Source organism: Cyanistes caeruleus, chromosome 4 (assembly GCF_971803275.1).
Source record: "Cyanistes caeruleus chromosome 4, bCyaCae1.hap1.1, whole genome shotgun sequence".
NCBI lineage: Eukaryota > Metazoa > Chordata > Aves > Passeriformes > Paridae > Cyanistes > Cyanistes caeruleus.
This window is the reverse complement of record NC_141704.1, coordinates 45801194-45873282: the sequence shown is the minus strand read 5'-3', so window position 1 is coordinate 45873282 and position 72089 is coordinate 45801194. Positions and strand designations below refer to the sequence as shown.

General features: G+C 37.9%; 2 long non-coding RNA genes across 7 annotated transcripts; both read left to right on the top strand.

Annotated features, from left to right (window-relative positions):
* Window positions 1-11728: 11728 nt before the first annotated feature.
* Window positions 11729-67991, top strand: LOC111932924 (uncharacterized). Of its 6 annotated transcripts, XR_015285512.1 has the most exons (6): window positions 11729-12037; window positions 25394-25510; window positions 35770-35931; window positions 45625-45718; window positions 46025-46080; window positions 51850-51933. It is a non-coding gene; the product is annotated as an uncharacterized LOC111932924 (long non-coding RNA). The 6 variants fall into 6 exon arrangements; XR_015285513.1 differs by lacking the exon at window positions 51850-51933 and having other exon boundaries at window positions 11734-11943; window positions 46025-47823; XR_002866425.2 differs by lacking the exons at window positions 45625-45718; window positions 46025-46080; window positions 51850-51933 and adding an exon at window positions 67756-67991.
* On the top strand, window positions 13785-15698 carry LOC111932940 (uncharacterized). The gene is made up of 3 exons (XR_002866433.1): window positions 13785-13926; window positions 15290-15484; window positions 15586-15698. It is a non-coding gene; the product is annotated as an uncharacterized LOC111932940 (long non-coding RNA).
* Window positions 67992-72089: the final 4098 nt, after the last annotated feature.

Below are 72089 nucleotides of genomic sequence, written 5' to 3'. Positions count from 1 at the left end.
TACATCTGGAGATCTTCCCACTGACACAGCTGTGAGGAGTATGGATCCCTTCTAAAGAGACTGTGAAGTGTCTGATATCACCAGGCACAGGCTTTGTGTCTGTCCTGCACTGAACAAAGACATATCTTGTGTAGTTTACTCACAATGAGAAGTGCTGTCAAGTTGCACTGATGCTGGACTAGTTAGAAATGCAGCGCACAACAGCAGCCCAGCCCCAGGATACCGCCAGGACAACTGCATCCAGCAGCAGGGGGTGAGCAGGGGGCAGTGCTGGGTTGCTCCCCACTAAACTGTGCCAGAGGCCAGGTTAAAAATGCAGCAGTGTTGGCTGCCTCATGCTGGCACTCAAAACTGAGCTCCATCTCTGATTAGTTTGTTACTGCGGACAAAGGCGTAATGTTCAGTAGCCTACAAGTAGATTGATCTTCCTGGTATTTGTCTGAATGCACTTTGAACAAATATAAATTTGTAACTTCTGGGATTGATGGGAGTTTTAGAGACAATTTCAGTGACAAAAAAAACAAACTAATGCCAATTGACTTCAAATCCCACCATTCATCTTTCTGAAGACTTTAGAGACTCAAGGTCTGTGCTTAAGATGTTTAGAAAGCCTTTTAATGTACGTGTGAAAGAAACAAACAATACCTGATAATGCAGTATCAGGCAATAACTTAATTCTCATACATATAGTAAGCTGAATTTTTAAAAAAAATAAGCCTAACCGTTGCTATGAAAAGGCTATGTAAACATGCATAGATTTTTGTATATCTATGATAGATTTTTACTAATTATAGAAGACATCACTATGTTAATTTCTCACATGCCATCAGCAGATTGATATCTTATGGGTAAATGTTGCAATTCTTACAGCACTTGATATTTTACAGATAATTATATAAACATTTAGCAGATTGGCATAGATTTTAAAGCATTTTGCTATATCATTTACCATATTTTACACTAAATTAATAGTTATATAAAATTTAAATGATACCAGCTGCCATCTGAAATCTGTTAAATAATTACACAAATATTATCTATTAGTTATTTAAGCAAAGCGAGCAAAATGCCATTTCATGAATTAGTACCACAGATTTAATTTTTTTATTTAGGTTTGACCCCTTCAACAACATGACTTAATAAAAGCGTTAGTTTTTAGAAATGTGAGTCTACCTTTATTGTGACAGCTGCCACAGTAGTGAAATGGTAAAAGAATGAACTTCAGTATGTGTTCAAATATATGAACAGTCCCAGCAAAATAAATACTATAAATAGTATATCTTTGTGCTGAAGTTAATTTGATGACAAAGTGTTTTGCTTGATCTCAGCCTACAGATTAACAATTAAAATTGTTTTCATCATAAAACTCAAAGGTCCAGTGTCTTGACACAAGTCAAAGAAGGTGTGCTTGAAGAAAACTCTTCCAGGTAGTTACATGCATCCAAAATAATCTCCTAACTTGTAACAGTCCATGGACAGGAGAATTTCTCAACAAGAGATGGTGTCCTTGCAACAAATCACTGATTTGTTTTTACTTCCTTTATTTAGCTGCTAATTTATGGAACTTGCATAAACTTTTACCTTTAACTCATAGAGGAAAAGAAGGAGAATGATATCCACTTTACAGTTTTAAAAGCACTGTAATCTTGAAGGTATTAATCAAGCTATAAAATGTTGAAGGTTATGCTTTATTAAAAACAAGACATCAAAAGATAGTAAGAACTAAATTATACAGCATGAAATACCATGCTATGAACTTATGCTGTCATTATTTAGCAGTGTTCTTTTTATCTGTCCCTCTAGTTTTCCTACTCTCCTTAGCTCAATAACACACTTGTTGCAAAACAAGTCCTGTCAAATCAACTCCAAATTAGGTTCAAAAATTTTCTTAGTACCTTTCCTTATCTTTCTTCTAAGCAATCAAATAATTCCTGATTATCTTGATGACAAATTTTAAACTTCACCTAGTAAAAAATGCAGATTTAAGCCATATATTAGAATAGCCAGTAGTTTCCTAGCTAAGATCTTACTAATACTGCAAAGTGCTGCATATTTGCAAGACAGTTTTAAGAAACTTGGAAAATAATGAGGTTTCATAGAAATGTTTTTATAATTGGCAGCTTCAGGAAAAAATAGGCAATACATTTTGTGTGTGAGTCAAAACTCTGCACTAAGGTATTGGAAAATAATCCTGGATTTAGTGGTTCAGTGACATGGGGTGAGACTCAGTTTATATTTTTATTGGTTGTGATTCTATTCACAAAACCATGGTGTGAGTCAGTTGGTAAACAAAACTGGGGGATGTATATATATATATATATGAGATCAGTGCATCTCCTCTAATTATTGCAGTGGAAACTCACTTGCCAAGTACTTATGAAGCTAATCAGAGCTGAACTTGAAGCATTCCCCCATACTTCATGTAATGGCAGGAGACACACTGGGGTTACTCTGTGGAAGTAAGCCTAAAACAATTGAGAGACAGAACTGTCCCCCAAAGAATTATTACTTTTATTATTTACACGCTCAAAGGTATCCTTGGTTTTATCTTGTTTTGAAAGAATGTCCAGGAAAACTTTAGGTCCCTTGGTACTTTGCACAAATACATTTCATACTCACACATTCCTATTGCTTTACAAAGGATTTGTTCTAGGGCTTCATTTAGGGTGTCTTGCATTGTCAATGCCCCTATCTCTTTTTGTCCCAGTTCACTGACATGCCAAGATTTATCATTAGTTAGATGCAGGAACATGGTTGGGACCATTTCTTCCAGCAGGACTATGCATTTTCTATTCTCTGTCCTTGTTCATTAATTTCTTACATTGTGGAATATATAAAATTCTTTCCATTCTTTGTTATAATAGACACTATATGCATTTTCATAAATGCCAGTATCTCAGTGAAATATAAAGTAATGGGAAGACATGGATGACATATGCATATATTAATACAACCCAAAGATATATTGACAACGTGATGCTTTTTTCACATTAGCCATTTTCTCAGAACATTGGCTGTGCAATGGTTATAGCAGAAGCAGAATGTGTTCAGAGAGGGGTAAAAAAGAGGGGAGAAACACAAAGAACTTTCTTCACATTGGAGACATGAACAGATAAGGTTTGTTCTGTACAGATAGATGCACCATCCTCTCCTCATTCCTAGGAAGTAATGCCATAAGGCTGAATTAAAAAACATACCATTTACTGAGGTGGTTACAGGAGAGAGGCATTTGTTTTATTTAGAGTACACTTAAGTCCCATTTAGAAAGATTTTTCCACAACCAGGATATGCAAACCTGAAGCTTTTGCCATGATCCTGTAATCCATGATAGTTAAAAATAAGGAAGGAAATATCATAAGTGTAATTTTAAAATCATAAAGGATAAGAACACTAGAATAGTAAATGTATCTTTGCAAGAAGAGAAAAGGAAACATAGCCAAATGAGATTCCACTTAACCTTTCTTGTAATGCATGAAACAGGCATAAAACCCAAAGGCTACTCAAAATGCACAAAAATGCTCCTTTCACAAGAAATATCTTTAACTCACAGGACTCACGGCCATTTTAACTCGTTGTATGCAAAGAGGTTGATTAGATTCACAAAATAATCAGCTGTAGAGAAAAAGAACACCCAAGGTTACAAAGTATTTTAAAATAAATAGAGGCGTTTTCAGTTACTTAAAAGGCAGCTGCTTATCCTTGTTTCAGGACAGCATCCCAAGATTAAGACTTAGAATGTCTTGGCCTAGAGGAAAGCACATACATGGTAAATGCTGAAAAAAAATTCTTATCATTTAGATGTATGGCTTCAGCACACTGATATACTGTATCTGCTTTTATTCTCTCTGTATGGTATGAGAGGAGCAGATGTCCTGTGCAGAATGATCACTAATAGCAAGTAGGGAAAGATTTGGGTCATGAACTGTTGATAAGATAAAGTCCTGAGTAAGCAATTCCAGATCTATACAATATGGAGGTATCATTGGCCTCAAACAGTGGATAACCATGGTGTTCAATCAGGCTAATTAGCTGTGCAGAAAAATGTCCAGGCTAATTAACTTTGGCAGAGTGTTGTTTGAGTAAGACTATGCTCTGGGAGCCTAGTTACTGCGTCTGTGCTAAGCAGACGCATGGTCTGCTTAATATTCATGATTCATTAGCTTTTATTCTATCTGGTTGCCAGGATCTTGTATTTTCAGGGAATTTGTTTCACTGCTCTAAGTGTGTGTACTATGGTGTGCAGTATCCAGAGGTTCCTGCTACAAATGACAGGCTGATCTACTCGACACCAGGACCTTCAAAGTGTGGTCTGACCAAGCAAACCAATTCTGAAAGATCCACGAAGGACAATGCTTAAAATGAGTTTGATATCTACTTGGAGCTACACAAACCTAAGAGATTTGTAAAGGGATCTGAATTTTCATCTTCAATCTTCTGGGGAGTCAGTTAAATGTAAAAAAGGTACAAAAGTCCTGTCTGGATTTCAGACCTTCCCACTTGGAAGTAGAACTTCTTTCCAACTTTGAGCATTCCTTCATTCTTGGAACATATTGCTGTAGTTATGGGCCACAAATAATCCTTCAGAACAACTATTACACTGTGTAACACGGCACAATTTGATGTGAATATTTTTTTCTTTCTGTAGCTATTATGTGGTGTAGATAAAGGGTAGTTTTGTCACTGTCAGACAAGCAGTTTCCCCTCTAGAAGATCTCTTTCTGCTCTCAGAAATTCATTCTTTGAATTACTTTCTTCTTGTGGGGTGAGTCCTAGCAAAACTGAAATGTCAAATGCTAGCAAGGAGAGATGATATTTTATCAGGCAATTACATCACAGTAACTGAATAAAACTGAATCAAGTACATTTTTCTATTTTCTTGCAGATTGTTGGCAACTTGCTATTAAGAAAGGCTAAAGATGAATCATAAATGCTGAACAGACCTTACAGCTACCCACAAACAATGAAGACAGCAACAGACTGGTAGGCAAGAGCTGGAAAAGACCTATATGGGCAAGCAGGTCAGCCTCCTGTCAGTGCACAACTGCTGTCTATATTTCATGGGCTAGAGGCAAAATTTCAAGGGGAAATACTGATTTGCCTTGCATTTGTGAAAACAAAGTATTCATTTATTTGTTAGGTTTCTCACTGGGCTAACTGTAAGATTCAGGGCACTGGCCTGGTTTTATTTAAGACAATTTTTTTATTTAAGAAAGATGTGTGAAGCACTGTGTCCATGTTCCCATTGTCCATGTTCCTACAATGTTCCTAAGAAGCTGCACAGTGCAGGCATATGAAGAACACTATTATGAGGTCTCACAGCCACACTTACTGTTCAGAATTGCCAAGGATTCCAGATGTCCTGGTTCTCTTGATTTATAACCAGGAACTGCTCAGCCTTGGAGATTCTTGGTTATTTGAATCCACAATACAAAGGAAACAGACTTTACCCCAAGGGTGCTCGAAGTATTTCTTAGTGATCTCTGCAATATGCAAACATGCAGTAATTTCTGCTATATTTACATATAAACACAGCAATTAGTGAGCTGGTAACTAGCAAAGAAATTTTTTTTTTTTTTATAAAATTTTCTGAATTACAAATTAAATCCTGACATTTTAATGATATTTTAAATCAATAACCTCCAAAAAAATGTACTGGGACACTGAGGACATGGATTGGAGCAAGAGAATGAGTCTTTCTTGGAAAGCAGGAATTCATAGGAGAGCTTAGACACCTCCACAGGATCACTTTGTATATTTTCATGGCAGGAAAAACTAATAAGACCTTTTCAGTTTAATAAAGGGGGAAGATGAAGAAGAACTTAGGTAAAAGTCATCTGATCAAACTGAGCTCATCCAGAAGTCAGGGATGAAGCCTAAACTGATCAACTTGGTTCATAATAAGTGAAAACAGAGGGACAATATAATTGAGTATAATGACTTCTTGGAAGATTTCAGGGACTGAAAAGAGAAGCAGAACAATTACTGTATATAGGGATTCATACATTAGGATCACCTGTTCTCCACTGCCTTGTGATGATGCCAAATACACAGACTTCCTGCACACATCCAAGTTCTTATCAAAGTGCTATGTGAGATGTATCAGAATCACAGTGTTTGGAGTAGCCAGAGGAAACAGTCTGTCACTGAACTCTAAATTTCTAATTCAGCACAAATGTAGAGACAGAAAATATGACTAAGGCCACGTCCAGAAAGGATTTTGTAGTATATTAAAATACATGGGATTGCAGCTTCACTATTAGGTGAAATATGGTGCTCTTGGTAGAGCTCAAATTGGATCACCTGACCATCCTTTCTATCCTTAAATGTGGGCTAAAATTTACAAGGCAGTACACCTCTGTTCTTAGAGCTACTAGAAACATTTTTTTGAATGGAATTTTGCTGCTATAGTAGTCTGAGAGGTCAATTTGATGTATTTTTGGAATGTAGATAGATAAAATTTTAGGCTTTGATCTTTTAAAGTTTTTAGCTATTGCCATTAATTTTAAGTGTAAACATGTCAACAGGTTGGGCAGGGGATATGCACTTCTGGGTTTGTCTCTTTGGCCAATACAGAGCAAGAAATTAAAAATTAAACCAGATCCATTTAGAACAAAATTCATTCTTCTAGGATCAATATGCAGCTCACTTGAAATGCCTTGCCCTTAATAGAATGCATTTTGCAATGTATTTTCTCAGTAAATACTCTTGGGGGTCTGAGTACGTAGCTTTCGGGGATTTGTTCTCTTAAGAACAACAACTTGATTTTTGATTCATGTATTGAACATTGCTATTGATTCTATGAGTTACATTGCACATTTTATACTAAAATAAGAAATGAAAATGCTGCCTTCTTTCTAGGTCATGGGAAAATGATTAAGTATTGTCTCTTATTTGGTGAAAAAAACTGATAACATGTATGAAAAACACTGTAATGAAATATTTCAAAAGTGAAAGATGATTAGCAAGAAGAGATATTAAATGTCTTGTCAGAATGATGACATAATATCATTTATTACCATCAACCCAAATGGTGGTGTCAACCACTGCAAGCCACTAATCATTTAAAAAGAAAAAAAAAATTAGAGAAGAGACAGAAAAAAAAAAAGAAAAAGATGTGGTTCAGTTTTTGGCATAAACATTTATATTGAAAAGTACTATTTTTTTGAGATTCCAGAAAATAAATTTCAATAAAATTTTGAAAAGTAGACTTTTCCTTTGAGTTTGCTAATTTTGGTCTTACTATAAAGTAGGTGAGAACACACAGAGCACTTAAATGAGACTGACTACATTTACCAATGTAGAAAAGGATGAGAATTCATGAAATTAGTAATAACATGAAAGTTTTTAATTCAGAAGAAAGTGTGTAATTACTATTATTATTATTATTATTATTATTATTATTATTATTATTACTACTTTACATAAGTGACCAGGGAAAGACTACTCTGCAAGGCCTGTTCATGAAACTCCTTCTTCAAACCTGTTCAAAGAGAATTCCACACCCAGACTGGAATTCTTTCCATAGGAGAGCAACAAAATTGATCAGATGGCTGGATTGAAGATGGCTCTTCAGCTTTTCTCCTGTGAAGAGAAGCTGAAAGAATTTGGGTTTCTCAGCCTGGAGAAGAGAATGCTGCAGGGAGACCTTAAAGCAGCTTCCAGTATCCAGAGGGGAAGGGAGAGTTGGAGAGGGGCTTTTTATGAGTACATGTAGTGATAGGACAAGGGAGGAATGACTTTAAACTGAAATAGGAAAAGTTTAGATTGGATATTAAGCTGATGGTTGACTGTTGTTGTTGTTATTATTGTTATTATTACTGCTATTATTATTATTCCTATTATTACTACTATTATTATTATCCTATTATTTTTATTATTGTTATTATTATTTATTGCGAGGACTGGAACAGGTTGCCTAAAGAAGCTGTGGATGTCCCAACCATGGCAGTGTACAAGTCCTGGTTGGATAGGTCTGTGAGCAGCCTGGTCTAGTGGAAGGTAGTCCTGCTCATGGCAGGGGGTTGGAACTAGATGATCTTTAATATCCCTTCCCTTTCAACCCAAGTCATCCTCTGATTCCTTGATAATTCTTCTGTGCACCTGCTGGAATAAGAGACAAAGACATGCACAGCAATGTCTGTGTCAGGACTGTGCAGGTACTTATGATAGTCAGACTTTGTAGATCCCAGTCAAAAATGATTCTATTGTAAGTAGCCCTACTGAAGGTACAAAAACATCAAAGATATTATGTGTTGTTGTATTACAATGGGAAACCTTCTAACTTCACAAAATATAAAAAGTTAGAGATTATGTAGATCACATTCCAGCTGGATTGTCTCAATTTTCACTGATATATGAACATTTTTTTCATTCAGTTTGGTATTTATTTACAATTGGAAATGTGTAATATCCTCCATAAGTGGAAAGAAGAAATGTAAACTAGGGATATGCTGGAGCAAGACATGAGGTGGAAAGGGCTGCATGTTGGGTATCTTTGAAATAAAGCTGGGTGATTGAAGAATTGCCAAGAACAAGTAAGACTGAGTGGCTGGAAGCACAGTGAGAAATCCAAGGGAGAAACAATTATTGTATTCCTTGTTGCTCAGGTTATTTGCTAATTTAGTTAAATAGGAATACTTCCCAACAAGAGAAACCATATTTATATGGTATAAATTAAAATGTAAACAGACAGTAAAATGTAAGATGAAGGGGTTTTTTTATTGTCAAGCCAAACATTTGAAATCACCTAGCCATATTCAGGTACTAGATGAAATACAATTTTATAGAAAATGACATATCCATAATAAGATAGATGCTTTTTTGCCTAAACCACAGAATATTTTATTCTACGGCTCATGAGAACTGGAAGTGCTTGATTTGGTAAATGGCATAGTATAACATTTTCAGAAAGGAATTTTTTATTTTGTGCATCATCTTGTGCTTAAGTTACTGTCGATTTTAGAGGAAAATAAAACTGCTTAAATAAAACGTTTATTATCTCTAACTACTTTACAGAACCATTCAGGCAAATCAAGACACCAATTAAAAAATATTAAATGCTACAATTCTGTGATTTTCGAGTTCCCATTTTGCTTTGGACCAAATATTAGAAAAATTTGCTCTACCAGGTCCTTAGCTTCTCCCAACAGAAATGAATATTCAGACTTTCTGAAATATTTCAAGGATACAGTCCAACTGCAAAGCAAAATAAGCATCTTGACCCTACTCCTAGGCATTCTTATGTTGCAGCCACTGATCATAACAGCTTTACTACATGAAAATATAGAGTGGTGTCCATAGAGCCTATAAATCATGTTTCATCCCAGTTCAATACTGTTTGTTGGCAGAAAGGTGACATTGTGCAACAAACACTTTCCTTTTAGAAGTTTAGAGTTTTTTTAGTACCCAGAGGCCTGTGCTGAGAGTTATTGACTCTGGCTGGATTTTGTTGGCATTTATTTTTCTATTAATACCTGTTTTCTTAAAAGTAAAGTGGTCCCTTTTGTTCTGGTCAGCAATTCCTTAGAGATTCTAATTAAGTCTTGTCCATTACAGCCCATTAGATGCATTAGATGGTGTTAAAAAACAATTTGGTTTCCTTCCCCAGTCCATGCCAGCATGCTTACCCAATTATTTCCACAGAGCTTTAAAGATGAAATTTTCAAAAGCATCAGCATTGGCAAAATGCTGTTTTCAGTAAGTCAGTGGTCATCCCATTGACTTCAAATCTACAAGAAACAAAATAGCAAATGTCCTTGTATCTTTAAAGACCCAAAGCTGTCTAAATTATGGGAGAGCACTGTAATGCATTACAGCAATACCACTAAGCTAATTAGTTGCAGCTTTCAGTGGCTTCTTATGTCAATATAATTCAATTGCTTGAGAGCCTCTTCCCTGTTCTGGTTTCGGGGAGTAATGGAGACATTTTTATTATAACTGACACTGGCAATGAGATTTCAGAGCTAACTTTATGAACCTTATTTCTTTTTTTTTTTTTTTTCTTCTAGAAACACTGTTTTAGAGACAGAAAAACAGATATTGGAACTTATAAGCCTGTCTATTAGGGTGAAAAACAAAGTAAAAGCCGTCACAGAACATCTGAAACCATTCTACATTTAATAATTTACAAAACATGCAAGAAAAAGTAAACAGCCACGACTGGAGTGACCTCACTGTAAAATATAGACAGCTGCATCCCAAATGCTTGTTTGAGTGTAAGGGGTATTGTTCTTCAATGCCCTCCTCATTTTTATTTATGCTTTTAGATTAAACACCGTTGTGAAGTTTTTTCTCTCACAGTTTTAAATTTCAATATGTGAAAGTTGAAGTACCTTTAATGATGGAATTAAGAGACACAAAAGCTTGTTTTTATATTATGAATGTTTTTATTGTTGGTATTTTAAAGCAAACCTGACACATTCCTGATAACCATTTTTAGAGACTGGGGCTAGGTCTTGTTCAGGTAGGATCCAATATTTAAGATAAGCTGACACTCATGGTTCCATAAGGTTCCTAAGAAAGGCTTTAGAAGAGAGAGAAGATTATTATTATGGCTCCTGGGAAGAAACTTGAAGCCCTCACTCAGCCCCTTATTGCTGTTAAGATTTCTAGACAGCCCCTTCTTTGTGGATTTAATAAATACTGACAAATCAACTAATTTTTGAGTCCAAGTGGCAAAGAATAAGCCCTCTCTAAAGGGCTGAAAAGTATTACTCACATATATTTAAGTAAGAGAAGAGAGACATATTTCCCCATTTTGGCTCCACTGGTGATAATCTCATTCATTACAACAGCTCATATCCAAACCTCGGAGTCCTCATTTACCACTCCTTGTAGGCTGGTGAATCAGTGCATTGCTGAAAATTGTGTCTGGCTATGCTGATATGCTAAGCAGTGAAATGCAGCATCAGACAAACCAGCACGGGCTGTGGCAGCACCTCAACCCTTGTGGGATGTCCTGTGGCAGCACAGGGGACTCCTGGCACAGCCCTCAGGTGGGCACTGCTCCCTCCCTGAGCCCCGGGCAAGTGGCTCAGCACTAAAGCCTCGTGAGGGTGCTTAATGCCACGCAACCTGTGGTTATACGTGATTTACAAAGCTGGAAGAACAATCTTGTTAAGAGGAAAACAAGGAAATAAAGACAAAATAGCTACTCAATAATAGGTACGAGGTGTTAGGCAGTGTGCCAATTCCTTTCCATCTGTATTCGGCATCTGTTGACTTTTGCACTTTTTTTTTGTGCTTTCAGCACTTTTCATTGATTACAGATTTAGATGCTGTGATTTCTCCCAGGCACGATACCAGAAAATTGTCAAAATATTTGCAGCCAAATGCACACCTCTTCAAAATTCCACAGCCTTTAAACTCCAAAGCTTACAGGCAGAAAAGAAAATGAAATATTTCTTAGATTTACAGTTTTAATTAGAAAAATAAAAGGTGCATTTTGAGTGTAATATGATGACATTTAGATTAAAACTTTTGGATTGGTCGATGCTGGGATTAGAATTTTCCAAACCAAATATTTTTGCCTTTTTACATGTTATGGAAAAATGGCTGAGGGTAAAATTAGAGGAAACTGAGAAGTTATATTCACGTCCTAACAGAAGTTATAACAACATTGAAATTATAGGGTAAAATACATATGCTACTCCTCAGATGGAATGTGGTTGTCATGCTTGGAACCTATTCTATGATGATTCCCCAGACACTCAATGTGCAACTACAAGCCACTGCTAAGGAGGATGGAATTGAGGTTGGAGCAGAGTAGAAGCACCATGGCCAGGCTCAGGGAGTGGAACTGGATGGCACTTTGCAGCTGATAAACTCCATGGCATCTGTCAACCAGGAGAGATAGGAGAAGATGTCTTGCTGCTGAACCAACAAATATGAAAAAATAACTCTCCTCAGATAAACTTAACTTCATTACTGTTAACCACCTCCAAGGTATGACTACCCCTCAAAAAGCAAGTGCTTCATATTTTATTGACTGTATCTTAAAGAGCAAACTGAGAGAATTTTACATCAACCAGCAACAAAGGTATGTATAACTAGAGTCACTCAAGCTCCAGCTAAAGATAAAGAATTAATATAAAAGTAAGTTGAAAATGGGAGAAAGTTAGGGAAGACTCCATTGTAACTACTGGGATCAGTCAACAGGCTAAACCTATTTTCTTCCCCATAGGGACAGACACCTGTTGAGTAAGAATCGCCCTGCACATGCTAAATATGTTTGGGGAATAGAACTTGTCTGTGTATTGTTTGAATGTGCTTTTGCAGTCAGATACCATCACCAACAGTTCTCAAACCTTAACCTTTGACAATTTTATATTAATGAAGAGTGTTATTCTGTAGAGTGTTAGCACAAGTCTTTCACAGGTGCTGCCTGTAGCCGGCAGCGGGTAACTCAAATAAAGCCCACTGAGGGGTCATAAAGTGGGAAGACCCGCTGATGTCTCTCACGCTGTGTTTCCCTAATTAAATCAGTTGAACCATCCTCCAATCCAGCAGGACTGTTCAGTGAAAGGTCTCCATAGCAGGACAGTGACAGACTTGGTAAGCACAAGGGTCTTGGCTTACTTGGGACACTGACAGAGAAGTCAAATATTGTGACCTGAACAAATCTCCTTTTCACGTGACATGTTTAAGATTTTCCAAGGTTGATCAATGAAATTATTTCTTTTATTCTAGCCTGGAGGGAAGATAAATTGGTTTTTGGCAATAGGAAAACTAAATGAGATAGGAATCATCCCTACATCGGTAAGGACAGACAGGACAAAAATAAATTGACATGGTACCTAGATTGCAGTGAACATTATAGCACTTAGATGATAAAGCAAAGGAAAAGCTTAAGGGAAGACAGTAAGAGACCATTCTGGTGAATATACTGTTGAAGGAGATGAAGTCAGTTTTTGGAGGTTTATTTTCTTTAAGTAATTATATAAATACAGTAAAAGACAATGCAGAAGAAGCAGGCTGTTAGGTCATTAGAGTATGGACACAGAAGTGAAGGATCTGGTCCACTTAATATTCAAGCTCAACAGGGAAAATCCAGCAAGTTTTTTTCCTCGGCTTTTATTTCTTCCTTCTTAATCTTTTAATGTTTTGTTGCTATTGTTTCCTGTCTATAAGGCTGAGCAAGGACCTCAGTGAGATTTGAAGTCCCTGTAGATTTTCCTGCTGGCTCCTAAACTGAGTATAAGTACAATATTCCCAGGCTTATCCAGCTCTGCTTCAGAAACCATTTGTAATCCACACAAGAGCAGTAAAGAAGAAACATATACCATATTATTACTGGGATAATTGCTGCCTGGCTAATCTCAAATTTCATTGCTTCTGGGCTTCTTTTCTTATTAGCTCTGAATGTTTATAATTTCATGTGATTGTATAAGTCCTTCTTGCCTCATCTAGCCCCTCTGCAGAAAGAACAGTTGTCCTTGACTTTAAAGCATGATATATCCTGCTTCATTTACAGTACATCCAAATCCACTCTAGCAGTCTTTCTGTTTCTTGGTGAGGTGCCAGTGATTCTGAACATTCAGATCCTGCCAGCTATTACTATTGTCAATAGCCAACTTTCAGGAGGAAAGACATGCTGTAATGCTTTGAAGTAGTTGATCAGCTATGCTCAAGTGACCGCTGCTCCCTATATGGATGGAGCTTGGATTCACTGTACACACTCCTCATTTCAGTACAAAGTCAAAGAAAGAGATCTGAGGAATGTCTCTGTTAATCCCCAAAAGATGAAAGCAATGTCTACTTTCTGTTGCTTACATACGTGGCTAACATCCTCTAGTACACCATCAGCTCCTATTCCCTTTTTCCAGAGGAGAGCAGACACTATGCTGATTATTTGCCCCAATTTAATGCACCCATTTTTGGTAAACCTGCATTCAGTAGTGTCCGAAATCCAGGAATACTTCCTCTCAGGTGAGTCCCCCAATCACCAGTCTAAAAACTTCTCTGTTTCTTACTTTCTAGTCAATTTATACTAAATTATGTTAAAATTGCCATAGAATAGAAATGGGGTGCCTATTGCAAACCACAATACACCTGCCAGTTGATTACAAGCTCCGCAAAGACAAGTCACCACAGGACTTATTCCAGGACAAGATTTCCCTTCCCTTCCCTTCCCTTCCCCTTCCCCTTCCCCTTCCCCTTCCCCTTCCCCTTCCCCTTCCCCCTTCCCCCTTCCCCCTTCCCCCTTCCCCCTTCCTCCTTCCCCCTTCCCCCTTCCCCCTTCCCCCTTCCCCCTTCCCCCTTCCTCCTCCCCCTTCCCGTATTGCAAAGTGCTGGATTAATTATCATGACAAAGCTCTCATCTTCTTAATTGCATCTAAATGTTAACTACTGCTCTATTACTCAATAGTGGGTATTTTAGATATATTTCAAGAAGTCTGGTAAATATTTACAAATTTTCATGTGTCAGACTATTCTTCCAGAGAAGAAAAGAAAACTGTATTTTCTATTGGTAACTGTTTGGAGAAGGATTGACTTTAAATGCACGAATTTTAAGTATTCAGGTGCTTTGCTGGTTTGAAAACAAAGAGTAACTTGCACTCCAACATTGAAAATTCAGACTTCTAATCTTTCTTCTTTCTCTTTTTTTTCTCTTGTATACAAAAATTCTAAAATTTAATGGCACTAAGATGGTTCTCCCAGATTTCTTTTACGTATTTTTACCTATTTTAGCTTGTAGGAGCAAAAGGCTTGTCTATTTTTGCGTCTCTTTTACTCCCTTTTTGTCAGTGCGATCCTCCTCTAGTGGAAGTATTTATTCAGAATCCTTTGACAGGAGGTTCTAAAGATGTGGATGTCAGGGAAAGCTGAAGCATCACCATAGCATTATGCAAAAATGTCTATTGTAATATAAATCCCTATGCCACAGCAATTTTAGCCTCTCATTTAGTCACTTATACAAGATGTGCTATAATCACGGTGAAGGCATAACTTACTGTCGCACTGATAGATTCTATACAATCAGTGCATTGTAAAATATGATGAAAATCAAGTTTTATTCTGGCAATTCAGCATTACATGACAATAGAGAAACTGCTCCCTTAAATCCTCAGTCCTTTCTTTTTCTGCTGGCTGAATCTGCTTTTCCCAGAGGTTTTGAGAAGCAGCCAAGTAACATCCACTGTCCTTCTCAGGAGCTATTCTCCATCTGACTAACAGAGCATCAGCTGGCTCCCTGACACTTGCCGAAGAATTCCCCAGATGGATCTAAAAGAATGAGTCCCAAAAACTCCAAACCATCATAAAACAGTACTCATTTTTCTCTTCTGAAAAGGGAAGGCCACAGATGCCAAGCTGGGGAAGGTCTTCTTTGAGGAGCTGCACCTCCTTCTTTGGCAAGCTTCCTCAGCTTCTGTCCTGGCATGGCAGCAGCCACTGCAGGCTCACACCCAGCTGCCTTTGCCTGCTGGCCTCGCTCAGCCTCCCACCTGAGGCTTCCCATCGATATCCCGAAGGCTGAATCTTTAAGGTACAAGACTGAGACATCTTCTGTAACCTCTCACCCTGAAACAAGATTTTTGTGCCAGTGAAAAATGATGCATTTTCATAACACTCCTGGCCTCATTTCAGGGGAAGAATTTGCTATTTTAGGATCTGTCCTTTGGCTTCAGGAAGACATACAGCAGCCTCTGCTCTGTTTTTATGAAACACCTTGACTCCAATAAAAGATGCCAGGTAGAATGATTAAAGCACTCTGTGGACTCTCCAGGTCTCCTCCTTAGCCTTCTCAAAGGATTGAGGGACACTAGAGCATTCCTTCACAGACCTACCCCGATTTTCCATCAGTACTTTGCTGCATTCAGTTTAATGACATAAAAAAAATTTCTGCTGGCCAAAATGCAAACTTCTTGGGCCAAAATTCATTTCATATCATAAAATCATACTTTGAATAATAAACATATAGAGAAAAATATATGAAGCTTTTCCTACATCAGAGAAGTGATTTATAGGATGATTTTTATGACATTCTTATTATAAAGTTAGGTTAAAAAGTGGGCACAACATTTAACAGTAATGGTGAAGTTTAAGGTCATTCTGATCTATCATGGAAGTGAGTTCTAAAATCATGGACCCATTGCTGGTTTTCTGAACATAAATTTCACTTTTAAGATTAACAATTGTATTGTTATAGCCATGGGATATCACATCCACACAGCAAGCAAGTGACTTTGTAATTTAGGTCAACCCCACTGAAGGATTTAAAGATTAATTGAGGACAGGCAGAACATTGTCTTCGGATGGTTTTTTAACACTACAAGCAGAAATGTTGTGACATCGATCATCCAGAAGAATCCCATATGGGGGTGTAATTTTTAACTGACCAACAAATCCTTCAGAAGCCATGAACACTGTCACACTAGTGCTACCTAATGATTCAAATGAGTCCTGCACCAAAAAATTAAAGACATAAGTGAGAACTAGTATGCAAAGTCAAAACAGGTGAACACACAGTATTTGTCTTTATAGTATCACCAAGACATGCCAGCAGTATATGTTTTTGTTTTAAAAGTCCTGTGACTCATTGAGGTGGGTTGACCTTGGCTGAGCACCGGCTGCCCAACAAGCTGCACCATCACTTCTCAGCTGGAAAGGGGAGATGAAATAAGACAGAAAACAATGCATAGGTCATGATAAGGCAGTTTACTAAACCAAAAGTGAAAGGTTGTGGGCACAAAAAAAGGAGGAAAAAAAATATTTTATTCTCTACTTTCCCATCAGCAAGCAATGTCTGGGTACTTCCTAGGAAGCTGGACTTTCATATGTGCAGCAGTTGCTCAAGCAGGCAAATGTTGCAAAGAACAAATGTTCTCCACTTACAACTCCCTTTCCTTAACTTTTTTATTTGAGCAGAGAGCATATGTTATGGAAAATCCCCTTGCTCAGTTGAGGACAGTGGTCCCAGCTGTGTCCCCTCCCCAGGTTTTGCCCACCCCCAGCCTGTTCAGGGAGTGGGGGCAGAATGTTGGAGAGACATTGCTGATGCTGTGCCAGCACTTCCCAGCAGTAGCTAAAACCCTGGTGTGTCATCAACATCTTTCTAGCTACCAATACCAAACACAGCACTGTGAGGGCTACTGTGGGGAAAATTAACTCCATCTCAGCCAGACAAGATACACTCGTTTTGAAATCATCTACACAAGGCATTTTACAGAGATATTATGAAGAATATTTGTAGTTGAAAATGAAATTTGATGTATCTGTGTGATTCAGATCACATCATCAGGAAAACATAGCAACTGGACACTTTGTTTTCAAGGTGAAAGCAACACTCTGTTCTAGACCAATTTATGAGGAAAAAAAAATCCATTGAGTCCTAAAACAAACGTCTTTAGAGCCAATGAATTTCAGCGTACTCTAGGAAAAGGGAAAAAAACACTAGCACTTTTTTTAAATCAGAAGAGTAAGCTGAAAATCTTCAGCTCCACCTGACACCATATTTTCTCAAATATTTAAGTCATTGATAACCTGATGATACTTGTGTATCATTCAAACAAATACTATATTTCTTTGGGGCTATTTTTTTCCTAAAAAAAAAAAATTCTTTAATGGTTTGGCTTTTATCAAGATCAAATGCAATTACAGAAGGAGACACCATATGTCCAAGAATCTTGAGTTATTGTTGGGAAAAAATGGCATTTCTTCAAGTTGAATGACAGGTTGTAGGAGGTTGAATAACATGGTCAACGGTTTAGAATTTGGTTGGCTGAGAGAATGACACTGTTGGAGGAAAAAAATAAAAAAGATATGTCTTTCCCATCACTTCTAATTAACTCAGAACACTTAATCAAATACTGTGACTTAACAGCATGACTTGAAATTGATAGGAACATAGACATTTAATAGATGGCTGGGCTTTTGTCTTTAAAGTCCAGAGTTACTTGTTTACAACAGAAATTGACAGTATTTAGCTTTTATTTATAGTAATTTTAAAAACAGCAAGCCTAATTCTGATGTTCAGTTGCCATGCCTCTGATATGAATAAGACAGGCCAAGAACAACTTGCTGAGAATTTATTTTTTTTTATGCATGTCCCTGAGATACTCCTTTTGCATGTCACAGGATCAGTACAACCAACCATAATCTGCTGTTGTGTAGTCCCAGTGGAGGTGATCACTGAAAAAGACTTTCAGTGCTCTCTGGGACACTGTGGATTGCCAAGGATCTAGGTATCCACAACTCATCCCCCATTTTACCTAATTTTTGACACAAACCATACCATAGTCCCTGCAAGGATAGCACAGTCACGTGCTGCTACTGTCCCAGAATACTCTTCCAGAAAGTTGAGGAAATTTCAATACTTAGCATAGTTACTTTCTTTGGCTAATCATAAAATGACAGAATAGTTTGGGTTGGAAGGGACCCTCGAGATCCAGCCCTCACCTAATGGGTAGGGATACCTGCCACTAGATCAGGTTGCTAAGAGCCCTATCCTGTCCTTGAACACTTTCAGTGGTGCAGCATGCACAGCTTCTCTGTTCCAGTGTTCACTAGAACATCACCACCATCATTTCAACAGAATTTCAACAGAATCACTAGGTTGGAAGAGACCTTCAAGATCATTGAGTCCAACCCATGCCCTAACACCACTAGACTATGGCACCAAGTGCTGCATCCAGTCTTTTTTTAAACACATCCAGGAATGGTGACTCCACCACCTCTCCAGGCAGACCATTCCAGTACTTTATTATTTTTTACACAAAAATCTATTTCCTAATATCCAACCTATATTTCCCTTGATGCAGCTTAAGTCTGTGTCCTCTCACTCTGTCAGTTGCTGTCTGGAGAAAGAGACCAGCCCTCACCTGCCTACAGCCACCTTTCAGAGAGTTGTAGAGGGTGATAAGGTCACCTCTGAGTCTCCTTTTCTCCAGGCTGAACAGCCATACAACACCAACAGCCAGACTTGTGTTCCAGGCCCCTCACCAGCCTCGTTGCCTCCTCTGGACACACTCAAGAGTCCCAATGTCCTTCCCAAACTGAGGGGCCCAGAACTGGACACAGCACTCCAGGTGTGGCCTCACCAGTGCCTGGTACAGGGGGACAATGAGCTCCCTGCTCCTGCTGGCCACACTATTCCTGATCCAGGCCAGGAGCCTTCTTGGCCCCCAGGGCACACTGCTGTCTCTTGTTCAGCTGCTGTCACCAGTACCCCAGGTCCCTTTCTGCCTGGGCCCTGTCCAGCCACACCATCCCCAGACTATAACGTTGCTGGGGATCTCTGTGGCTAAAATGCAGGATTCATCACTTGGACCTACTAAACTTCATCCCATTGGACTCTGCCCATCCATCCAAATGTTCCAAGTCTCTCTGGCGAACCCTCCTTCCTTCCTTCCAACAGATTGACACAGGCTCCCAGCTTAGTGTCCCCTGCTAATTTACTAATGAAAGACTCAATACCCTCATCCATTGTGGGAAATAGAGGCACAGAAAGCTCCCAGAGTCTTGTGTGTACAGGCTCAAAGATAGAGACGGATACAAAGTTTGACCTAAGACCTTGGAAAAGGCTTGAAGATTGGGAACAATAAAATTACACAGACATGAAGCAAGAATGTGGATTTATGGTTTAAGCAGAAATATATTTTAAGCAAGTAGAAATATCCTTTATGTAAGCAAAAAATATGTTGAGCAAGATAGCAAAAAACTTGAACAATAGAATCTGTTATAGAGTTAGTAGGAAGCTTAAGATATAGCAATGATTGGATAAGAAAAGATGCATTGTGGTAGAGTTATGTAATGTGAAACAGTCAATGATTGGTAAAAAGTTATTAGTGAGCTTTGTGGAAGTAGGTGATTGGCTAAGAAATTTATAAAAGACATTGTAACTAGAATTAGGACGACTTCTGATGTGATGTTGAATGTAACACCTTAAATGTTTCACCCTTCCATGAGACTAATTATACAATAGACCATCTTTTATAACTTCTCTCAGTTGTCCTTGCCTCAATATAACCCCAAAAATCCATGTCATCAATAGAAATATTGAACAGAACTACCCCAGCACAGACCCCTGGGGGACACCCCTAGTGACTGGCCACCAGCTGGATGCAGCACTGTTCACCACCACTGTCTGGGCCCAGCCATCCAGTCAGTTCCTATCCCAGCAAAGAGCACTCAATTATCATATTAATTTCTTCCTAATATCTGTTATAAACCAACTCAGTGTAAAGAAGAAAATTACCCCTTATAGGACCATTACATCACTTAAGTCCCTCTCCAGTCTTCCGGTGGTCATCTTCAGGTCCTGGAAGGTCTTCCCAGAGCCTTCTCTTCTCCAGGCTGAAAATGACCTTAGGTGATTCCTATTTCACTGGTTCATCTGTCATTTCTGAACCCGTGTAATGATTACAATTGGATTTTGGAAATAAAACAGATGTCAGTTCTGTTCTGGAGATACAGCCTTGAGAACAGTTTGCAAATGACTCTGGGCTACTCTCTGGCTTGCACCAAGAGCTACTGAATTCTCCCAAATGTGAAACCATGGCCAGAACAGCAGCACATAAGAAACTCAGTGTGTTTATTTTCTGACCTCGACTGCCAATTCCAGAGCAGGCTGGATAGGTTTTTGAACAACATCATCCAGAACACAGAATATACAGAAATTTTATCTGACATAATCCTTATGTTTAATATTGTCAGTAATGAAATCAATAATGAAAAAAAAAAAAGCAGAAGACTGTAATGTTTTGTTATTTTGAGCAGAGAGAAAGACTCAGGAGGCTGAATAACACTGAAAATGACCTGGGATTCCATGCCAGTAAAGAAAAATTATGTTCTTCCCACCTGTACCAGATGGCTATGTGGATGAAAAATTTCTTGCACAACTCTCTGTAGAAGAAAAACATGGCCAGAGAAGACCATTTCCAAAAAAGTCTTCACAGATAATACATTTTCTCTAATTTAGCCAAAGCCAGGTCCTTGCTCTAGTGTGGCATGTTTTTAGTGTCACTTTTCAGTGCATTAGTGCAACTGCAGTAACCCATCCTCTTTACTGAAGCTTCATTTACACAGAAAGCTAATGTCAGGGTTTGATTTTACTAGAGGACTAATTACTTAATGGCACAGTGCCTCATGCATGCTCATCAGTGAAACAAGAGGAGGATTTTGCTACTGTTTTATCCTTCTTTATAAATAACAGGAAGAGTGGAATTCATCCTATCAAATGCATATGTCTAAAATGAAGGTGTATACATCTGAACTCATTCCCTTTTGCAACCACTGGAGAAAAATAAGCACTTTCTATGTATCAATAATCTCAAAGTTTAAAACAGATGAGGTGCTCCGCAAACATATTTGGGGTTTTTTTCTCTCAGCTGAGCCTTGCCTGATAAAATGTCTATGGTGTTTTTAGAAATCTAAAGTCAGACAAATTGATTCCCACCTAATATGTCTAAAAGAAATGAATAATAGTGGAAAGTACATCCAGATCAATTGTTTTCAGTCTCATTTAGTGTATAAATTCCCAATGTAAGGAAACCAGACAAAAGTATGAGTTTAAGTTCTACCTTAACAGGAAACCTGAGCCTTCTTTTCACCAGTCAGTTTCCAAGTTCTGCACTGGATTTTGCAGACTAATTGGTGATATCGTGGTACCCTAGTTCTTATTTACCATCAATCATTTTGAGTGTCTGACAGCTAAAACACACTGGGATATCAGTTGTCTCATCCCTCTGTTACATTATTGACGAGACTGGGAAGTAAATATTTTTCTCTCACTCTGCCAATATTACAACAATGTCACCATCCTGCACCGTAGTCCAGTAGTACAAACCCAAACAGGTATCAGTGTGTCTGTATGGGACAGCGATAGGATAGTCCCTTCTCTGGAATTCTGCATTATATAATTTGTGCTAATGCTGGACACAATGACTAGCCTGAATAAAGCAAGTGATGCCACATGACTAAGACAGATTTCTCTTATAAAATGCCTTAATTCAGTCAAGATTAAAATAATTGTATAGAAAATTTTGCAGGAATTTTCTTAGTATTTTGGAAGAGCCTTCATCACTATGTCAGCTATTAGTATACAGTTTCTTTAATCATTAGATCTAATAGATTTTCTGGACTAACTTGGGAAATGTTAATTTGTTTATCAATCTTCAACAGCTGCACCATCTCTCTACCAACAGATTTTTAAGCCAAATAATATTCCAAGATGTCTTACATTTGCATCTGTGAAGGAGTAATGTGTAGCCTGGTTAATCTTTTCAAGATCAAGGACTTGAATGGAATACAAAGATTGAAATTCATAAAAATAATTGCTTATATTTTATAAACAAGTTTGAACTCATTGATGCTGATAGAATCAGTTTAGTAAGAAAGCATATTAGCAAATTCCAATGTAGTAGTCAAAACTGTAAGGACTAGTCTGATAAGCAAAGTTATAATTAAATAAATATTTAATTTTCAGTCAGATGACTTTCTCTTTTACTAGTATAATCTTTAAATAAATATTTTTCTTTTAGCTCACCTTCCTAACTGAGACAAAGAGTGCTTTAGGACTTTACAAATTGATCCCAAATGTTTTCATGCACCGCGATGAAGTTTCTTTCAATATATTTACTAACATTTTTAAAACTTCCTCTATTGATAACTAAATTCTTGAAGTGTGAATATTTCAAGGACTCCAAATCTAGTTACTACATTCAAAAGTTGCAAAAATACCATGCTCTCTCTTCATATGCAAGTTTTCCCTAGCAAATATACTGACTTTTTTGACCACATATGAAATCTAAGACCTAAATGGATAAGATTCAGTGCTAAAGACCTACATTAAAATTCTTTTTCATCTCTGCACATGTATTTGCACTTAGATTTTTATATCTGTTTCAATTGACGCTAATTTTAATGTGTTTGCAGGCTGATATTTTAAATGTTGGGAAAAGAGTAAAGTAAGTTCAACTTCCCTTTAACTTTTGCTTTAAACAAAAATTTTTAAATATATTGATGCAAAATAATTTTTAGATTGCTTTCATCAAATAATATTTCTGTACCTTTTGTTTGAATCTGATGTGCTTTCTTCCTTTTTCCTTTTCCTTTGCTTCCTTTTACTCTTCATTTCCCTCTTTTTGTTGCATGTTTCCACAATTTATCTGCATCTATGTGAGAACACAGCTGTTTTGAAAATTTGGCCTCAGTTTGGGTACTGGTGTCTTTTGAAATTCTGCCTTAAGGCATAACTGGGACATTGCTAATTTGTTCTGCAAATAATTACACATACAATTAAATGCCAAAAATACCCACAACAAACAAACAACTGTCTATTTATTAAATATATCAACTATGAAATTTTCTACTTATCAGCCTCTTCCCTTACCTGGCTCAAATCCCCACTTCTTGCTAAACAAAGGTTGATTTGTGGTGGTCATCCTCTGGTGCTCACACCCACTGCACCTGGGCTGTTACCTTGCACATTGTCAGCCAAACACCCACTGCTTTTGCAAATGGCCAATTGCTTGAGCCTTTAACCATTAACATTTCAATGTCTCACAAAGGTGAAAGAGAAAGGAGATTACATTTAAATAAGGAATGTCTGACTAAATCAGTATCTTTACTTAGTAGAAAGCAAGGGGACATTTTAATTCTCTGGAAAGTTTCCTTTAAAATAATCACATGCTATTAAATTTTGATTTAGTGCTCAATATTATGAGACTGTATGGCATCCTTGGAATAATAAATTAGTTACACATTCTGACTCCTGCCCTCTCCTCCCCTCTGCCCCATAGAAACTTACCTTTGACTGTCATTTTGCACACTGACAAGAGGTATTAACTGAGGACTCTGGTCATCACAGACTGTTTGCAGAGTAAAATATACCCCTATTTTATGCAGCAGTGAAGAGTGAAAAGTTTGTGCATAGTAGGTTTATAGAGTCTAAAGAAGATTCTGCTCCACATTCTCAATTCTACAGAAACATACCTCCAGAGGTATCACAGTGCTTCTGTTTTTTCTGTAACTTTTAGTGATTCTGCTTTTTAGTCCCTTTATGAGCCGTGGCTCTCAGACACTTTTTTATTTCACTAGAATCATTACAGCTCTACTATGCATCAATAGTGCTTTTATCCTCTATGAGTGTACTATTTCTATAATACCCATAAAGTTCCAAGTAGAAATCTAAACCACCTATTGGCAATTTAACAATACTGAAGGTGTGTATTTATGAATAGACATTTTACTAACAACCTAGAATTCAATTGTAGCTTGGTCACAAGCTCTCAGGATGAAAAAGCACAGAATTGCAGCTGCTGCCAGAGCAGAATACAAACAAAATTGTCAGTACTTTGAATTCTTGTTTCTGCTGTTAGCTTCCCTTTTGTTTTAGAAAGGGCAAAGCATGTAATTAAACATTTCTTTAGATTACCTTCTTGGTTCAGTCTTGTGTGGTGGCACACAAACTGAAATCCCAGTTTTACAGAACCACAGAATGGAGAAGTTTGGAAGAAACCACACTGGATCATCTGGTCCAGCCACCTTGCTCAAGCAGGGTCATTGTAGAGCACATTGCACAGGATTTCATGCAGATAGTTCTTGAATATCTGCAGTGAAGGAGACTCCACAACCTCTTTGGGAAGCCTATTCCAGTTCATGGTCATCTGCAGATTAAAGTTCTTCCTGATGTTCAGGTGGAAATTCCTGTGCACCAGTTTCTGTAGATTTTCTCTTGTTCTGTTGCTGGGTACCAGTAAGAAAAGCCTGTCTCCAACCCATTCAGATATTCACAGACATTGCTGAGGTCCCCCTCAGTCATCTCTTCTTGAGGTTGAAGAGGTCTCAGCCTTTCCTCATCGGACAAATGCCCCAGTCCCTTAATCAGCTTGGTTGACTCACAGAATTTAAAGCAGAGGATGAGTCAGGATGAATCCTTGCAAGAAGAAGGAGTGATTTCCAAGAACAGTTTTATACATCTTGTGACCCAACAGGTGGCAGTTCCTCCTCCACTTAGTAATCTGGGAGCTCGGAGGGAGAAAACTGTTAATACAGCAAAATGCCGATGCAACCTGTCCTAAGAGAAAGAAATGTATTCTACACCAATGAGTCTGTATAGATTTTAAATGTCTTCATGGACAAATAACTCAACACAACTGCTCAGTGTGCTTCTATAACAAAATCAGGCTAGTGCAAAAAAAATAAGCAGGTGAAAAGAAGTGACTTGACTTAGATACAAATTTAATAGAATATTGTGTACCATTCTGGCATGCTTGCTTTCAAGGGGATTTTTCACAAGCTGCAGCATGACAGATTTTGTGCTGTTCAGAGTTGAGCAATTCAGAAATTAATAATAAGAAGTTATTATTTGCTTGTTTTCAAAGTTAGAAAATTGAAAGAAAACAAATTTTATAGAATCAAACCCTCTGTTGTTGTTGTTGTGTCTCCTCTACAGAAATCTGGGCAGTAAACTTTGCTCATTTATATTCTGGAAGCCTGACACCAGCTAGGAAATAGCTGACACACAGATGAACGACAAGATCTATAGGTCTCAACTGGTTCTGGTCTTGAGGTAATACAAAGATTATCAAAATGCATGGAAAGGGTGCTTGTGGCTATTGCATTACATAGTTCTAATACATAGAATAAATTTAATAAGCCAGTCAGTTTCAAATGCAGCTCAGCAACACAGGCCATGGGAACATGAATGATTTTCCTAAATTTTTATTATCTTAAAAACATCCTTGTTTCATGAAGAGGCAAAAATCCCTGGAGTGGCCATCTAAAAGATCTGGATTTTCTTTGGTTCACCATAAAGGTAAAATAATATGTTTAAGTGCCTAAATACTCTTATAATACTACACTGATAGTATAATAAGCATGAAATATAATAAGCATGAATGGCTAGAATCCAAAGCCAGAAAATTTAAAATTCAAAATTTAGCTTTAAATTTAAACCCTTAGCAATCAATCACTGGAACAGACAGTCAAAGGAGTCTAACAGATACTTTGCTCCTTCTTATAGTCAAGTCACCAAATCATTCAGGAAGACATATTTTGACTAAGATACAGCTTTAACTTCAAGTGAAATTATTATGGCAATAGCAGAATTAAAGACAATAGACAGAATATTCTATTTCCAACTTTTTCCAGTGATAATCCTGATATTGCACTCAGTATAGAGCTGATTGTGCCATCAAAATCTAATGAAGGTGGGTAATGGAAAGGAGAAATTACTGCTATTAGTAAAAGTCAAAAAGGCTAGACTACACCGTGGTTTGTGCTTAGGTGGAGTGGATGGATTTTGCTTCTGTTTGCTAAAGCAGATGAGTATATAAAATGTCTGACTTTTGCATAACACAAGAGATTTAAAATCATATGGTATTTTAAGGATTTGTGACTTGTGGTCATTCTTTTCCAGCAAATACATTAATGCCTCTGACCTTCTGCTTCACCACATTAATGTACTGTTAATTAAGACAGTATTGCATTTTATGCAGAGATTCTTTTCAATTCCATTCATTTGAATCAAATTACATTTTTAATAGCATTAACTTGAAGGTCAATACTTTTTCTTTGGCACAGACTTTTAAATCCTTCATAATGGGATGTCAGTTTGCAGAGCAGGGAGGGGCAGCAAGAAAAGGTATTTGCAAATAACTCCATTTTCATTCCAAATGTGTTGAATTTATCAGCTGAATAATATAGCTCCTTTTTCAAGCATTTGCAATGCTGTTCTGTAGAGCCTGCTGAAATTTATTGGTGCCATGCGCCTGCAGGTGACTCAGGGCCAGGTTTCTGTGAAAAGAGGTGTCAAATATCACACCTGCTAGTGAGAAGTTAATTATCACAGTTTAAAGAGCACATCCCAGAAGATAATCCTACTTGCTCTCATAACCTGTTGGCATTCCTTTCTCTGGTCTTCTTTTGCCACTTCATAAAGCCTCTAAGCTTTACACAGAGGTGAAGGGTTTATTTTTCTTTAATTTTAAGACGTCTCATGAAAAACTTGTCTTCCAGTTTTTAATACATAATCCACAGTAATTTGAGTTTATTTATTCCAATAAAAAGGCTGACCAGTCATTTGAAAGGCAGTGCATTTAAGCAATGCTTTTATTTTTATACTGATATTTTGAGGACAGTGAACTGTCATCCCTGCTTCAAAGACACTCATTTCATTTTGAGCCATCCAAGCCATTACTGTAGCATCTGAAAGGTTCACTTTCCCTAAGCAGAAAAATACAGTGCTCTCAGCACAAACAATACCTCTTTTGATTATTGCTATAGAAACCAAACCATGCAAACCTTTATGTGTGCACATGTGCAGACACAGGTATGAGTGTATGCTTTTAAAGGGAAAGGACCCCCTGTCATCTCATAGGTGGACTGACAATTCTGAGATTTTTGTGAAATTACCCCAGAAAATGATGAAAAAGATCCTGCTGAGGAGAGAAATCATGAAGAAACCATGTGCATATTTCAGAAATAAAGTGGGATTTCACAGAGTAGTGCAATCCTTTTATGGTGAGCACTCTTTTTTGATAGCATAGTCTGATAGCCAGGACAGCAAACAACATGGGTTTAACTCTGCAATTAATTTTTGTTGTTGTTTGGTTTGGGCGGTGTTTTTGTTTGAGCTTGTTGCTGTCGTGTCAGAGAGCAAAAGAAGAGGAATTCTTTCACTGGAAAAGAAATATTGTTTTTAAAAAGATGTTGATGCTAATCTCTCAAGTATATCTATGGGATTCTTAAAAGCACCAGCATTCACATTTTAGAAAGGAAGCTCACTATTTTGCCTGAATATAACCCTGCCCCTGTTTTAACCAGCTTGAGAGAATCTGCAGGGTCAAACATATGAAGTGATATCTTCCCAGCACACATTTTTATATCTAGGGAGCTTTTTTATCTTTCCATGGCAAGACAGGTCTTGTTTACAGGGGGAGTTTGTCTAAGCATTGGCAAAGCTGTCAGAATAAAATAGCATCTGTGAAATGAAGCCTGACAAAAGATTTTATGATCACCTGGAGTGCATCAGTGATTCTAAAGACATTATCTGAAAAAGGAATGTCTGAAGATGGAGAGAAAGGAACCGAAGAGGAAGAATCTAGTATAATCTAAGACACATTCCTGACCCTTTCTGGAAACGCTACATCCAGGTGGAGAAATGAATGATGTAGAATCAGGAGGAAGGCAAAGGAAAACCAAAAAACACCAAAAATTTGAGGAAAGGGAGATGACTGAGTGTTAAACAAAAAAATTCTGTTATGCAGTCAGAGCCTAAAGGTGAGGCAGCACTCAGGGAAAACCCCATAGGTCAGGAACCTGCCAGTAAAGTAAAGGTCCTGTCCAGAAAAAGAAATTGCAATGGCAACTTTCAGCATCAACAGAAATAGAGACTGAGCTTTTAATTGACTAAGTGTTTAGAAATGTTTGAGATGGTACAGGGTTGGTAGATGACAGGGTGCCTGGAAAATAAGAGGAACTACAGAGAATAGAAATATTAGCATAGTGGAGGGTGAGGTGGAAACAAAGAGATGAGTTCATCAGAGCAGTGCATGAGAGAACTATTAAATGTACCAGAAGAACACATCAAAGATTGGTGGGTTTGTCTTAGGGGTCTTGGCCACAGTGCCTCATTATTGCTATTATCACCTAACTACAGCCAAGACTAAGAAGTGTGGTCTCACCTTTTACAATCACAAATCAGTAGTAAAATCCAGAAAACTCTTAAACTGATTGCAGTAAGGTAAAGATCCATCCTAATAAACAAATATTGTAATTACTTCTAACACTAAGCAGGGCCTCCTTAAGAACACCCACCACTTATGTATGGCCAAAGATAGAGAAAGGGGACCTGAGCTAGGTGGAATTATGGATCAAAGGTAACATAGCTCCTCATAAACTCTTATATTCAATGCATTAGGCAGAAAAGAACCCATGGCATATGCAGGATAGAATCTGTCATTAGTATATTCAAAATTGAATTGAGTAATTGTATTAATCTAGATATAGTTGTTAAAGAAAAAAAATAAAATACATATTAAGAATAGTTTTCATTAAGAAAAAATCAATAATATTAATGATGTAGTTAAAATTGAAATACATATGTTGAGTTTTTATCCCTTCTTGATGTTATGCTCATCCTTCCACTGCTCCAGTGGGTTGTAAAGTCGGTATCTTCATAGTGCTGGAGATGATGTTACAATGAGATGTCAACCTCTGATGTCTCATCAAGAGGCATAAGGTGTTGCTAGTTTCTTCTTTTGCCTCAGTCTAGGATCCACTTAGGGAAATTCTAACACATTTGACAGTATGCTCTTACACCTTCGTTCTTCACTGATCTGTAGCTGCATGTTGCATCTGCTTTTACTAAATGTGGTAACTTTTATGTATTAGATGTTTTCTTCTTTTTTATTTTGTTACCTGAAAAAATCAGTTTTGCCCATCTTCAGGTATGCATTTCTTTCAGCTGACTATTGTTGAGATGTTTATAAACATAGGGAGGGTCTTCTGCATCAAGTTTGTACTCCATCTCTTACCATTCCATGCCTTCCCCACCCCATGCCACACATATCCTATGGCTTCACTTCTCAAAGCTTCTGCTATCATAGGAAAGCTTCTGCCATGTCCACATGACTTGTTACTTCTCTGTGTTAGAGGTGACAACATACAAAGATAAACAGAACGAAAACAAACTCCCCTGGTCAAATATTAAGAATGGTTTTGGAGTTAAATCCAGTAAAACAAAGTTGCAGATGGGTCAAGAAAAGCTCGGTAAGACTCGACCTGACAGATTTGTCCCAAAGCCTTTCAAACTTTATACAGTTTATTGCCTTTCACTAGCAAAGGCAAGGCCTTGTTACAGACTGACGTAGTTACAAAGTTAAATGGAAAGTTGGATTTATTCCTGTTAGAATTTCTGCAAGCTTTCTACTTCAAGAATCTCTCTTGCAGCTTTCCCAGATGCAACACTGAGAAAGTAGAAATATACAGCAACTGAACTTGATCTAGTTTATAGTATTATGTTGGAATGTAGACTCAGATCTTTTGTCCAAGATCCATAAAGGGCACTAGCTCTTCTCATCACCCTTATCTATGGCTCTCCTTCCCAGAAATACTTTGTTGCCTCTTCAATCCCTCTCTTGCCTTTTATCCATACAGTCATATCTTGTTTCCACAAAATGCCCCAGGTAACAGAAGAATGGAATATTTAATATGAATTGGATATCAACATCCTGTATTGCAAAATTGCTTCATTCTTCTGGGTTAGGAGCTAGAAAAATCTGTCTTTCCCTGCTTCTCTTACAAAAGATCAGGTATTTTTCAGCTCTGATTAATTTCAGTTTAAACTGCAACCATGAGGGAGGGGCACCAAACACTCCTCTATTTGATGTCTTCAGTTTCTTTAGATTTTATGCAGAAATGATGACTTTACCATATGGAACTGGAAAATGTAATCTAACAATTTGTTCTCCATTTATTCCTAATGCACAATGTTCCTGAAAACAGATGTTGCTCACTATTCTTTCTCTGGAGTCAATGACCTTTCTTCTAATCCTTTCCTGCAACTCGTTCTGGATTTAAAAATCTTTGAAGTTGCTGCCTCACCGGCTCAGAGCTTCAAGTACTATAAAATGCTACTGCTGTAACACAGCATTAATGTTGATAGTGGAGTTGATGATAAAACAGATTATTTTTCTCCTGACAAGAAGTTTCAGACAGAAACCTTTTGTTTGGTTGGATGGTTGTGTTTTTCAGATAAGTGACTCTTTACATCAATATTTTCCCTTAATATAATTAGAAATGATATTTTCATAAGGTGAATGTTGATTTGAATAAGACTATCTTCTTAACTGGAAAATCTTCACAGTAAAATTACTATGACATTTTGTTTATACATTTTTGCTGCTTTTATTTATGCCAGAGCACCTCTGTGTCTTGGGTTAGTTGCCAAGGTTTTGATAGGGGAGGGACAACAGGGGTGGCTTCTGTGACAAAAAACAGAACCAGTGCCAGCCAGCATTGTGAAGCCATGGGGAACCTGCCTTGGGGCAGTCTGTTCCTGAAGGATTGCACCTTGTGGGAGCAGTTTGTGAAGAGCTGCAGTCTGTGGGAAGGACTCAGGTTCATGTCTGTGGAGGGCTGTCTCCCAGGGGAGGGAGCTCATGCCGCGGCAGGGAGAACGTGTGAAGAATCCTGCCCCTGAAGAGGAAGGAACAACAGAGAAAATATGTGGTGGACTGACCACAGAGCCTATTAGTCATTCCCCTGCACTGTTGAGGATGGAGAAGGTAGAGAGAAAATCATGAGTGAAGCTGAGTCTGGAAAGACGGGAAGGTTAGGAGTAAGGTGTTTTCTAAGGTTAGGTTTTATTCTTCATTACTCAGATCTGATCTGATTGGTAATAAATTAGGCTTTTTTTCCTAAGTTGAGTCTGTTTTGCCTGTGATGGTAATTGCTCAGTGTTCTCTTTGTGCCTTTATCCTGACCCAGGAACTTGTGGTTGTATTCTCTCTCTCCTGGCCAGCTGACATGGAAAGGGATAGCAAAGGGCTTTGGTGGGCACCTGATGTTTAGCAGGAGTCAACCCACCACAGTATGACACATACCATCAAATTTGTGATGTGATAAAAAGGAGCCTGTTTAATCATCACCAGCAGATGCTATCAGTAATCCATAAGAGACACCTAATTTTTAATATAAGTGGGAATATTTTATTTTTTTTTTTTATCTCTGGCTATACTGCCAGAATTTTAAGTATGGATGCTTTAGTTTTCCTTGGTAAAACATATGATGGCAAGACAATAACTACTGACAAAACTGTTCATCTTCTAACTAAATGAATTGAATATCAAGAAATAAACACAAAACCCCACCCACTCACCAATCAAAAAGCCATTAAAATTCATTTTAATTCAGAATAGTAATTCAAAACTTTCTTGAATTTAAAAACTCATAACTGAATAACCAGTAGGTGACTCCAAATTTGTACTCTTAACTCTTCTTCATTTTGATTTGCTGTATTTAACTTACCAAAACCATAGATGAGTACACCTCAGAAGCCTGCACCATTTAATAACCTTTAATATAAAGCTTCAACATGTGCCATAGAAGGGTGCAATTTTAGAGCTCTCTTCTACTTAATATATTTACAGAAAGTGTAATTTCAAACAGTATATTATTTGCAGTTTTGGTGAGATGGAAAAACATCATAGTACAATATATTTTTACAAATAGCTTTAAATAATCTATCATGTAGCAAAGACTATATGATAAGAGACTTGATTTGCAAATGTGTAAGTGTAAAAAAGAAAAATATAGGCCTTTACTTGTTCGGTTTTTATGAAAAAAATTCTTGTTTGAAACTAGTGCTTTTTGGCTGAGATTTGTTTCAGAATAAAAAAGCAATGATGTACACCATTTTAAAGTGGATTTCCTAATGCATAGGCTAGCCTAAAGGTTTCAAAATCCCTGAATAATTAACAAGTACTTACAGGAAGTAGCTCTACAAGGAGTTGATCCACTAAAGGAGGTTTGGTCAGCCTTAATAAAGGCAGGGACCTTGGAGGGTGATTACAAGTCAAGTAGAACATTGGAACAAGGACAAAAAGGGAAATAAATAGCAGACTCAAGAGGATTTCCACCCCATACTGAACCTTGCAGGAGAGAGACCCCATCTGGTTCTGTCCATCCCAGCATCATTCCTGCTGTAAGCATTTCACTGAAATACTTTTAGCTGTATTTCTCTGTGGAAAGTGCTTCATCCAAGCTGGTGGTAAAGCTCAAAATACTATATGAATGTTAATTGATCTTAGGTTTCAACATTTCTTCTCATCTAAATTGTTAAGTGGTCTATTTAAATTCCAATCTCAGGTCTTAAATCTCAGTACTCAGGTTTTTTTGATTCAATTTTTTAATGTGGCACTGCTCAAGATGATACTTAGCAAGACCTACATGTATTGTAAGCAAATCTGTAATGTATGTCTGTGTCTCCTCATTTCCCTCATATAAAGAAAATACCCTATTCTTTGTGCTTGAGGCATTCTGGCTGTTTCAAAATCCTGACAGTGTAACTTACTTTGCCTGACCTTTGTAATTCTGGTTTGGTTGACATGTCTTGGCAAAATGTCTACACACTGTGGAAATTTGCACCCATATCAGCAACTTGTGGCTGACCAAATTTTGAAAAATTATATAGCCCTGCGATTGACTTCTTATTTCCATTCCCTTATAAACTGGGCAAAAAAACTAGAAGCTAAATGAAATCAAACTTCTTCTCAGTTTTTCTATGCATTCTCTCCTATAAGTTTCAGTAAAGCACAGCAATGAGTGATTTACTTGATTAACTTGTGAAATAGCTAGCAGAAATGGCTAGTTAGCTGTACTTAATGTATAGATAAAGGTAGGGTTCTGAGACATCTCTTCTGTGAAAGTACAGTTATTTCTAAAATGATTAATTCTGAGATATTCCTAATGTCATGTATATACAGAAGTAATAGCACTATTAAAGAAAATGGTGTGAAGAAAGGACCTTGACCCAAATTCATCCCTGGGGTAGTTTCAACAATTAGAGAAGAGTCATGCTAGGAATAAAGCTGACCCCCTGTTTTAAATTTCAGGGACTTTTGGAGGCAGTAGAAAAGACTTAGTGAAATTACAGATGTCATTTAAATAACAGTGTGATTCAAGAGGATGTGAACATATGCTCAAGTGTTCAGTTAATGTGATGGAGCTCCAGACCCTGCACAGAATAAGAACTTTCGTGACTATGAGTATTTGGCAGTTTATTGAGGTGGTACCCAGTACTGTGGTGAATATCAGAAAAGGAAATTGTCATCTGCGCATGTTTGGGAGCAAACCAAAGATAATATAACTTTGAAATGACTTGTAACAGAGAGGGTTAGCTACTACAGATTCAATCCCAAAGATACCATTTAAGATGCTTCAGAAACACTTTGTGTGTTTTCTCTTTGGCTGATCTTGCTGGTAGGCAGGATAAAAGGTTTTAAGGAAGCATCAGAGTTTGAAAGATTCTCATAGGGACTGAAAATTTGGAAAGTGAAAAATAGTAAGGCACTTTTGTGGGGGACAATTTGGAGACTGCAATGTACAACTATTCACAGGCAAGTTTTCTTTCATTTTTTGCATGAGAAAAAGCACAGGGCAAGGAAGAGGCAGATAGCTCTCAAGCTCTGATGAAGTGCAGCTCTCTTGTAAATATTTTAAACAGACATATCTTCTGCTAGATATTTGCTTAGTCCTGATGGGCATGTCTAGGAGCTTTGGTTTGCTTCGTGTCTCCCTACAGTGTGGCAGCAGCACAGCACCCAGCAGCAGAGGCTTGTCCTCTGCAGAACAGTGCCCAGCACTTCCCAGGGCTGGCCACTCTGATGCTGAGTGCCCCAAAGGAGCCTGTTTAATCCGCCCTTTGTTTGGGTTAGCAAACATGACTGCTTCCCTCCAGTTACTGCAGAAGGTGGGTCCCATCCAAAAAGCACAGCTGTTGGCACACTGCTCATGTATTATCCTCTTGCTGGAAAAACACTGCATTTTTCTGGTCTGACTTTTTTTTCCCCTTTTCTTCCTCTTTTAGAAATTGTTTTGAATTTCTACCGTATTTGTACCTTGATGTCACAAGCTTCATACAAAAAAATCTCACACACCCTGTTTCAGCCCTTAGGCTGGAGAAATTCCTTCCAGGACAGGAACCATTGCCCAGTCACTAAAAATACCTCTTAAAGGCATACAGTTCATGGAAGAGGTTTAATTTCTTATCTACAGAGGTGACACTGCTTCCTCAAGAATTTTGCCAGTGGTTTCATACCAGTGCACAAAAAATAGATTTGTATGACCTCAGATCAAACGAGAGGAAAAGACTACTGGAACAAAACAAGTCTATGACAAAATCCAGGAATGATGGGAAACTCAGTTCCCTCAGATGTGAGAAATTTCATATACATGCAGCTGAAAAATAGCTGTAAGAGCTGGTGTTTTATCTTGACCCCTGGTAGTCATTGAACAGCTTAATCCTTCAATTATTAGAATTTTTCTTCCTCATAATTACCAAGTAACAGTGCCACTGCCATGACACACACTGCACTGAGGTTCAACATTACCAGAGGAGCTACATAAGAGAAGACTGCATAATTATCTATTCATCCAGAGGGGACAATGGAAGAGGCAATGCAAACCATGTATTCCAGAGTAAAAGTGTAGGATGGGCAGATAAAACAATTTGCAGCTGATGAGATCTACTGGTATAATTAATTTCTGGGTCAACCTGAACATATCATGAATCTAAACAAGTTTTGGTGAACGTTTTTCAGTATATAGAGATTTTTAGAGATTATTCTTTTCAGAAAGTCACGTGCAAAATTTTGCTACTTGCTCCCCATTTGACATATCAGAAATAGGATTTTCTATTTATTCTGCAAGAAAGAAATTCCAAAGAATTAAGAAATTCCAGAAGAATTTCTGCTTTTGATGATTTTTTTTTTTATGAAAAATTGTTCAATTGGAACCTGCAAAAACATACATTAATATTGACAGAAGAATTGCATGGTTGTGTTCAAAAATAAATTTCTAACTCTTATAAAAAGATTGAAAAATCTGCTGTTCAGAAATACAAAAAAAAAATCCAAAACCCAACCCAAAATGAAACATACTGTCACTGCTGTAAAGAAAAAAATGTATGACAGAGACCTCTCTCTCTAAATGTCTGTTAGCTTGAAGTTGAAGATGTGTGAAAAATGCTGCCCAGGCACAGCAGGTGTGTCAGAAGTGACCATTAAAAAGATCTCAGATAATGAAGTATTCTCTTCCCCTTGACAGAGATGATGAACATGAATGAATGACCTGCCTGATATTACTTGGTCTGAACGAGTTCAGAACTGCCTGCTGAGCTATTAGTTATTTGTGGATGTCGTGCACAAAACCAGGATCAAAATGCATCAGCCCTGTCCATCATAGAGTTCTACTGAGAGCATTTTAAAGGTATTTGCCTCCAAATACATCAGATATTTCCATTCTAGCATATTATATGCAACTTTTTTATAAGTAGTGAATAATCTATTGATCAAAATTATCTGACGACACATTAAAGGTTGTGATATAAATCTGGAGTTACTTCTAACAAAAAAAGTGGGGTATTCTGGCTACTCCTCATACCAGAAAAAAATTATAAATATTTTAATAAAATTCCTATTCCCGCTTCTCTTACAAGCCTTTAGCATTTTGTTGCACTGAAGAGAAAATAAAAACACAGAATTTCATTGAATGATATAAAAGAAATATGAGAAAGATTTGATGTCAAATGGAAAAGCTTGTGGATTTATGCGTCGAATTTCCCATTTGAAATTCTACTTAGTCATCTTCTCTTCATTCTGGAAAGAACTACATAAAATGTGATGCTTTTATTTGTCTTTCACTGAAACAATTAAACACTTGCATTATAGAATGAAAAGGAAAAAGTAAAATTCATTTTCACTTCACAGAGAAAGTTGAAGATTTAAATCCATGGACTGTCTCTTAAATAGGCTGCATGTTTAAAATATGGCTCTTGCATATTTTGGACAAAATTTATGTGTCAATGTACTATTCCCCAAAACAGATAGAAGACCGTTCTGCAGAAAGAAATTGCTGGTGGTAGCAATGTCCAATAAATATCTAGAAACTGAAAATAGCAGGAACATTTTTTATTTGTAATGCAGGACATTTTACGAGGCAAAATTTTGTAACATATACAGAATTACACACTAAGAATTACACACTGTTTGACCCTTACTTTTAATGAAAGCTGTTCATATCAATCCCTGCATGTTACACTGAAAGTACTTTGCTCCCCCAGGTCTAGCAGTTAAAACAAATTTGGTATTATAGACTTTCAACTGATTTAGAACTGAGAGATAAATGGATGTTTAACACACAGGCATTGCAAGTCACATTAAATGCCTGATCCTAAAACCCACTGAAGTCTGTGGGAAGCTTTCCATTGCTTTAAATGGGCTTCAGATCAGGCTCCCAGGGGGTCACTTGGCAAAGCCACAGTTAAAACATCTGACAGTGTTTGTATTACAAGCGTCCACTTTCACAGGGCTATAATCTCAGTCATAAATATTCACTCTGGATTCAGCTCTTGCCATATTCTGTAGACCAGTTTTCAAAAGTGGGTTTGATAGTTCATAAATTATTATCTGCACAGGTTGCATTCTTTTAATGGGAATACACATATGGCTCCATAGAGACTATTTATTCATGTATATATATATGTGTGTGTGTTTGAGTGCTTGCATGCTGAATGCAGAAACACGTGCTGAACAACTCAGCACAGTGAGGAGATTTTTGCCTCCACAGTAGCCTTGGAGCCTCTTCCCATTTTTTTGTTAGGTGAACACTCTGACCACCCCTGTGTGACAGTGCCCCTCCACTCCAGCTCTCCTCTGATATTGAGACCTGGGAAGAAATTTCTCCCCCTAAAGACATCTGTGTTCAAGTGTGCATCAGAGTGAGCTCCTCAGGCCCCCACAGTGGGCAAAGGACATCAAGCCAACACACCTAGAGTGAGTCATCCAAGCCTGAGATACCAGACAGCAAACTGCTCCCTAGTCTCCACAGATGTATTGACTGGATCTTCACTGATTATAATGGTGAAGAGGATTGACCCTGGATGGATTTCAGATGACCTCCAAAGCTGTGCTATCCCTTCCCTTCTCAGCTGGGCAGGGGAGAGAAAATATAATGAAGAGTTCATGGGTCAAAATAAGGACAGGGAGAGGTCACTCACCAGTTACCATTACAGGCAAAATAAGCTCGGCCCAGGAAATTTACCTTAATTTGTTACCAATAAAATCAAAGTTGGATAATAAGAAATAAATATAAAAAAACCCCAAGCTAAACCCCCCACCCTTCTCTTTTTCCCAGGATCAACTTCATTCCCAGTTTTCTCTACCTTCTCCCTCAGTAGTGCAGGTGGATGGGGAATAGGGGCTGTCATCAGTTCATGTTGTCTCTGCTGCTCCCCCCTCAAGGGCAGGACTCTTCACACTCCTCTCCTGCTCCACTCTGTGGTCTTCCATGGGCTGCAGGTGTATCTCTGATCCTTTATGGATCTCCAGGGACTGCCTCACCACAGGCTACACCACGGACTGCAGGAAATCTCTGCCCTGGCTCCTGGAGCACCTCCTCCAACCCTTTCTGCCCTGACCTTGGCAGCTGCAGTGTATTTTTGCTCTCTCATAGTCTCTCTCCCAGCTGCAGCTGACCTTTGTTTTTTAAAATCTGTTGTCCAAGAGGCGCTACCACCATTAGTGATGGACACAGCCTTGGCCAATGGCAGGTCCATCTTGGGAACAGCTGGAATTATCTCCATGGGACATGGGGGCAGCTTCTGGCAGAAGCCACACTTGCAGCCCCCCACTCCTCTCCACCCCTTCCCTCTGCTTCCAAAACCTGGCTATGCAAAACCAATACGCTATAATGGGATCTTAGAAAATTTGTTCACAGCTTTAGTTTATGTGTTTTAATCTTGAATGGACTTCCAGCAGTGAAGTTGGCCTCTGTTGCCAGAAAACTGGCTGGAGATATTCACACTCACTATAAAGAGGAGCAAACAACAGCAAAACAGTGCGGTGAATAATGCTTTATCATGTTCTCCAGGATATTTATTTCTGTAAATTCCTATTGTCCCATCCTCTTCACTTCACAAGGATCGTTTCTAGGAACCACTGAGCTGTTGTTACTTTAGTTCTAGAAGTGCAGACATACATTTAATAAAGCAACTGATATGGATGATGGAGTCCAAAATTTATAATCCTCCAGACTCAGAGCAAGAGTAATGATCTGCTGAATCTGAGGATGTGTGATATTAATCTCTGATACCCCGTGTCAAGAATGGATACCCACTATTCAACAGTACCTTGACCTTGAGAGGGCACTTGAGTCTCAGAGGGAGTAGAAGAATTGTTCAATTTTTGCAGAGCAAGCTGTGCCATCTGCTAACGTCACCCCTCTGAGCTGCATGTGGCTTCCTACCCTTTGAAGAGTCTCCTCTGAACTGGAATGGTCATCCAGGAGCAGTGAATGGTGAACAGCTTCCCAAGGGTGTGCTGTCCCTCAGGGGTAGACTGGGACAAGTCTACCCTTGGGAAGCATTGGGTCACCTCAGCTGCCCGCAGTAGCCCAGAATCACTCGGCAGATTGACTGTGGTGGGTGAGGTGTCCACACCTGGGTAGAGCCTGGGTAGCTCAGCACCTGGGAGCATAGTGAAGGTGTGGCAGATCCATGCCAGATACCAGCCTGCAGCTCTGGCACACTGCACATCCTGTGCCTCTAGACAGAACTTGCCCTGTGCTCTCCTGTATTGGATTGCCAGGATGAGCTGAAGGGGAAAGGCAGTAAATTAAGCCTGGCAATGACAGACCTACATAGCTCAGGAGACATGGTCATTGTTAAAACAGAAGTATAATTGGACCCAGTTGCAGCCTTAATTTATTCCCTAAGTCAAGAACGGATGAATTTGGTTTCTTTGTCACATTTTGTTATGAGAACTAACCTTCTTCCAAAATGCTTTGGCATCAGCTGTTTTACTGTTTCAGTGGCATATTGACTCGTTCTATTCTTTATTGAGTATCAGTACCAATACAAACACTTTCCAGATGCATCCTTCAAGATCCTTTTCTCTTTCATGTCTCACTAACTCTGTCCCTGGGATTAAACTACCGTCTTGTCTCCTCAGCCAATTCTGAGAACACACATTAGCACAAAATTGCATGACCTGTGCTTTTGTCACCTAGCTGGTTAAATGAGGTACGTGTTAGTTTAATTGCAAATCTTTGAGTGAACAGCCTTGAAGTACACACCTTGGGGTGTGTAAATTCTCAAGGTTTTATGCTCTTTATAGCCTTTCAGTGATGGCTGTAACAATGACTTTCAATTGACTGACAGTAGTATGAGCTGTACAGCAAAAATAAAAGTATTGCAAAAGTATTTCATTGTTTTACTTTAAACTGTTTGCTGGGTAAAATGTAAATATTTAATGTAAACATACTTTCATTTTTGATAAATACGGCAATTGAACTAAAAAGCGTAAAAGTAAAATGAAAAGAAGGAAAAAGTATAAAAAGTAGGCTCGAAGTTGTGGAGGGCAGGGTTTGGTTTATTGTTTTGCTTTACTTTGGTTTTGGCCTTTCCATGAAGAAAAAATAAAAAAAATAAAAAAAAAAAAATCTTCAGTGATAATTCTCTACACAAAATTAGAGGCAGAAAGCACACTTATATGATATCAGAGACCTCACGCAATAGATGATATTGCACTCTGCGTGATTAAGCAAAAGCAACCCTAAGCATCTCTAGAGCTTATATAGTGCTATCTATTCTGCATCAGCCAATGATTTAATCAGCTGTGACTATAGCCAGACAGTAAACATATGTTACTCCTCCCCCAAGAAGCAGTAGATCTACCCTTGTTTGTTGATTCAAGCGTAGTGTACACTCCAACATTATTAGCCAGTCACCCATGCTTTTAAATACAGAGAAGATCTATTTGCTTGCAGAGAGAACTGTGAATACTTACAGGGTAGAGAAGAGACCTGAAGAAGAAAGGTAGCAATTACCCACCTGAGAATGAGAATTATTTTCTAGCCTGTAACTATACTGTTAGATTTTTACAAGGACACTTTTGGAGAGAAAGCAGTGCCTTGTTTTGCTCCCAGAAGCGCAGCCTGCTGAAAACTACACTGTGGAGCAATAAAGCCATTGATACACTGATGCTGTAACATCGTTTTCTGGGAAGTCACTTGCTTAAGGGCATGTTTCTCAGCATGGCACTACAAAGCTGTGGTTACTTTTGGTGATATGAGTATTACATATAAATGCACTCAGCATGCAACAAACTAACCACAAAGAAGATAGACAGGTTTGTTCTCCTTCAGTATTTTTCTGCTTTTCCTTCTTAGTGTTTCTCCAGTGAGCAGAGGTGTTTGATGCTCTCTTTATTGCACAATTTGTATTCCTTTCCCGCCTGCTTCTAAATACAGTGTCAATTAATTAGTGGCTATACCATTAGGAGACTATGAGTAGGATTTTCCAGGGCTTGTACAGCTAACTCACCATGATTACAGGTTATATTCCTGCAGTGAATGACGTGTCCTGCATTAAAATCCAGCACTTCTGGCACTTAAGGCCATGCTAAAAGTGGTGGGGTTCTCACTACAGGGGCTTCAAAAGAGCAGGGCTAAAGAAGTTTCATCCAGAAGAAATGTTGGTGACAACTTTCTTGACAGAATCTTGTGGTTGTTCAACCAAATCTTGCTCCTGAGTTCACAAATTCCTTTCCTTTAGCGTCTTTCCTACAAACATAATAACGAATGGCTCTGTTCTGAAAAGTTGAATATGTGGTCAGCTAAAATTTGTCCTCACAATGCCTAGTACAAATGATGATAGATAAATCTCCAGCTGCTCGGAATAATTGAACACTTAGACTGAAGATAAATATACCAAAAATTTAGCCCAGGCTAATCAATATCAAGTTAGAATAAAAAGTATGATCTGAATGATATTCAGAATGCTCCATCTCTATCAGGGAAGAAAGGGGGAAATGTGTACTAAACAATTTCCTCCCTAAGTTGAAAGATTAATTGTACTGTTGAGCAAAACTTGACACAAAAATATGTCAAAACAACTAATTCCTTTCTATTGATAAGGGCACATAAATCATTGTAGATACTGCATTTTTAGTGAGTCTGATTAGCAATTAGATGATGTTTCTAATGTATGTTCCTCAAAATCCATTGCTTTCTTTCCTTAATTTTCAATTGTATACACACATTTTTCAGTCCAATATAGTATGTAGTATTAAACCAGAAAAAGTGTAGATGACAGTCACAGATGGTTATTAATATTGATGTTCACCTAATTAAACATCATAACCCTGAGATGTTAATTTATAACATCTTCAGTAAAAGTCTGACAGATTTGAATGTATTATTAACATGATAGAAATAAATAGTCTTCACAACAATACTGCATCACTTAGGCATTTGAGGAAACTCAGTTTCTTAAAAATACAGTTTTACACCAATCAGTTAAATTTATGCCTTTGAATTGAGAAAGCAGCTTCCTTCTGTGCTGCTGTGGCATTTCACTGTAGAAATCAGATACTTTTGTCTTTGATGGTTAGTAGGAAATGTTGGGACTTACAAATAATATCAGGTCCCAGAAATGATTTGGCACTTTGTCATTAACAAGTTTCATATCTGATATTAGATAACCCATGTTTGTAGGAGTACTTTCCTCCTATCTTTTATTTCCTTTTCTGTAATATCAGACATCAGCTCCTCTGTAACTAGTAGTTTATCATGCCTATTTACATAACCTAAAACTAGACATTTGAAATGCAATGCAGCTACATAAAATGCTTTTTCATTGGGAACAGTAGATTGAAAATGCTGCATATCACGATGCAACAGTTTTTATTTTTAATCAAAGGGTTGCAAGTGGCAGTTCAGATTCAAGCTAAACATATTTCATTCAGCCTCCATTCCCTGGTGTAACACAACAAAGTAAATTGTAATGATCCTACCCATCTCCCTCCTCCTCTTCCTAAGAATCAATTGTGTTTGTTCACTTATCACCTTCTGTATCATATTTCATTTCTATTTTGGGACATCAAATGTGGTACAGAGTAGCTGCTACCTATTTGTGCTAAATTGTTTCTTGCTGCAGATTCTTATTCCTGTGCTGTGTAATTCATATCAGTTCTAATCTAAGGGTCTAATAACACATCAGAGTTTTTCAAATGCACAAGATCAAATATGTAGTTTTCTTCAGGAGTCTGGTTGAGGTCTGATCCTCTTAAATACCATCTAAATGTAGATTGCAGTTGAGTTCACCTTCTGCCCAGGATCTGATAGAGATTTATATTTACTATGCATTTTCCTAAATGGCCTGAAAGTTTAGAAGTGTCTCCATTGGCAGATTGCCCTCCTGATCTGCTGTGATCATTTTTAGGTAGGCAGGCACTTGAACTCTCCCTTTATTCTCTGAGAAAGCAGAAATATTAGACCTGAGAAGAAATATAACTGGCTTTACCTGCCAGTGATGGAAGATTGCAGTTATGCAGATTTGACAGCAAGGACTTCTGTCCTTGCTCCCAAATGATACTGCTTAGATGACTTTTTTCCAACCAATAATAATGTAACTCATTTTAATGCAGCAGGCTCTTGAATTCTGGACCTGACTTACACTAGTAGAAGTAATGACTAATATATAGTCAAACTTCATTACTTCTTTTATCTGACTTGCTGAAGTTATGAACACATGGAAGACACCAAGACAGGAGATTAACAAGGACTTTAGGCAACATACCAATCAGTTGAATATTTGGTCTAGAGAAAACATATTTAAGGAATTTTAGAAACAAAATTGTATGTATGTGAGAAATAATTGGCAAGATAATAGCTATATTTTTATATATACTTTTTTTTTTCTTTGTGAATATAATAATATAATTTACTTTATTTTTTTTAGGAAAGAATAGATAAAGCAAAACCATAAAATTACTTACTATTTTTCTGTTATGATGAAATATGTAAATTTGTCCCTTCTTAATGATTTTTCTTTGCTTCAAGAATGACTGAAAGAATAAGTTTTTATTATAAAAAATAGCCTTCTAAACTAGTATTTTCCCCACACATGTGCTATTCTGAGACTGAATATCTTGTCTCAGTAATGTCACTGTCAATCTGAAAATTCAATACAGAACCAGTTCAACTCATGGACCTATGAGTCAGACCCACGTGCTAACTAAAATAAAATGAAATTGAATAATATGTTTAGACACTGTGATGCTAAGCATTGCAATGGCCAGATTGAAAATACCTGGCTTTGAATTGGAACTATTTGAGTTTCTTGGCATTATTACACTTGGATACATACAGACAACTTGAAGGAAGTTCCAAAAAAAACTCACACGTTTAGGAAAGAGAAACTTAGATGTGAGATAATTGTTAGTTTTTTAATAAAAGCACCAGCATATGTTCTAAATATAGACTTTTGTAATAGTTTAGTTACCACACCCTCATTGGTGTTTCTAACTTCGAACACTCCTCTAAAACAAGGCCTTCAGCTCCCTTTCAAACTCCTCTTACCAGTGGAGGAGGAACATGCCTTACCCTCTGAAACCCAGCAGCAGAAGGATACATTAGTTTCCACATGAGGATTGAGTATCAGAGTAATTGAATACTTTTTAAAATTATACCACCGAAAAGAGGAATGTATTCCTGGGTACAGGGGCTGGAAACCAGCCCACCCATCCTCCAAATGTATCAACAAGAGAAAAGCTACACGAGTATCCCTTTCCAGTGGGACTACCAGTGCTTCTCCTGCTCCTTCGCTCCCAAGCACAGCCAGAGGTGCCCAGCTGTGCCCCAGCACTGCCACACGGCAGAAATTAAAGGGTCAGAGGGTCTGACAAGGTGCCCGCTCTGAATCTCCTCAGCAGGAGAAAGAATTAAAGAGTGTTACAGCCATTCTGCTGTTGTATGAAGAACTTCCTCAAACTTCTTTTTCTCTTTTGAAGAGGAAGCTCCCCCTTTATTTAGTAAAGATCATAGATTTGCACTGCTCTGGTGATAATCTCTATAAAAAAATCTCGGTCCAGGGCTGATTTGCAAATGAGACATGATTTAATTTAGTGCTGCTTTTTTGACCTGGTAAGATAAAGGTGTACTAGGGAAATTAGATATTGGGAAAAGGTGCATAGGGAAAGTGAATTCCCCCAGGGCATTTTGGACATTGAACACTCATATTTAGGATTAGTGTTTCAGACTTAAAGAGTTAGTTCACAGTTTAGGCCAATAATAATATTTTGGACATAGTGAATTGAGCCTTCTCTACACTCACTATCTTGAATTGAATGGAAGCCCAAAACTGCTTAAGGTTTCTGAGAGGATTGCTGTCAAGTCATAGAGAACAGATAGAAGGAACATTTTTTACTCCTCTAAGAACTTTGCGTTATGAACAACAAAACATTTTCAGTAGATGTGTGCTGAAAATGAAAGGGACAAGAAATTGATAGTTCAGTAAATGAATCTAGAGCAATGACCGGCTAAACAATAAAAAAATGTGTTTGAGAGACTGGAGTTCATTCTCACTGTCAAAGTGGCAAACAGCTCCCTGTACAAAGAATGGGGATTACAGCATATTCTCTTATCTGTCACCAGATGGAGGAGGATGCTTTCACAAAGACATTTTTAGTAAACCCACCAGGACAGAATTACAATTACCCATTGTGGGCAGATAAAATGAGAAAACCATCACCAATGCAGTTTTTTGCTGTGACAGCACTTGGGATCTAGACGGCAATTGCAAATACAGAGCCTTAAGTGAGAGAGCTCAATTACGACTTTATGCATTTTCTTGATTACATCAGCCATTAAAATATGCAGAATAGTATTTTCTAAAAGCTGATTTTCAGGTGAAGACAAAGAAGGGGCAGCAGAAAAGATTCTCATTTTCAAGAGGAAGCTAGAAATCATTGTCTCAGAGTAGAAAGCCAGAATATCACATATAAATTTTAAGTTTGTTTTATACATTTTTATAAATAGACTTCAAATAAAGCAGGGCATTTACATCAAAGCAGATAACCATTCTATTCATTGATAGAAGATTTTTTTTCTTTTCTTTGAAAGTGTCAAATCTGTGATTTAAAAATAGTATGACAGGCTGGGCTGCTGCTGTTAATGGGGAGAGAAGGAGCTGTGTGACGAAGAGACATTGCATCAGGTACTAACAAAGAAGCCAAAGACTTTTAACAAAGCACTGTGTCAGTACTGTGCTCTTCATTAGGGATGAAAGGTGCTGCTGCTAGCTTAAATAGCTTATTATCTTCAGGCAAATATATAGAGCAAATTTTAGTGTGCAGGTCACTACTAGGTGTGCCATAGCTGAAACTCACTTGTGAAAGCTTTCCTAGCTTTACCAGCCAGTAATTGTTGTCAGTCTGTAGACACTACCAGGCAGATTTATTTGAATAAACTTGACTGTGAAGATTTTGCTCTGAAATAATTCTATTGATGTCATCATACCTAGCTTTGCCATGAAAGTATTTTCCTTGATGCGTGGTGACCTAAGCAGCTGTAAGGCAGGTAAGTTGGTAGCAAGTGAAGTAAGCCATGAGGTAAGCCATGAAGAAGCTATTCTATCCAGTTCCCTCCTTTTCAAATAATGCTAATTTATTTTCTGTTTACACACATGCATGTTATAGGAGCAATAGAAGGCATATTCTGAAACTCTTGAAAGTAATATTCTTCCTCCAAAACAGAGAGCAATGTACCTGTGCCATAATCTTTAAAGTGAGAATTTAACCTCTAATACACTGTGTAAATAACGTTCCATTTTCCCTTTAGAAACTGTAAAATAGTGAGTCTTATTCCCACACACTTAAGAAAATTAAAATATGATACCTTCAGTCTTTTCTCTCTAGGTTTTAATGACGATCTAAGCTGAACTGAAATTTGGATAGCCAAAGAACAAAGAACACAGCATAGGTTTGATGCCCATACCACAGGTCCTTAACACAAATTAACTGAGAGAATTTCACCTTCCCTGCCTGAGTGATAGCAGAGGGCAACCCAAGCCCTCCAAAAGCCCTCGACCCACTGCCTTCCATGCCCACCTACACTCAATCTCCCCATGGGTAGCGGATAAATCCATTGGTGCACTTCTGACATGTCAGGTGTGCATCTTATAAAAACACTCAGTGGAAAGTCTCTGCATGAGAAGTGATAGCAGTTGGCCTCTATTAGCTTGGAGGAAGCTGTACTCCCAACAGCAGTGTCATCCCTTTTGGCATCAGTGTTTTATGTTCTTATTACACATATTTTACAAAGCTAAATCAAAATGTAACTTGATCTCTAAAATAACTGTCTCAGAGGTATTTTAAATCCTAAATTGAGTAAAGAGAGATCAACGAGGCACTCAGAGAAATGAAATACTAGAAGGAGGATGGTGGTTCAAACATAAACAGCCTGTGTTATAGAGAGTCACCAGCTCTGACAGTCTTACACAGAACTTGTGCAAGGCTGTCAGAGATGTGTAAGAGAGCCAGATTTTCTGCTAGTAACAAAGTAATTCAGCTAGGAAATTGTGGTCTATACAATAGACTGAAATCTAGGCTGCAAGCTAGATTCTTGAGACTGAAAGTTTCTTTCTCCATGTATATTCAGCTCCTAACATAAATGAATTTCAGTCCAGATTCAGGCCTTTACCCACTGCCAAAACATAGGTAGCAATATTGATCCCATTGGGGCAATCTTTAGCTCTTGTCTGGTTTCATCAATGCTGGGAACTTGTTCTATTCAAAAACCTGCTACATATTAAAAAAGACTGCAACCCTGTCTGTCATGATTAATCTTTTATGACTACTGCAGCTGCAAAATATCTCCGGCCTCTGCTGAGCCTAGATTTTAGTAAAACAATAAGCATAATAAATTAGCTAATATTTCAAAGTGTTTTGCAGAGTCCCAGGTCACTTACCATAATCTCTGACCCAACTCCATTTTGTAGTTCTTCTAGGTGTTTCCAGGTAAATTGTGTGCCATCTTGGGTAGGAGCTATATAATATAGGTCAAGTGGTTAATATTCTAGTGAATTTATTGCAGATAAGTCAGTCCTATAATAAACCTCTGAAGAGTCCCATTTATCAGTAGAAAAAAAAATATTCAAGCTAAGAAAGTAGATTTCAGAATATCCTTTTTTATTGGGCTTACAATAGTGCTTTCACCCCAAGGTGAGAACAAATTCTGTTTGAAATAGGTGAATACCAAATAGATAATTATATGAAGACAAAATAATCTTCATCAATCTACAGAAAATAAAAAAAAAAAAAAGTAATTTGTAAGAATAGCATAGGCAGCTAGAGAGCTACCATGGTGTACCCCAGTGCAGTACAATGTGTTCTATGTTATCTGTTCAGGTGTGCAATACCTGAAATAAATGTGAAGTCATCTCTAAAAGTTGTTTTGTGGAATTTATTGCTTAAGTATAGAAGTAATCTTTGAAAACTTTCAGAAAAGGAAAGCAGTTACTAAAATATCTGCAGATCACTACAGCAGGAAAACAAAAGCTAAATTCAGAAAATGCCTAGGAAGAAGCACTATAGGTTATTATTTCAGCTAGAGAGAGATTGGTTCGGGTTCAGAGATTGGTACCTTTGTGTCCTGAAGACAAAAAAAACCCAACAATCTTATGTTTCCAAAGTAGTTTATCTTATTAATTATGAAGTAGTCATTTTACAACTGCAAAGACACTCTGTGGGGTGGCATCTGAAGTCTGCCATGTCCAGTGACTCCTTGTGCAAATCCCTCCACTGATGCCTTAACCATGCAGAGACAAGTGACAAGAAACTGGTGTAGTATAAACACTAAGTAGTGAAATTGGGGTTACATCTCACTAGGAGAAGTCAAGCCACCTCCAAATATAAATACTCAGAATGTACACCAGAGTGAAGCAATGTATGTATAACTATGCAAATTGTCAGAGGATCTTCTAGCCCAGAGTATGCTCCTAATCTAACTATAAGAAACCAATTGTCAATCTGAGTCAGGAATGTCAGAATTACTGCTCCATTAAATCTAATGGCTCCCTGAAGCAGGAAATAAGTTGGGTTAACTAATATTAAATTTTGTTCATCCAATCAAAAATGTGGTGACATCTCCCTGCCCATAAAAAAAATAATTAGAAATGTGATTATGAAGAATATCTGTACTGTACAGCACAGAAGTCCAGAGAGAAACACCAGGGAATTAAAATGTGGATCTCAGAAAAAATTCCTTCCCCCAAAAGATATCTTGGCACAGCAAGTTACCAGGTGTGCTTTAAATAGTCTAGTAAATTTGTTCCCATTACAGCTGAGAAAGTGCATTTTTTCCCATTACAAGGAAGTCAGAAAATCCCTTATAAATGGGAGAAAAGCTAAGAGTATGTTATTTTTCTCTGTGGTTTTATTTTTAGTGCTTACTTGTATTCTGAATGAAAGATTTTTCTTTCAATTGAAGTTTGGAAAATAATTAGAGAAAAGGTGTTCTACAATTCCTACTCAGCATGAAAATACCAACAAGTTGACATGGTACAGAGTGTGGTGGACAGCTTCTATGACACCCTCAAGTCCTGTCTTATTCCAGTTCTGTGCTAGTGTAGTTGTACTAAAACCAGTGGACTTAAACCCAACAAAATAAACAGGAAGGAGGGATTAGAGGCCTCACAGAGCATGTGGAACATTAGAGAGTCTTTAATGTCTGCTTGTAAAGAGCTGTAGATGCCTGGCCTTAGGCAATCAGATGTTAAATAAATGCCCAAAGCAATTTGATATAATGGGTTCTGTTCTGTGCTAAACAACAAAACTGTGCCCTCTTCTTTCTCCTCTGAGGAGAGCTTATTCCAGCTGTCCAAGCCATTTTTTGTCATTCTTGCCCACAACACACTTTCTGCTCTTCAGAACCAGAGATTCTTCTCTCTGATGTCCTTTATTCCCACCTGGAAACACAGATGGCAGAACTGTCTCCAGTGTTGCCAATGTGGAACAGATCAGGCATGGCAGCATCACTGTCAGTCATTTGTCACAAGTTCCCTTCTGATCTCTAGTATGGATTTTATTTTTTTTTTTTTTTTTTACTAAATAATTTCATTCCTTTTGGCATCTTCCTTGCTCTGAAGGACTTACTCTTTCATCATAGGTACGGATGGTATTTAGTGATGCAGGGTGTTCTTTGCTACAGCAGGGACAGAAATAATTCTAAAGGACAGGTGACCTGAAACAATAAAAAGTGGGCAGATGCAGGCAAATTGCCTCAGTAAGCACTGTGATTGTGTATGATCTTTTCCACCTGCTAATGAATATGCATGTGGAAAATAAGAAACTCTTTTTTTTTAAACTGTGTTGAGTTTGCATTGGTAGTGAATAAATCAGGATGATAAAATGTGAAGTCATCCATATTTAAGATTCAACAGAAAATGACAGTTATAATCTGCCCAAGAATAAAAATAGGTTCAGAACCAGAAAGTTTCTGAATGTCAGAAAAAGGAGATGTGTAACACTCATCAAGCATTCAGGTCTGGGAAGGGGGAAAGGGCTGTTTTCAGGTAAATTTACAGGTGGGATGCAGTTGGCTGAGGCTATAATTTTCAGAATACCAGTGATCTTGGTGCTTCTTTTCAGTTGTACTGATTACTCTGTCAGGCAGAAAATAATATATGTAATTAGGAACAAAAAAAAAAAAATATTTGAGAAGACAAAGGCTATCATCAAAGACTAGTGTGGTAAAGGAAAAAACAAGGCTGATGATAAAACCATAGTGGAAACTGGCAGAAGAGAACCTCCACAGCTGTAAATTTTGACATAATCTTGGGCAAGAACTTTGAGGCAGACTTAGTTATGTTAAGAAATTTACTTCTCTTAAACATCCTAGAATAAGGATCATAAATAGACAAGATAAACAATTTAATACATGAGTTGTATATATTGCCAGCTACTACTTTATCCTGGACTTGATTAAAACACTTTGGCACTTAAATGTTGACCCTTTCCTAATGGCAGGTCTGGTTTTGACACTCATTATATTGTGTACTGCACAAACTCTGGCAGTGCTCTGTTATGGCTTAAACCCAATTGTATCTGCAAACTCAATGTTCTCTTGGTTGTTGTACTGGTGGAGTTGTATTTGGTGCAGTTTCCAAACCAGCATAACCAGACTGAGCCTTTTCCAAAACACAGAATTCCTGGTTGCTATGTGTTGTTTACTCTCCTACCAGGTATATAGCGGAATAATTAAATGTATAGATTTATTTGTTAACATGGCTGGCTTGAAACAACAGTTGAAATTCAGATGTATCTGTGTTCTGCATGATTGTGGTTTCAGTAGCTCTCTCTTCTATTTAAATATCAAACAGTTGTTAGATTTAAATATTATTTTACTACGCAGTATGAATATCCCTAAATGTAATGGCTGAGATACCTGCATAAAACAGGGAGACAGCTGTTTCAAGTCCTTCTTCAAATTGAGGAATACAGGAAATTTACCATGAACCTTGCTAGTTGGTTATTTAGGCACAGAAAGATCAAGTTTCTTTTTTGAGATAAGTGATTTTACATGAGTTTTAAACATCCTTCCACTCTGGTGACAATTACCTTTAGTACTGAAGGTTTAATATTCTTTTTTTTTGGTCAACAGTTTCATAAGGATGAAATTCAATCTTCCAGCAGAGAAGCATATGGGGGCAAAATTTTCTACCCTGGCCCTATGTCAGGGTTGTGTCTTGCCATAGCCAGAATCTGAGTTGCAATATTGAATGTCACAGTGGTTTTGCAATGTAACTTCAGGCTGACAAAGGGTGTGCAGCAGCTGTCATTGTTAAAATCAGTGATTCACTGTGAAGATTAAAAATTACTTTTCCTTTGAGTTAGGATCTTCTTGCACCCACAAAGCCCAGTGTGAAATTGTGCGAAGATGCTTTGCCCTAAATCTGTCCAACCAAAGACTACAACCAAAAGTGATATTGTACAAATTGATTCTTCAGTAGGGATAATGAACCTAACTAACCCAACAGCATTGCCTTTGGGAAAAAGTAGCTTGCCTTGATGTGATCTGCCAAAACCATCTGAGACCTCTACCCAGCAGTGAATTATTTCCTGCGGGTTGCTTTCTAGTATATTTTAGCCACTGAGTTGATTTATGGTTGGACAAAATTTAAGATCTAGTAGTCTTAACATGGGCAAGCCCTCGAGGACAGTCCAGGACGCCTGCTTTCCCGTGGTGTTACCTCCTCCACCTACATCTCAAAGGTCTTTGGTTGAGCCACAGAAGCTTGGGCTGGCCATGTGTTTGCTTGTAACCCTCTAAAACTCTGCTATGATCCAGGTTCAGCTGACCTACATCGCACCAACAGCTTCACCCCTGCTGAAGTTTAAGCTTTTACTGAAGGCAATAAAAGCACCCTGCAATGCAAGTAAGTTTTTTCTTAGCACACAATTGACAGCAAAACAAAAATGGCTATGTGCTAGGAATAGATGCCAGGACCCTCAGCCTCCCAATGTTCTCAAACAAATGGCCTAGCTGCCATATAGGAGTGAGGTTCATTTGTGCCTCATGTAAGTGTTGCTTGACAGGCCTCATAAGGCTAGACACAGTGCCATGTTTGTGAGGAGAGCTGTGGGGAGAGCACACACTCAAGCTGAGACTAAAGCTGCCTGCTGCTCATGCTGGGGAAATGGCAGATGCTTGCTCACCACTCTGAGAGGGTGCCCTGAACTCTGGGAAAGAGAGATTCCAGTTCTGGGAAGTCTAACACACAAATTGAGTATTGAAAGTGCAGCATCACTCTCTTCATCTAACATCTTTCTTCAGACTGGATCAGCAGATTTTCTATTCATCCTGTAAGCTCCCAGTGGAAAACAGGTTTCTGATTTAAATGTCCTTGACTTCTGCAAAGACACACTTCTCCCTGAATAGTTAAAGGACACAAAGAGGTCCCCCAAAGCAGGAATTTCTACCTCAGGCCTACAGAGGAGACTGCTTTATGCAGAAAACAAGGGTAGTCAGTGGGGGAGGTTAATAAGGTCTGCCACTGGCTATCCAGGGATGCAAGCTCTGTTAAAACAGGTTTTGCACTAGGCATCCAAATAGTGCAGGCTTAATCTTAAGCTTTTTACCTGTACAAAATATTAAACATAATATGGCCATACAGTAGGTCAACTTTTAATATCCACATCTGTGTAGGTTTGCGTCTGTTGAGTCATAGCTAATTAAAATAGTTCTGGTGTTCACCTCTAAATAACATGATTTATTTACATATTTATTTAAGGGAAAAAAGCTTTTAAAAAAGCACTCATAGATTTTTGAAAAATTGGACACTTGGAAATACATCTCTGTGTATTCATTTAATGATCTAAATGGTTACTCAGGGAAAATCTAACAGTTTGGTGGAACACTGGTTAATTTTTGTTGTCTGGGGAGAGGGAAACTTTCAGCATCAATATTTAAAATTAAACTATTGACTTGAACACCTGTTCCACTTTTTTCTCATTTTTTTTTTACTACTTTTATTTCAAGAGTACTAATTTTCTGTGCATGGCAGCACTTGGAACAGGTGCAGTGAAGCACAAGTTAGAAGAATCTGTTTGCTCTGATTGCTGGCCAGAGGGCAACACAAGGCTACGTAGCAATGCTGCGGGCAAATGAGCAGCTCTTTCATACTGATCAGTCTGCAAACTACACAACTTTTTCTTCCTGCTTGTTTCTTTGTTTGTTTTATTTTTCAAAGAGCTGAACATATCAACATGTTTTCAACATGGTTTTAACATTTTCTGGTTTTAACAGTGAGTTGCTGAGAGGTCAGGTTTATTTTAAGAACATGTACATTTTATGTAAAGAGTAAAAGCAGGTGAAATAAATGATGTAATAAAAAGCTGCATAGCTCACATTCAGGCACAAAGAATTAAACTATTAAGTACTCTATTAAAAAGCTTCATGGAAGTTTGCATGCATAATTCCTTTAATTTAAACTTTTATAATTACTCATACTTTATAAAAGCATAGACTTTTTCATTCTGTCTCAAGATCCCAAAGTGCATTGCAAACTGTTTGTGAAAAAACTTCTAACAGCACTGTAAGGTAGGAAAACAGAGAAAGTATCATATGGTTGATGGAAAACAAAACAAACGGGACAATTTTGTTACCTCTCATGAATTTTTATGTCTCAAATTATGTGATTTTTTCCTTAAAAAACCTTATTACAGTGCCATGGTTCTTTGCTTGGTGATGAAGTTGTCCCAGGGGTTTCTGCTTCTTTTCCTCCCAATACATGGTGTCCTCAGCTATACTTGTGCAATTGTTAATGAGGATGCACCGTAAAAGTGGGATGGTGGAATTGTCTGGATTTGAAAGGATCCCTGATATCTGTTCTCTCCTTAAATTGTTATCTTAACATGGCATGTATTCCTGATCCATTTCAGTTTCACAGCTGTCCTGTGGCGGTGCTAATGCAAAGGAAGGTAAAGGGAACCCCAGAGAAGGGACAGGAGGAGACATCTGCCTGTTAGAGAGGACACCTCTAACAAGCCATATAACTCATACCATTGCATAAAACTAGCTTGCTTTACTAAAAGGCACAAGTATGCAACTAAAACCTGTGCCAGACCTGAACTTTGGGGGGAATGGAAACATGATTGCCCATGTTTTATGCATGTAAATGTAATGAATTTCAGTGAATAAGGACACTTAACTGAGCTCTAATCTTACATTTCTCTCAAGCTAGGAAAAAAACATGGTCTCCCAGTGTAAATGCATGACACAAAACAGGCCTAAGAATCACACCATAGGCCCAAGAGTGCTGTCCAAGCACTTATTGAAGGCTGTCAGGCTTGGTGCTGTGACCACTTCCCTGGGGAGCCTGTTCCAGTGCCCAGCCACCCTTGGTGAGGAACCTTCCCCTAATACCTAGCCTAAACCTCTCCTGACACAACTTCATTCCATTCCCTCAGGTCCTGTCAGTGGGCACCACAGAGAAGAGATCAATGTCAGCCCCTCCTCTTCCCCTCAAGAGGAAGTTGTACTGGGATGATGCTTCCCCTCAGTCTCCTCCAGGCTGAACAGACCAAGTGACAGCCACTCCTCATGCAGCTTCCCCTCTAGATCATCCAATAGCTTTATGGCTGTCCTTTGGATAGTCTCTAATAGGTTTACATCTTTTTTATATTGTGGCACACAGAACTGCCCCCAGCACTCAAGGAGAGGCTGCCCCACTGCAGAGCAGAGCAGGACAATCCCTTCCCTTGCCCTGGTGGTGATGCTGTGTCTGATGGCCCCCAGGACAGGGTTGGCCCTCCTGGCTGCCATGGCACTGCTGGCTCATTGCTGTCCAGCACAGGAATATCTCTGCTACACCTGACTGTGTAGAATGGCTTCTACTTGGGCCCTGCTGAGAGTTTTCACCATGCAGTAAACAGACACAAGTAAATAAGTAGGAATGATCATCACTTTCCTAAGAGGAGAGCTAAAGGGTGAAGCTGTTGCTGTACTGAAACTGAGCACAGGCATGCTATTATGTTCAAAGGACCCATGATTTCATCAAAGACATCAAAAGGCCTCTTACTTCTTCCAGAACAGAGAAAAGCCAATGTGAGAGAAAATGAGAATAATTTCAAAGAAATAGTCGGAGATGTCTCATCATGATACTTAAAAAATACATGATCTGAAAATTAAATTATGACCTAAATATTAAGCAATAATAAAAAAAAAATTAAAAAATTAGATCAGAATTATACATCAATCAAAGATACATATTTGCTTACTTTTAAATATTATTCAGATAAAACAAAAGAATATACATTTTGTGAAAACTTTGAATATTTATTTGAAGAAGGTTACTTGTTGAGATCTTAAAAAAAAAAAAACACAAAAAGAAGCTGCATTGAAAATATCCATTTCTAGATAGGAAAGATGAAGTTTCTGTCTCAGTGTTTCACTGGACATTTCATCCCAATCCTCAGAAGCATGTCTATGAGAAAAGCTGTTAAAATCAACAGCATAGAACAGTCTTTGTTTTTAGAAAAAAAGCTTTTCCTGACATAAAATGATCAGTTCAAAGTGTTCTCACCAGCTCTTATTGCTGTTGCTAGCAGCAGTGAATTCTTTGCACAGAAGAGAACTTCTCTCTTGTGCTTCAGGATCTCTTAATCTTAAAAACAAGCAAACAATACCCTGAGAAAATAAGACAGATAAAAGAATAAAGAGAAAAGAGAAATTAAAATATTACTGGAACAAGGGATTATGTACTAGGGAAGGAAAGGTGGGAGAAACTATGTGAAGTTAGCTGATCAGCAGTAGGTCAACATGTTATTAGCAACTCCTGACAAATTTTGTTTTAGATTAAGAGCATTAATACTGCCATTCTTTCTCAGAAAGCCTGCAGTTTTCCCCTCCAACTATCAGCAGTGTATTTTTAGTATTTTTCCTTACCTTTATCTGATAGGCTGGCAGGGAACCAATATACAAAGTAGACCTGAAAAATCAAATTGATTATTTTTTGCAGGTCCAAAGGATAAAGCTGAATATTTTGGTAGAACCAGATCAGAAATAACTGTATTTTTAGATTAGCTCAGGAAGAGGTCCCTCTCTATAAACTCAGATGTCTGTGTGCAAAGAATGCCTAAATCCACCCTTTTCCCTGAACTATGGGCAAAGGATGGGGGGAAAACCAGTGTGTGAAAGGGTGGGCAAGAAGAGGGAGGATGATGAGTAAGACTCCTTCAGCTTAGGTCACTGGTTTCCATTAAATGCTCTCTGGTAGTTAGACACCCTGTGACTAGGTAGCTCTTTCTTTGTTCTTAGAGACACCAAGTTATGCCAGAGTAGCGAGCCAAAACACGTTCCCTATTACAACATGGCTTTTACTTCACCGCACTGAAGGGCTGCCTTACTGAGCAGGTGCTCCAGTCAGGAAAATGAGCACAATCTGAAAGAAGTTGAGGTTAATACTTATGAAGACTCTTTGCTCTAAACTTAAATGGATGAAAGCAGCCTTTCATGACTGCAGTTAGAGTAAAACAAGTTGAAAGAGATGGCATTGCTGCCCGAGGTTGCCCTGAATGCATTTTCAAGGTGAACACTTTGTTATCATTTTACCTTTTGTATTGGTCCCAATTCTCAGTAGGCAAGGGGAGGTAGGAAGATGATGAGGGAGAACAGTAGGAGAATGGCTATAGATGTTATAATCTCTGAGTTTTAAATTACAGTATCCAAATGTGTTAATGGTTTCCTTGAGACCAATAATCTTATGATTCCTTCTGAAGAATAGTATTCAGGAGTGTATCTCTTAAAGTGTCCTATACAAATGATTTACTTGCATCGACAGAAAAGACAACAGTGCCTGTGATAGTTTGTGGAAGAAGAAAGAGTTAGAGTTTCATTTTGAAGTAGACTTACTGTTTCAAAGAGAATTGTAAGCTGCTTAAAATCTCTCTGGGTGGCATCAGCTAGATCACTCTAGCTGATGTCAATAACCTGAAGCTGAACTACTTGGTTCCCAAAGTCCAGTTGGTGACATTATAGGTGGAATGTGCTGAGAATCTAAGCATTTTGGAATTGCTTTTTAAGGTAATTTGGGCTAACAAGAACGTGGACTGACCTATAACCACCTGTTCTGTGTTTCTAGAGCCAAATTTTGTGTTTTTCCACTGAACTCCTTCCCATACTCAGAGCTGCTGGTAAAAAGCCTTGCTGGTAGTTTTCCACTTTATCTGTGATTTCTTTTCTGGAAGAATGAGATGCTTATAAGAAAGCTGAGGCTAAGGAAATGTCACAGTGAAGCATTATGGAAATTCAATGTAATTGAAAAGGAAGGAATAACAACGAAAGTGCAAAATGCTGGATGAATGCCCTCCATGCTTCAAAAGGCTAAAGAAAAAAGAGCTGTTTTCAACTCCTGAAGTTTTCTTTCAGAATTGGGTAGATAGGACCCTTGTTCTAATACTTTCAATTTTCCTACAGAAGTTGTGTAATGCAACTCTGCATCATATTTTAGGGTTCCAAGTTTCTTTATCTTGTTGCTCCTAACTTCTGTGAATCTTCAGCTTGTAACATGCCAAAATTTATCTAGCCAAAAAAGAGTTGTCTGGAAGACTACCTCTGAAAATTATATGGCTCATGTTCACCACTCATCAGTGGAGGAATGTTACCACAAAGAGGCAGTTATTTTATTTCTTATGTATTTAATTGTGTTAATATATAGTAATGATCTTTTTGTCTGTCAGCCCAAAAGCAACATTCTTTCAGCTGTTCCATTGAAGTACTCAGATTGTCAAAAAATGTTAAACTACATCCTTTCAAATGATTCAATGTAAGATTTATTTCAATGGAAAAAAGAAACAAGGCAGAGGGGAATCCATTTATACAAAGAATGATTTAGCTGTCTATGTCAGAGTCAGCCATACAATTTGAAATTAAAAAGGTAGTTGATGTAAGGGACACACTTTTGTGAAAATTTTAATGACAAATGCTTCCATTTTCCACCTGTTTTTCCTTTTCTTTTTCACAAAAGCTGACACTGTAATAGGCCTTAGCAATTCTAAATGCAAGTGAACACAGGGAACAGAGATTCCTTTCAAGAGTGGTCATTACCAAACACAGAAATTCAAAAAAATATCAGTGCCATTGTCTACATTTGAAACATAATATTCTCCCTCAGATTTATCTTCTTTTCCTCTCTTTTATTTTCATTTTGAAGCCCATTAATGATTATCCAATGTCATACACCTAGCAGATGCATCATCTTTTTTTTTCAAGAGTATTTTAAAATATCTGAAAATCATGAGAGTTTTTCTCTAAATTAATATATTCTTACTAACCCTGTAAAGAGATGACTTTTTAAGAGGTCCCATTAACACACATACAAAAACTGACAAAAGAGATATAACAAGCCAAAATCTTACATAAGAGATGGCCCCTCTGTCTTTCTTGTTTTGTAATTCTGGCCTATTTTTAGCACTGCTTAGGCTTAAATAATGAACTCATTGTTAAAGTTAGTCATCCATTTGAACTTTTTCTCAAAATACTGTCAGAGAAGAGACTGAACCTGATAACTCAATAACTCTCTCACACAGGTCTTTGCCTATGCAGATTTGATTTCTCATCTATTTGGAGTAACATGAACTTCTGTTTCTCACATGCCTGAGACTTCTGCTGCAGTGTACAGTCGTGCTATAACTGTGTCCTTTTTGTCCAAATGGAATTCTTGCTCCTCCCACGATCAGCTCTCAGGAGCAGCTGCTAACAGACAACTCCTCCATAATCTCATTACCTGTCCTTGCACAAAAAAATCCCTGCCCCATCACCTCTCTCCTGTGGATGTGGGGTAGGACACTCACATTTCCTCCAATCCTGTTCTGTTCATCTGCTTCATGGGTGCGAGATCTGAGAGTGATGCCTTTGAAAAAGAAAACCAAACCTGGTAAAGAGGTCATAAATCATGCCAAAAGAGAGAAAACTATAAATCTGAAACCCTTGACATCAGAGGGAGTGATTGCAGATAAAAAGTGCTTATAAAAATTAATTATCTTATCTCCTGAAGCATAAGTCAAGATAAGCAGTTGCGGGGGGTGATGCTCATGATCTCACACTCTACATAATACACAGTATTCAGGTAGGAATCAAGGCATCATATACCTGATTTCAAAATAGTGTGAATCAGTCAGTCACTGCCCCAGTGAGGAAAACAGAAAAAATTATTTTGCATTCAAAAAGCAACTAGCTGAATACCAACCACATGCATTTTGTGATAGGTGTCATAGAGTGTTGTAACACACCAGTACCACGTCAAAGAAACATATAAGAACACAGAAAGAGTATTGGTCTTGAGCATTGTTGGCCAAATCATGCTTTTTTTCTTATTCCTCTCATTCCAATATGGAAACACGCAGAACTCTTCAAATGTCACAGTAAAAAATTGGATAAATCGCATTTGTGTGAACATAAAATTCAGATCCTCTGTCAAAGACTCAAGATCACATTGGGAAGCAAGAAATAGCATCTGTCACAGCCCTTCCATGCTGAAATGAATATAAATTTAGGGAGTAAAGAGGAGCTGTAAAAGAAAATGCACAGTGCAAGTCTAAACCAAAACCGTATTCTAGGAAATTCTATTTTGAATGGAGGGACAGATTAAGGAGTGAGAAAGATATAGAAATATGAACTAGAGATTGGAACAGAGTAAAAAACTAGCCACCTTTGGGGGCAGTGTGTTTGAAGATACACAACTGTATTTTAACAGAAAAGGAACAAAATTGCAGGATGGCAGAAGAAATATCGTGCCTCAAGGAAATATAGAAGACCTCAGGAAAGACATTTTCTTAAATTCTAATTTCAGCAAAATATTGAAAGGAAAAGTAAAGGAGCATGAGATAGAAGAAAATGCCTTCAAGAAAAAATAATCATGGGTTTTTTGAGATTTGGTGGGACTCTCTGCTTTTATGGTAGAAAAAGAGAAAAGTAATAAAAGTTTGGATTAATCTAACCTAGTCTCACTTAGTTTCCTCTCTAGGCAATTCAGAGAAATAAGCACTTTTAAAGTGCATCTCACCCCATCTTCCACAAGTCTTCCAAAGTAAATCAGACTAGTGGTGGCTTAAAAGTTTCTGTGTCTCTTTGTCAGCTAAAAGAAGAGTGTAAAGTGACTAGTTCTGATGAAAATATCTAGATTGCAGATGTCTACATATAATTTCCCAGTGCTGGAAACTCCACAGGGAAATTTCAGAACAAAAAGCTATGAGATGGAACAGTTTACACAAGTGTTCACAAGGTCCCACCTCAACATCACATGCTGACATGTAAAGTCAAACTGTTTGACATTCTATTGGGCAAACTTTGGTGTTTGAAGTACAGGTAGAAATCAGAAGCTAAAAAAAGCAAACAAGAGCCAACTAAATCACAACAGAGGTGCTAAAATGCACCGACATCACTCTCCTAATGAAACAAGGTTTGACCAGCATCGTCTGGAGAATTCAAGACTTCTGTTAATTAAAACCACAAAACTATCAGAGAACCCAGAAATAACACTATACTCTGAAGAAGTGAAGAACATAACTATGAAGAACAGAAAAGGACAGTGCAAAACGGCAGACTAGATTCAGGGCTTAAGCATCTTATTCAACCCAGGTGTCACAAAGAAGGACCTTTGGGAGTACTCTCCACTTCTTTCCTTCATGTTAGAGAGTTTACTTGGCTAACAGTAATTATTGTCTCTTTTTCCTTTCACTGTTATTACCAGCTCTAAACCCAGCTCTCTGCACAGCTTTATCCTTCTACATTGGCACAGAAATAGGAGATGTACAACAGCAGAAGAAAGCTGATTTTTTTACCTCTAATAGCAAAGCTAATACATAGCTGGGAGGACTGAAAATCAATAATATGGTTGGAAGAATTAAGTTCTTCTGGTTTTCAAGGGAAAGACTAATATTAAAAAATAAAGATATCATTAGGTGCAGCCCAGCTTCAGCTGAATCAGAAGGGAATGTGTGACGTAAACTTGTGTCTTGGACTGTGACAGGTAGATGCCCAGATGAAGCTAAGTGAAAATTAAGTGCTCTCTGGAAAATATTAAGAAAAATGGTTAGGAGAACAATCACACTGTTTAGTAAAAATATTTAGGGGCAGCAAAGGACTGAATGCAGATTCACTATTTTCAGCAGTCATTCCTGTGAGCTGTGCTTACTTTCTCTCTTGTGGCACCCTAACAATAAAACACCGTGGTCATGTTTTCTGTCTGGCAGAGTAAGTATTTTATGAATGCCTACAAAACAGAATAGCTTTGGCTGGAAGGAGTCAGAGAAGCTATGTTTGTCGGGGCAGCAGGTGATGCAGTTCAGAATATTTTTAGAGCTGAGACTGAAATTACTACATTCACAGACAGTGGCCTTAAAGCTGCACTTCTGGGCTTAGGTCAGGTACTGAAAAGTGTGTTCTGAGCTTCCTGAGTTTAGGAACTTCTAGAGATAAAAATAAGCAGGACTTCAAGCCCATTTTTGGGTCTCATAATAGATCCAGTGCAAATAGAGTATATAGCAGCTCAAGATTTTGACCTTTCCTAGAGAAGCATTTAGGGAACATTAGGGAAGCATAGTTTATTGGTTTCAGTTGCATCCAGACCTGATCAGTAGCTAAGGCAAAACACTGTGTATCTAAATTTTTTTTACACAATGTTTACATTGTGTATGTCTACAGTTTTACACAATGTGGAGAGTGGTCAGTTTTCAGGTCCCTGATTCCTGTGGGAGAATGGCTAGGGGACTGCAGTACAGCATGGAATCCAAGCACAGAGTGTGTAAGTGTGTCTAGGTAGTTCTGTTTGTAGGAGGGCATCTGGAAGTTTGGGAAAAGGACCAGAGGGCAGTCACCCTGACTAAGGAAGAAAAGCAATGTGTCCAGTGACAAAAGAGAAGTATACTCTGACCAGTGTGGAATGGGTCTCTGTGCCTCAAGAATCTCTGAGACATTGCTGGTACCATGCTCTGAGGATGTCAAGAATCCCAGATTGCTGAAGCTGAGCTATTTCCACTGTTCAGTGAAAACATCTCTCCCTTCATGCTTGTGCTGCTTCGTACTACCCATCGGACATATGTGGTTGGCAGCCACCAGAGACAAGATGCTGAACTACACGGACCCTTCATGCAATCCTGGACAGATGCTCTAATGCCCATGGCTTTAATTGCAGCATTACCTTTGTTTTTACACACATTTGTATCTGCCTATTATTCTTCTCAGTAGGAAAGCACTTTCAGTGTTTTGTCCTAAGTTAGAAATAACAAAACAATAACCTTCCTTCATTATCTGGTCTATGCATTTGTTTTGTACCCTCCATTTAGTGCTTTGCACATTGCTTCTCACTGCAGGGCTTTTGCAGGTTAAAATGAAGAAGATTAGGCAGAAATCCATATTGAAAACTGAGAAGACAGTACAGACACAAAATGAAATTTCTGCCCTCAGTGTATGCTCTGCTATACTTCAAAAGTCCATATTAATAGTGTTTTAAGCATTGCCTGAATTGCAAATGAAAGGCAGTTTGTGACATGCAGTGGAGTCAATGGAATCCTTCTTTTAAATGTTATAATTAAAATAAAAGTTGTTTTTTCACCACTGCCAGAAGTAATCAGACGAAAGAAGGAGCTTTATATAAGCGGAAAAATCATTACAGGCTGAATGTCTTTGTACACTAATATTAGAAGCTGTCTATAGCTGAATAAATACTAAATACTCTTTTATAATGCAAGGTAGGTTGTGTGTTTCAGCTTTAATAGCTACTAACTCATTTAACTGGAGGGTGACATGAGGCTAATCAAAGGTCGCCTGAGTCCTGGTTGATGTTGAATGGGAGTTGACAGCTTTCCAGAGCAGTGCACAATTCATGGGGAGGATTTTTTTTTTTCCTGCAGGAGCAATATTCATCTGGGATTGACACAATGCTGAGTTTCAAAACGATTAATTCAAATCCTTAAAGACTCTGGAAAAGCGGACAACTTTTCAAGCCTTATCCTGGGGAAGAGGTGTTCACCTGACAAAGAAATTCTGGTCTCGGTCAAATTACTGAGTTCCAATCTCAATATGTTTCATAAATAGCAGCAGGAATCAGGAACCTGCTCAGACAACAAAACACAGGTTTTGTATTTTAATAGAAATTAAAATTTCAGGCCAATTATTTTAATAGAAAAGAAGCATATACTTTGCATTCACAGGGAAAAAACAATAGAAAACAAACAAAAAACAAACCAAGGAAGGTATGGGAATATTGATATTTAAGACTAAATAAGATATACTTCAAACGTGCGCAGTCCTTTCCAAGCACAAAAAACTAGCAGTGACATGATGAATGTAAAAGAACAGATTAAAATGCCAGACCTTGTTTTTTAAAATCCCTGTGTCTGACAGCATCATAAGATTGAATTTGTGTGGTATATTTTACTACCTTTGAGAGTAAAAGTTTGTTGTTCAAATGAGTGCATGTACACGCTCTCTGGCAGATGGAAGTGTTGTGATTGGGCATGCAAAGTGATTATCCTCCCCTGCAGACATGCTGAATGCAAGTGAGGATACATGTGAAGATATGCAGCCTATTGAAACAGTAAAATGTTACCCAGAACAATAGTAAAATGTTACCCAGATCAAAAATACACCTTTCCAATAGACGTTGAAATAGTTTTCTCTAAAGACCTCTTACAACCAAGGTAACCCTTGAGTATGCAACACACACAAGCACACAAACAGGTTCTCCTATAATATACTTTGGTAGATACTTTAATAAAATGTACCTTTATAGAAATAATTATAGAGGATTTAGGATCAGGTCAAGAGGAAATGTGAAACTCATCAGTTAGGGGAAAAAAAATGAGAGGAAATATCATACAATTAGAAAATAATTAAAATTGTAATGAACCTATCTCTGACAAGGATATTTGTCCATGAACCCATGGAGAGAGGGGATGTTCTTTGAAAAAATAATGAAGTAGAAAAAATGCTTTGCCATGTGGCTACAAATGAGATTAAAAAGGCTTTATGTCATCGGGTAATAAAAAGAATTACATAAGTTTTGCAACTGCAGGGTAAAACATATCCGTAAATATGCCTGAAACCTATAGATGTCTAAACAGCCAACTGAAATTCCTTAATCCTCCCTCTGTCAGTCAATAAAAATAGTTTTCCAGAAAAAGATCTTCAGGATGGTGACTATAATCACTGTGGAGGAGATGGTCACCGTGCAGAACACACAGTCAGAAATGTTCCTCTGTATCTGTATCTCCATTTATAACACCACTCTGAATTTCAGCAGCACTGGATTTGAAAAATTAGTGAACTGAAAAATGGTATGTAAGCTTCACTGCTGCCAATCTCCTGCCATTACCACCAGGCAGCAGGAGCAGGGTACCATACCTTCCCATAGGAGAGATATGACAGAAGTCATTACAATTTCTAAATACTTGTACCTAGAAGAGAAAAAGAAACCAATTGAAACTAGCAAAGATTCAGAAAAGTGGAAATGGCATTAAAAATCTGAGCAAAATTTTCCATTCAATTTTATTTTTTTAAAAAAAAATAATTATTGACAACTGAAATGTTTCATCTTTTACAGTTTAAAATTTCAGCTCTTGAAACTACTGTGAGAAGAACTTAAGTGTCAGGGGTTGTGAAAATTTGTCTGGTGGAATTCTCTGAGTTTTGCTTCATTCCCAGCATCCTCTCTTCACTTGCTTTCTACTTTGTGTCATTTCCATTAGTTCTTTTTCTGTATAACTACACTCCTCTTTTGTATGTGCCCTCTCAAAATCTGATATTATTTCTCTTTGGTTTCCTGACATCCAGAAGGCTTGACTGCAAGTGGGCTTCCATGAAGCCTTCATTATCACCATGACTGACAGCATTAGTTTCCACCTTTGAACATCAGGAAGCTCAGAGTATCTGGGACAATATCAGAGAAGAAGTTCTCTCTTTTCCATTTTCCATTCTGCCCCATCTTCTCTCTCATCTTTTCAGTTGGCTTCTCATTGCTGATGAAGTAGAAACACTATTTCAGAAAAGAGAACATATCCTCCCTTAAGTATTTGTGCTGATAGTTAATGCATATTAAAACCAAATTACCTTCAAATAGTTCTCCTTTGCTTTTCTCCTTCCCTGATATATTAGAAAGCAGCACTAAAACAATTTGTAGACTACTTTTCAAAGGGCAAAGTCTCACTCAGGACTCTTTTATTCCTGATTAGCCTGACCACACATTCAATAAAGTGCAATTAAAGATCTGCTCAGCAGTGAGAGTGTGGGAATTAAAGGGAGGAAACCATGGCCTGATTTTTTTATTTCAAGTATTTTTCCATCACAGTAATCAACAATATAAAGGTTTCCTAAGGAAAAAATCCACAAAACAGCCACATTCTAGCTTTTTTCAAATCTGTAATTTTCACTGCTGTCCCTAGTTTGGATTTTGATGGTGTTGGTTTATTGCACTTTCAGTATTTTTTGGGTGTTTCTTGTTATAAAGCTCAAGTCTGGAAGTGGAAAGGAAATGTTTCTTGCACAAGTGTGTTGCTGTAGTCATCCTTTCTCTATTAAAGTAAATTGATTAAATTTGCAGACATAGTCAATTCCAAGCACAGCAGGCACTTGATTTCTAGACAATGGCATTGTCCTACTTGTCCTCTACTGTTGTAGTCCAGTAGAGTTAAAATAAAAGGAATGTGTGAAATTTAGTCTACTGTCAATCAATTTATGTGCTGCTTAAGCAGTAGCAAGCAATTCTCCCTTTCTGTGTAGATCTATTTCACCATTTTGACAGGAAAATAATAAATAGCCCACCAAAGTGGACAGTGCAAATTGTTAGCCATTTTGCATAAGAGAATTCTTGATTTAGATTATTTTTCAATAATTTGTGGATATCTATTATAAGGTAGAGAACTATTATTTCCTGAACTACCATCTGCTGAGGGTGAAAAATATGTAATAACATCCCCAATATGGTGGAATTTGTCAGTTAATATGCAGGTAGTGTGGGAAGCAGCCCTTCACACAGATGTTAAGTAAAATATAGAGTATTTACACTTATATGTGATAATTAGGATCACAATAAGATGACAAACCTGCTTAAATAACAGAAGTCTTTTAAGTCAAATGCCCAAGAATAGTTATGCTAAATATGTACCTGAATTATCTGAGATGGGAATGAGATAAGGATCAGACAGCAGGTTTATGATCTAGGTAGAGAGGAGAGGAGCTGCTGGTTTCTTTAGCTTGCAGCTCTGATTTTCCTGAGGTCAGAGGTACCTCACCAAGGTACTTGAGCAGTACAAACCTTTATTATTCTCGTTTGCTTGCCCAGGTATCCTTGCAGTTTTTCAATACCAAGCGTTATCAAATTAAACTTATCTAATCAATCCAAATGAAGTCCAGAGCCTGGAGCAGGGGCTATATGTTAATTTGTACTTGAGCTTCCCTTTGTGGAATGCAATCATGCTGATATTGTCCAGTGGACAGCTCTGGTGACAGATGCAAAGGAACCCTGCTAGCCTGTGATAACCAGCTTCTGCATTGCCAGCAGCATGCCAACTAGCTAGCTTGAAGGCAGTGCTCCTGCGAAGTATGGTCAGAGCCAGACGCTGTCAAGGGCAGCAGACAGCTGACGGTAGCAACACATGGTCCTGTTCTCTGTTTTGCTCACAGCAGCTCCCTGGAAAGCTGAGCTGAATGCTGCTGGTACCAGGAGAAAAGATGGGGTATGTGGCATGCAGGAATCTGCACCTGAGGGGTCTCTCTTATAACCATCCCTGCTTTGAGCCTTTTCTTTGGGCACCACGAGCATCACACAAACAGCTGTTGTAAGCAAGGTGTATGCTAAGTAAAAGTACAAATTAATTCCTTATGGATATATTGTTTGTCAGCTCTACCCCCAGCAGAGCTAGGATTAAGGAACCACTGGTAGTCTCAGCAGTAGAATCCTCACCATGAGTTCCCTGGAGACCCGGAAAAAGTCTCTCAGGAGGCAAAGGGTTGGCCTTTGCTGCTCCCTGGAGCTGATTTTCAGAGTGGCTTACTTGCCATAGTCCAACCTTTTTTACTGTTTTCTGCTTTTCATGTTCATGTTTTGCCTCTTTAATCTTTAAGACCCTGTCTCAACAATCCAGCCTCTTCAGTTTTACCTTTCTTATCTCATATGGCTCTGCTCTACAGATTGTTTCACAGCTTCCCTGCACTACACAATTTCCTCATCAGCCTAAGCCAAGGTTATGCAGCTGGGACATGTTAGACCTGGGCTGAGCCATGGGGAAGGGAGGTGCTAAAAGGGGGCCACAGAGCAAGTGGGTTACAGATACCGAGATGTAGCAGATTGAACAGACAGGCTGAACCGTTTCTCTTCCCTGAAACAGAAGCCATTACTCCTCTCGCTCTCCCACCAATAACTTCAAGGCCCCTCTAACCACAGTAGTGGCAAGCTGGTACCATACAACAGACAGCAAAATCCATTTTTACCACTATCACTGAAAATCTATTCATTAACTGCTTTGCTTGGAGCTTATCCTGGCCAGAAGAGATGTTAGACAGTATGGTCGAAGTGCCCTATGACAGCCTGGTGTTGGATGCCCAAGATTAGGTAGGGATGATATAATCTGTCTCCTATTTTCTCCTTGTATCTCTGAAACCTGCCTCCTGGAAAGAATCTTTCCAACAGAGTTCCTCCAACTGAGCAGAATATTATGCAGAGAACAAACTAATTCAAATGTTCTTTCCTTTTCTTAGGGACCTGCCTGTCAGAAGTGAGAGTGACCATCTCTACTACCACTACAGTTATTTAAGCAGAAGGTCTTGTCAGTGAATACAGAGAGCAGAGCTCCCCTTGCAGGACTCAGACTAAACCCAGGGAAGACACAGCCCTTTGTTTAAAATCTTCTGCTGAGATTCTGCGTTGCAGGAGCCCAGACTACAATTATCTAACTCCTCATTTTTTTTATGTGTTAAATGGCATTACAGACAAACATGATTTGATGTTTTTTTCATAAACTAGACTTAAATGTAATCATAAGTTTTTCTTCAAGGCATAAAATGATTATTGAAAGAATGAAGGAAAACATGCTATGCCTCAATCCATGAGTTGCATAATTCTGTTAACTAAATATAATTAATGAAGTCTTTGAAGCAGCATTGCTAGTTGCTTCAAGAGACAGAGAATAAAACAAGAATCTATTACCATGTGACTAACTTTTTGGGTTTTGACTGTTGGCTTTGGCAGTTTTCTTTGGTGGTTATTTACATGAGGAGGTCAAAAATGTCAAAATGACTTTATTATTGTAGCAGAGTATAAACATTTAGGCTTTACTTTACAGTCACTGAAGCTGATGGAAAATTTTCCAATTACTCCAGTAGCAACAGAATAAGACACTTAATTGGAAGCATGCAAACCGTGATAAGAATATACCAATGTTAAAATGCAATTCACTGAAAATTCTCTTAGGTTTTAGAAATAATCTGATCAAGAATTGGAAGAGAACAAGCTATCCAAAGTCAAAATGTCTGTATAAAAATCTCCTTCTGCTTTATTTGTTTTCTCAAAAAATTAATTCAATGCAAAAGCATTACTCAGCATAAGTCAGTACAAGGGTTAATTTAAATATCTTATCTTTAAAAATCTTATCTCATTAAAAATCCCAATTAAATATTGAAAATTTTCCTAGTTTTGGGCTGAGGTCAAATCAAGCCTGTCCAAAGCCTTTTTGCCTTTTGCCTAATTAATATATTTTGAAAAAAAAAAAATGTTATGTCTGTGGGGGTTAAACTTGATAAAGTATAATAGATATAAATGTAATGTTCCCAACAAGAACCAAAGTATGAAAACAACAGATAAGAGAACTCCTTTCAGGGAGGCTTCAGTGAGGTGTTGCTGAGTTCCTAGACCTTTACATCTTTGAACCAGGCACCTGAGAATTTTCTGGATTGTGTTCCTCTGCCTTTTGTACACTTTGTGGATTTTGGAGCAATCTAATTTATCTCTTTCTTTCCCTTTCCCTGAGCTGGCTGTAACAATGTAAGAAGGACTTGGATCAGAACATAAGGAACAGAAATGTTGGGTTCAAATGCATTTTGATAGATTTTCATAAATTGTTTTTGGGCAGCCATAACTTGCTCTCAGCACCTGGGAATTTAAAAATTGCATATATGCACCACCAGTATTTGACAAGTAAAAGGTACCTGAACTAAGCTTAAAATATTTTTATGCTCTGGCAAGCTCAAAAGTTATCAGTATTAAAAGCATATTCAGCCCTGTTAAATCGAGTCTTCTCACCCCCACTGCTGACACCCCCACCTTATTCTACCAGCAGTACTTTACCTCACCCAGAGACCAACCTGAAATACTGGCTGAAACATTTCAGCCATAGGTACAGGTGTTGAAAGGCATTTTAGTAGGGCGAAAGTAAACTTCATGAAGGACCCTTGGGCTTCTGTTTGCTCAGCCTTGCTGCACAAGGGAGGCAGGGGCAACACTGACACCTTCTGATAAGAGGCAGGCACATCCATTCCCTTGCTACTGCAGAAAAAGAAGCAGGATGCTCTGCATCTGCAGGAGTGGGTGGTTCTCACATCTATTTCTCTTCTATTTCTGTGGTTTCAGGCATCTCCCCAAGTCCTTTCAAACATTGCACCTTTTCAGTATGCAGCTTGATGCAAGATTCAGCTTAAAAGAGACACAAGAGAAGGAAAACAGGGGGATGAGGGCTGGCAGAGGCTTCCACTGGCAGAACCTATCAGAATAAATGCAACTGTGTTATTTCTATGTTGAGGTCTTCCCATTTTTAGAAGTTCAATTGCAAAATAATACCAAATGTGGGAATTAGATTGAGAAAGTCATTAGGTCATTGGACACTGCAGATAAAGAGCCTGAAGAAATAGACTTGTTTTTCCAAAATAATAATTTATAAAGAGACACAGATTTAACTGCAAAGGGAGAGTTATAAGGTGGCCAAAGGAGCAGATAATAAATAAAACTGCTTGGGCTTAGTGAAGAAAATTTTGCTTTACACATATGAGTTGTATCACATTGCTTACAGGGGAAAAACCCAAAATAGAAGAATCTGAAAAATGATGTGCACTGGAGTGAATGTAATGGGATTCTGTTTGCTGCAGGAAATCTGGGAAAATACAATGCACTGGTTTTCCATTTGTATTACCATAGTCACAAAATCCACTTAGTGCCAGTGACAATTTGAAACTCCTCTTTATGTTTTGTCCAGGCCAAGCACACATCTGAGTTCAGTGTAGGATTGGAGTATACATTATAAATTATAGTAAGATCAAGTTACCAGTGAGTGGATTAAGAGTAAATGGCACTTGATATGCTCAGATCAATATCCTGCCCTTGTTCTCCCTAAACACATACATCACAACAGGTCAGGCTTCATACAGAACTCGGATTCCTGCCAGGCTGGCTTCTTCCTGAAACTCTTTATTCTGCAGGTAAGAAATCAGGGCAAGTGTTATGGGGTGCTGGTCTTTTTTCAGCCAATGCACCAGAGATACTTTGCAAAGGAAAGTACAGGAAGGGCTGATTTGTACTGAGCTTCAACCTACTACTGTATCAGAGCTCAGCTGCTATATCTGTTTATTTATTTATTTATATGTGTATATCTGGAAGCTGCAAAACACTTCTTTTTATCCCACACAAGAAATAAATAACTTCATTTCTCAGTTAATTTATTTTTAGGATAAGGCACTGCAATTATGTTTCGTAACTGATACTATGGGACTCAGGAGTCCTGGAGAATAGTGGTTCTGAATAACAGCAGATATTCACCTCATTTTTCAGTTAAATAGCTATAGTAGTCATGAGAACTATTTTAATTAACTGAAGAGGTCTAAGTTCCTTTTTTAAAAAGTGGCTATCTCTAGCATCCTAGATCCAGACCCACAGAATCATAGGGTATGCTAAGTTGTAAAGGGCCCAACAGAAACAACCAAACAAAAAGCAAAACGAAGACAAAACCCAAAGCAAGCAAACAAGCAGAAGAAAATGTTTTTTGGTGGGGTTTTTTTTGTTTTTTTTTTTTTACTTTCTTCACTAACTCAAGTTTAATAGCAGCATTTATTATTGAGGAGGAAAATTAAGTGCATCAGAATTTAAAACCAAGATGTAGAAATTGTTTCACTATACCAATTCATGCTTAGCTTTCTGAGCCTTTTTTTTTTTTTTTTACATCATTCATTCATGTCATTATTTCTCATTTTTAATTGATACTGAAACACTGATTTTACTATGCTTGTGCACATGGTAACTCCAGTATTCTGTCTTATGAAAGAAAAATCCTCCTAAAGAGCAGTTAGAGTCAAATGCATCTGTTCAGCCTTGCTGTGGACTGCCTCAGCAACATCTCCACAGACTGCAGGAGCAGCAGCCAGGCATACCTTCTGGTATTTGCAAATTTTCTCTGTGAGGAAAGCCATTAATACTCATTGCAGGAATTTCAGATCAAAGCCATTTAACAGGATAAGCATTGGGAACCTACCAAAGAGACCTGGTTTTTGCAGAAGTCTATATCCAGCAACAATTTTAATACAGGGAGATTGCTTTTATGTGGCACCTCTGCCTCACTTTGGCTTCCATTCTTTCTTATACACATTTTATATGACATAAGCCTGGGTATGAAAGCTGAGCTTGGTCATTTCAGTGGCTGGCTTTTATTACACACTTGCATTACTGACTGACACCATTACTGCAGCTGTATACAACTGCAACAATAACATATCTTTTTTGCACAAATGACATTATTCCCTTGTTCTTCTAAGGAATACAATACCTTATTCTCCTAATGAATCATATGAATATAGATTTTCTATAATGAATCAGAAAAAGACAGAAATCTGTATTAGTTTCTTTATGTTTTTTATTTCCACATAGAATATTTCATGTAATAGAATGATGAGGAGGCAGTTTATTGTCTGATGGAAACTTGCATTTTTAGGACTTAAGAAAGATGTTGCAGAACATAACTAGTTCTGTTAAAATTTTGAGACACGTTTTTAAAATTTGTAGAACATCTCAGAAAATCTATAAAAATATTTCTTTATCTATGTCCAGTAACACA